Source organism: Lampetra planeri, chromosome 3 (assembly GCF_965212315.1).
Source record: "Lampetra planeri chromosome 3, kcLamPlan1.2.h2, whole genome shotgun sequence".
Lineage (NCBI taxonomy): Eukaryota > Metazoa > Chordata > Hyperoartia > Petromyzontiformes > Petromyzontidae > Lampetra > Lampetra planeri.
The window spans coordinates 15,934,067-16,006,155 of NC_136109.1; the positions used below are offsets into that span (position 1 = coordinate 15,934,067).

The 72,089-nt window shown below is 41.5% G+C and overlaps 2 protein-coding genes across 4 annotated transcripts; both read right to left on the reverse strand.

Annotated features, from left to right (window-relative positions):
• Positions 1-447: 447 nt before the first annotated feature.
• LOC144738846 (occludin-like) lies at positions 448-48,513 on the reverse strand. Of its 3 annotated transcripts, none has more exons than XM_078621844.1 (8): positions 48,404-48,513; positions 42,945-43,821; positions 41,534-41,680; positions 26,443-26,582; positions 21,438-21,650; positions 5,691-5,862; positions 3,137-3,178; positions 448-2,975 (listed from the first exon to the last, which is right to left on the reverse strand). In XM_078621844.1, exons 2-8 carry the CDS (start codon positions 43,800-43,802, stop codon positions 2,877-2,879), a joined length of 1,671 nt encoding a protein of 556 aa, XP_078477970.1. In that variant the 5' UTR covers positions 43,803-43,821; positions 48,404-48,513; the 3' UTR covers positions 448-2,876. The 3 variants fall into 3 exon arrangements, with proteins under 3 accessions (XP_078477970.1, XP_078477976.1, XP_078477983.1); XM_078621850.1 differs by having other exon boundaries at positions 48,272-48,408; XM_078621857.1 differs by lacking the exon at positions 48,404-48,513 and adding an exon at positions 44,762-44,834.
• Positions 48,514-67,538: 19,025 nt separating this feature from the next.
• Positions 67,539-69,562, reverse strand: SMIM18 (small integral membrane protein 18). Its single transcript, XM_078592831.1, has 2 exons — positions 69,479-69,562; positions 67,539-69,229 (listed from the first exon to the last, which is right to left on the reverse strand). Exon 2 carries the CDS (start codon positions 69,196-69,198, stop codon positions 68,881-68,883), a length of 318 nt encoding a protein of 105 aa, XP_078448957.1. The 5' UTR covers positions 69,199-69,229; positions 69,479-69,562; the 3' UTR covers positions 67,539-68,880.
• Between the last annotated feature and the right edge of the window lie 2,527 nt (positions 69,563-72,089).

Sequence of the window (72,089 nt, forward strand, 5' to 3'; positions counted from 1 at the left end):
GCACCGTTAGGTTTCGAGTTCTGGATGGAACTTCATTAATCTCTAGGCATGACACCAATAGCACAACTGGAAAGTAAATTCTATTCACATAGGCTTTTAAATTGCCAAAATCTTGCTTGCTTTTTAAACATTCCAGTGCACTGAAAAAACAATTCAGTTAGCATAGTTGTGCACGTGGCAACTTTATTTTATTGGCTCTGTTGAGTGGCAGAGGGTAGAGCTGAATATTGGCAATATACCTACACAATCCAACCCAACAGTAACTTATTATAAATAATAATTGGAATGTCATTGGGCATAAAATATGGACGGCTTAATCTATGACGTTTTGAGCTTTACATCACAACACAGAAAGACATTTTAACAATTGTGTTTTACAACCGCCCTTAGTTTTGGCGTTTAGCGATGCAAGGCAAATATACAGAATGAAACAAACATTACATCACATTCATGGTATTTAACAAAAAGAGTTTATTTTTTTGTCTGTGTGTATCAACAAAGTTTACATTCTATGAGAAAAAATACAAATGTTAAGTCTAGAATATGTGAATATTAATTATGTTTAAAATGAACTTACAAATAAATTCCCACCACCAGACACGATCAAGCGGTATCGAAACTTACCCCAACTTAAAATGACCATAAACATTTGTATGTTATATGTCAAAGCAAGTAACAATTGATATACACATACCAAACACATACACATGTTTTAATACCACAACAAGCTTAAAAAATACATATTTTACATACATGTGCTGTTACCAAATGTGTTGTACATTATTTTTTCTTTCAAACGATCACATTCATTGGTTTACTGAGGGTGAACATTTCTTTATAATCAGTCAAAAAATATTACAGAATTTTTATTTATCCTGGAGAAATCCGATGAGCTATGAAGCTCTTCTCACAGCTGTCCAGTTACACACATCTTTACAGTGTTGAATTGCCAGGTGTCATGCTTTAAAACATTATCCTTAACCAAACTTAGTTCAATATTCCCTCTATAAATTAGGCTTGGACCTTGATCTAAACAAGCAAAACTGCCCAAGCAATCTCCAGTTATAACCAATTTGTACGATCACCTTACGTACAAATAAAAATTGTTGTTGCATGACAAGTCATGTTGTAAAAGGTGCAGCGCTGCAATTGCCTGCTTGCACTACTACCGATGAATGGGCCTCCCACAAGAGGGAGCTCTAGAAAGCCCTTATGGAGAGTATTTGGCTGCTTCTTGCCCACCAAATGCGACCGACTGATCGACTTCACTGTGGTGGTACCCATTTATACTGCTGGGTGGACAGAGGCAGGTGGGGGCTTAACATATTGGCCCATTGTTTCAACTGCCGTGCCGGGAGGATGGCCCGGCAACATCTGGATTGCAAGGCCAGTGCGATAATAAATTTCACCGCATCTCGAGTTATATTGTAGAATTTTTTTACCTTTTAGAGTACTTCTTTTTATTAATTCTGCTTTCAAAAGGCATTGCATTCCAATGTTATAGAGACCACAAAGTCATTTACACAGAGATCACAGCAAATCAAGGCCCGTCAGAGCAAGGTCAAAGTGTAATTAATTCAATTCATGCATGAAGGTACACGTACCAACAAAAGTACATGAATCTCAATTAAGACTATTAAAGTTAATATGCAGTAATTCTCTTAAATGTTACATCTTCTATTCGATTCACTCTTCCCACAATACATAATTACAGTAGAGCATCACCTGAATTAATGGCAAAGGATCCATTGCAGATTTACACATTCTGATCAAGCAAATTCCAACTATTTAATTGTCAGTTGATTGCTCTTTCAGGAATTGTTCGATGTTCAAACCACCACGTGATGATGTAGCCCAGAGAGGGGTCTCTAAACCAGGTGTGTACATTTACATCGTGTGCAATTAAGAATGCAGCTGCGCATACCATGTCAAATCTGCAATATATTCACGTTTTAGGGATATACAAATGGGGTTGAGCAGTGGTTATCACACTGCACTGAACCCAGTTACCTGGCATGGATTCCTTGGTCTCAGACAACACCAGTGGCGAGTGTAATCTTAACCGGTCCCTCCAGCCTCACACTCCCTGCCCCCTCCCACCAACCCACACAGACCAGCACGGTGAAGAATCGTCAAACAAGACCCCTCATGGCCGGCACATGGTGTGGAGTCCTTCATCCATCAGTGAACTAACTAAATGTGGGAAATAGGCAAAAAGGTGAAGCTCTACTCTTAGGGGCCATATTCTTAGTCACGGCTCCGCTCTGGCCTGGCCTATAAAATGACTCAGCTCAGGCTTCAGTTGGTCAATTTATTTAAAAGATGGATGACTGAATCAGCCATGGCTTAGCTCAGCTCATGGACACCCTGGAGATGGTTGGGCACCATGCTCAGAGCCGGGCTCAAGTTCAGCATGGCTTTGAGCCGGCTCACTGGAGCCAGAGCCAAAGCCTGTGTGAGCTGTGACGAAGAATACGGACATAAGTGTACGCTGCTGTCGCTTAAGACGTATAGAGCATTATATTTCTCCTCGCACATTAAGCATTTCCATATAAGCCCACCAGTTTAATGCACAATCAGTAGAAAGCAACATCACAAAATAATCAGTATTGCAGCTAATAACACATTTCAGAACAAAATAATTTTTATGACGTCAAAATACAAGAGTAGCAGTTTCTTTTCTATTTTAAAAAAACATGGACCAAAATAATTCAATGACCCAATGGGTCAAATGATCTTACCTCGGCACTTATCAAAAAAAGGTTTTCAGGAGTGAACCACTTATTCAACTACTTAAGCTTAAAAAAACCCACCAAGGATAAAAAGCCAAAATGACAAACCATGCTCTGTCAAAGGCTCCCTAAAAAAATGGCTTCTCACTTGGCGCGATCATAGTCGGAAACCATCTGCTTGATGTGAGTGACGGTGCGCTTGAGCTCTTTGCAGTGCTGCTTCTTGTCCTTGTAGGCCTGCGTCTGACAAAAAGACAGTCGGTATATATCAACAGTTTTATAGACACAAGTGCCCGATGGGAAATACATCAATAAATAGCCTTCCAAGCAACACATATATTTCAAAGTGTGTGAGAAATATCTACAAACGTGCAGTGCGTTCAAGTCCGAGTGACTTTACTTACTTGTTTGATGTCTTTTAGTCTGTTAAACTGCTCAGCTGCATCCTGTGGCATAACACACACACATTGCTGCCTGTTAGTGACTGCATTCTAACGGTGGCAAAAAAAAATCAGGAAAAAAACGAATGATGCACATCTCTGTGACATGTGAATGACTCAATCTAACACTTTTGAATTAAACTCTTAAATGTTACATGCTGTTACTAACTCACGTGACTTGACACTGTCCCTTTTGTGTTATTATTTTTACCCGTGTTTGAATATTTCTTACAAGTCAATTCGATATCTCCGATAGACATTTGTTCTCCGATCCTAGCGTTTCTCTTTCTGTCTCTCAGTGCAATTCTGAATGTGCACCTCTCCATGATTTGTGTTCGCAGCCTTCATTCGGTTTTCTTTGTCAGTCTCGGTGTTTCTGACCCGTATGCCATAGCAGGGAATATGCATTGATGGGAATATTTAAGATTTAAAACGGAAGGATTAAAGGATACATTTGTAATGTTTATAACAACATCTATATATCTCCCAATTCATTTGTCAATTGGTAACTACAATCTATTAGAAAATAAAGTCTTAAGATATATATACACCTGTATGCTATTAAAATGTTCCGTCTAAGCGAAGCAAATTGTATGTTTTAGCATGCATCACCAATTGTATTATCAATCCTCTACCAGCATGTGCATGCTAAGCATAATTCTGTTATAACCTACCCCCCTAGGAGGAACTGTCACATATCATACAATGGAAGGACCCAGAAGTGACAGCACAGGTCTTCACCCATTACCCTTCAATAGTATAGTTTACAAAACTATAAGACTGCTCCATCTTCATAGGTGTAATAAGTTATTCTATGCATATAACCCAACCGTAAAAGATAACATCATATTTCGATTTAAAGCTTTCATGACTGCAGGGATTCATCTTCTTGGTTCTTTCGGTAAAGTCACGTAGAAGGGAAGTAATAAAATAATAAAAATAAAACATAATAAAATAATTCTCACGACGTTTCGGCCACAACGCAAGCAGACCTGGTCTTCACCTGAGGACGGCTGCTTGCGTTGTGGCCGAAACGTCGTGAGAATTATTTTATTATGTTTTATTTTTATTATTTTATTACTTCCCTTCTACGTGACTTTACCGAAAGAACCAAGAAGAAGATAACACCATATATAGAGGTGATGTTTTGGGCAATGGCTCTTCTTCATAACACATGGATCATATGCCCGAAACATAAATATAATCGCCCAAAACGTTGCCTACTATATTTTTAATGTACTTTTCCCATTTAAAGCAGCATAATTGATGCATGTGTTCATTTTATTGGTTATTTGTGCCTGTGCACCACTGCCAATTCAGTATCACCAAATAATTCGTTCTGTCCTTAATTTGTCAAATACTCCTTTGAAGTGGAGCACCACAGAATTAAATGCAAACCCAAATGTCGGTTATTTCTACGTGCAGCGATTGAGATTAACCCAAAAGCGTACTGTATCTGAGAATATAAACAGGACCCTGCGGGGTGGGCTGGTAGGAACGAATAACCAAAGAATATAAACATAATGTATTATTACACTTGTTAAGCCAGGAAAGCCCCACTGAGTCAAAAGGTTTTTGTAGGGTCCTGCCAAGTGTTTGCAGTAGGGGTCGATGTTGATACACGGACGGACGGACGGACGGACGATATAATCTATTGGTGGTCTGGTCCACTTCGTTCCTACCAGTATTATATTGATTATATTGCCATATTTACCAAGAAAACTTTCCCGACCTGAGGATTATTTTTCAGGAGGCCTTTCCATTGGGATTTTGGGACAATTTCATTAACGAGTGGCACATCAGAGAAAAACAGAATACTCGGAGAAAACCAACAGATACGCGGTGACAACACTCAAAGCTGTACTGCCATCTTCAAACCACCTCTCAGGACAAGCGGAGATCACCAGACACTTGCAGGCAGTTTCCCCATCAAAGTTTTAACCAAACTCCACACCCAAATTAACTTGAAAGATTTGACGAGATCAGGCGTATTGAGGTTGTTTTTTCGTGGTGATTTGGCTGTTGATGTGGGCATGAGCCTGTACATTTAACCAAGCATGTCAGCGGTGCTCTGAAGTAGACACTGCATGCCCCGTTTACTGACAATCAGACATCCCCTCTCAGCCACCAAGAAATGGCCAGATGTCTGATTGGTGGAGCTGGCACCACTGAAATCTTGAGTTTGAATCTGGATAAATGCTGGTAAACTGGGTTCTCAAGTATAGTGAGTTTATGATCTCAGCCTGGTCACCAATGACTGCACAAAATCCATTCCATTTAAATTAGTTTTTTAACTAAATATGGTTAAATTCCTTTTCTGAGAACTAAATATTGGTTTGACAGTCAGAGGTAGCTCTGTGATCATCACTTCTGTGGGCACTTGTCTGCAAGGAATGGTTGCACTATGCGAGATATTTCAATGCACATTTTGTCTCATGACATGATGCCGACAGCACGATCGGGCCAAGTTGTGGAAAAATGATGATGAGAAAAATGTAGTCGGAAGTGTAATTGGTACCCGGTACTCGCTGGACTCGGAATCCAGGGAATCGAGCTGCTTGTCAAGCTCCGTCAGCTGTCGATGGAGGTCATCCTGCTCAGTCTGCAGGCGCTTGTAGCTTTGCATCACCGTCTCAAAGTCCCGCTTGTACTCCTGCCGATGCGAGTCCGAGGTTATCGGAGGGTATTTCCTGTGAAAACAAAAAATTCCCCCAAAGGTGTTTTAGCATCACGTTTACTTTTCCCATTGTTCATTGGATTATATTGTACCATGAAACAATATGTTCCAAGTATAATATTGTATATATATACACACTGTACAGTTTTCTTGCAGACAATTATTGCTGAATGTTTTGGCTAACAGACTTCCAGGAAAGTCATTAAAACTATGGCGTTAATAGCAGTCTGTGGCTTTGTATGGCAAGGTCGTGGAACCCTTACAAGGGCCAACAACATGTGTCTCCGATAATCCAGACAAGCAAGGATGCTTTTCTAGAAGTGTTCTCGGCCACAAGATTGATCAGTGTTTGCCAGCGAGTAAACCCCCACCATTTATAATACACATTGTATATACACCTTGCTGACGCAGTAATAACATAGGTTACAACAATAAAGTCCTTTATTTATCCAAGCCTCTTTTTTTCACGTGAGTGCTCCATTCAGATGTTTGGCCAGTTTATTTTGACTGCATTTTTTTTTTACTTCTGTTTAATTCAGTAAATCATATAACTCCAGATGTAGCCAGGCGGCTCGGAGATGAGAGCAAGCACCGCTAAGATCATGGGTTCCAATGCAGGTTTTAGCCACTCGGGATTAAACTGGGTTCCCAAGCAGAGATTGTTCATTGTCCCAGCACAGTCACCAATGAAAAAACAAATTCCACGAATAAATTTGGTTTTACACTTGATTTTACTGAATTACAGATCTGAGAACTAATAAAATATAAGTTTGGCTGTTGTGCAACAATCTCATAGCAGATTTTGTAGGAAAATGCACCCCCTACTATGTAAAAGATAAAATGCAACTTGAATGATTTTACTCAAGAAGTTCCTAGAAAAATCTCCTGCAGCCATCCTCTGACACATTGGGCTATGAGTTTTCGAAATTGATTCTTTGCCTCATGAAATGCTGACAATAGCACACTTGAAATCAATTGGGAATTTCTATAAAATAAAACAGCCTAAACTAAGTGTTAATGCTTTTCAACCGATTAGCATTACTGTCAACTTAATTAAATCCAATACAAAAAGTAACAGTTGTTATTTGAGAGATGCTAATTTATGTAATGTTCCAAAACTAAATGTGTTTTAATTCTGAACGAGGAAACAATTTCAAAGTAACATTTAGTAGTGCCAAACCTTTTAATACAACTATATCGTTACATGTGCTGCATTTTGGGACCCAACACTACAGCTCTTTCTTCATGTGTAATGCATTGTGGGAGTCATGTTAAACCAATGACGTACTTGGTCCATGAAACGATTATACAAAGTTTGGGGCAACCAACATTATTATTATATACAACACCATATTTCAACTGCTGCACTGTTGTGGATAAATGTTGATTTTGTACAAAATAAAATTGCATCCATTTGTTTTGTGTCATGTTATACCTTCCCTTAATTATAATGAATTTTACATCTAATATTCCATGACCACTTTGGGTGTCCCACATTGGTTTTCAGTGCATCGACCCAATGGCATGAGGCGTTGAGGGGACACTAAACTGGGCTTGAACTTAACTTCTAACCACAGCTCCACCCAGCCAAGAACTGTTACTGGCGAAACCCAGGTCTCACTTCAAGAGACATCTGATGTCAACAGGTTCTTGGATGGTCTTAAATAAAGGAATAAACACAACCACCCCCACCACGACCCCAGCCCAGTAATTCAATACATTGTCCTGATTCAGTCACAATTTGATTCGGTAATGGACCCTCTTTGAACCTTGGGAGACAATGTTGCTGCAGGAGTCACGGAGAACCCATTACATGCAACATTCCCATACTGAAAATGCTTTTGATTCTTCCACATGCCATTCAATTGCATGTATCGTGAGCGTAATCAATATCAATCAATGCATCTTTACACCCAAGTAATTGTCATATCGCGCAATTGGCCCCTGCCATTGAAATGTAGAATTTGTACCACTGTCGAGGGAGATCTGCATCGCCCAACATCAGTCTAAGCGAGGAAAAACTTTGATGCCGACACACTGTTGATCCTTATGGTTGCTCATGAAAAAAGCCCTCAATTCGTTATCATGTGAATAAACTGCAATTCCAAAGAGACCAGAAAGGTGGCAGTCTAACGTTTTAAACTGTTTAGGGATTTTCGTGAAGTCTACAAAACCAGACTGAAACGAAAATACTGTTGAGAGTATTTTGCTTGAGCCACTACTTCCTGACAGACACTTTATACGTATAAATATGATTTTAACATTGCAATTTGCTCATGTTAGATTTGCCGGGTATTTTTTTCTCAACAATCCTCATAAACGCATAATCCTCATAAAGCTCACGAAAGCAAAATGTATACATGTTGAACTTCTTTGGCAACGTACGTAGCCGATCGTGCTAATCGCAAGTGTGACGGAGGACAAACACAAAAAGCAGTTCTAAGGAATTGAGTTTTTAATTTAGAATGTACCATGTGTGTCATAATCCCTCATCCAGGCGATTTAGGAATTAGTTCAGTGCATTTTAGCATGTGGCCAGACAACAAGTATGTCATCAACATATCTAAACCAAAGACAAAGTATTAGTATACTTGGAGTAAGCTGCAGAGTATCAAGTATCTTAATTAACTCGTTAATGGGACCTTGGTGAACAGAGAACAGACACCAAAACGTACCAGAATACCATTCGGGTTAACTTGAATACCTTTAGATTCACAAGTGTTCGGTTGTAAATAAACCAGGGGAAGCTGCCAATATGGGGCTGTATTGGTCTTCTTATGGACTGTAGTAATTCATATGATGTCGCAGAACCGACTGTACTGACTCGTCTAAACTGGACATTTCTAAATCTTTGGCAAACAGTAAAATCTTGTTGGTTTTGACGCCCTTGATTTAATCAAATATTGTTCCTTCTTGGGAACATTTAACAATAATTGCAATATGCACAGCATTCGCTTGCTCTCAAAGAAACAGCCCGAGCTCTGTGGTCCTCTAGATATTAAGGTAAGATTTTGGTCACGTGTGTTATATGTAACACATCAATGTTCTCAAAATCAATCAAATGTCCTTGTTGCTAGGCATGTTCAGCAACTGCTGGAAATTGTGTTTAAGTAAGTATTGTTCCTTTGAACAGGAACACCACAGAGAAAACCACAGAATACTTGGGGAAACATCAAATTCTCACGATTAGAGGTATCGGTCAATTTACAAACGTCTGGTTGACGAAATTTCGTGTAAACGCAATTGACAAATTATGGACACTTTTTGGTGAACAATATCGAATATCCGAAATCGAAGTGAATTAGTTGAAACTAACACGGCATTATTATAACGTTATTAACCATTGAGTGAAATTAATGACTGAACGATCTCAACATACATTACACATTTACATCTAAACATTAACTTCGTAAAAAATACATTCAACTTTATGCCACTTCCTGCTTCCGTGGGTGCACATTGATGACATCACGACACATTTATAGCCCACGACTGGAGGAAACGATCCTAATTCTGGCAAATTGCCTGAAGATGCTAGTTGTAACTACCAGGAAAATATCCTCCCAAATTGTTAAATGTTGTGGATTGCTCTCTAATACACCTGTGTGCTGAAGCAGGAATACATTGGCATGTATATTCACGTAACCACTTTATTAATTGGTCGTGTCAGGTGGAGGCGGGTTTACGACACACACACTGACGCGACCTGACCCAAAAATCTATTATCACATTGCTTGCGAAAGCCTAGGTGTTACAAAAATTACCCTGTAAACTCTGCCATATGAATCTTTGTTTAAAATGAATGTGCAAGGACATTCCAATGTACATGCCAAATTTCCTGACTCAGATTGGTATTAAGTGACAAAAATAATATTCACTAGAAAAGAAACAGACTAAAGAAATGTGAAAAGACACTTCAGACAGCTAAGGACGTTGTAACGTGTGACAACGCCGCTGTGTAAATAAAGTGTGCGCAAACCATTTTCTCATCTTGATGTTTTATGATGTACGAGGACTGACAAATGAGCTCAAATCATAAATTATTATATATGATCTTCCCGCGTCAAGGTTTACCTGGATTGCTTTGTGACTCAAGTCCACAGTTAAACTGATACTTCTAATCAAACTGCTACTTATTATCAATAATGAATGCTCACCAATGAGCAAATGCCTAAATGTATATTTACCTATACAATTCATTAACATACTAAATTCCTGCTGAAAGCTGTCATTTGTATACCCAGTACAAAGACAAAATGATTCCACACAATAATTAGGTTTGTTTTTCCATCCTGATTAAAGCAATATATCAAAAGCCACCGACACCACATAGATAAAATTTAGTTTCAATTGTACAATAAAACTGTAAGAGGCGTTTATAACCATCGTTAAACATTAACAAGTATAGCTTTGCAACAAATACATAAACACAAAATAACGCTACTTCAGTAGGCTTGAAAATGCAGTTTAAAAAAGGTACGCATGTTACACGTTATGCAGATATTAACGTGTCTGGTGACCAATGGTGATGCAACAATTCGGTCAAGTTACCACCTCTCGGCCAAACCGGGCACTCCAGCATAATTTGATCTCCATGTGGTTACAGTAGTATCTCGGTTAAGTGACATTGGTTAACAGTTTTTTTGGTGAACGTTTCGCCTCCCATAGGACCCCATGGTTTGGACTAAAGTAACATTTTTGACTAACAGTATGTTTACGTTATGCACGCGGGTGCCAATTTCGGCCAACCAGCGACGCCCATTTATGAGCTTTTGGACCTCGACCATGAGTGCAACCGCAATGCTACGTCGCACAAGACTCTAAGCCATGCAATCCTCCCAGCAATCTTTGTGTATGTAGCAGGGCCCGCACCAAGGCAGGCACTCGGAAGTCTCCAGGCCGCAGCCTTCTGCTCTCGCACTCTCTCGCTTCGCCCTCGCTCGCCATTCATCTCTGCTCCCCAAAAGGCTCCCCCCACCACCAAGGCCCGATCTTAGAGATTGGTCCTCCTCGCTAGAGCACCAACACCTCACTCTTGGTCGTTTCTTTCCTGGCCACCTGATGCCCTCCTGGAATGTTGCCACCTCTCCGGGCCGAAGGTCTCCTTCCAACTCAGCCGAGTTGTCTCTTGTAAGCCTCCCAGCCAGTTAATACTTCCGCCCTATTGACCGATTGTGTCCACTGCCTGTTGTGGGCCCTTTACTCCAACATGACGATCTATGTTGGCTCTTATTTCATGAGCTTTTAATTAGACCCATGTAGACTCATATAGTACTTCTGCTACAGAATGGCCAATATTTATAAGAGTGATAAAACGAATGCCAACAACTGGTCAGTCTACCTGTTTGAATACAAGTTAATCTATTCCTGGCTCAGTACTGCAACAGGATAGAGATGCCATCTTTTCAAAACGTCTGCTTCCATTGCCAGGTGTGGAGATATTTATACATCAGCTATTGGCTAGTATTCATGAATCCCGTGACCCATTCATGCCTATTGGCTACCAGAGACAGGACGAGCACTTTCAACTCATTTGGCTGGGTTCACACTGGATATATCACTTACATTAAGTGAATGTCGAGTGCATTACTTAACGTGGAGGATGTTCACATGACCACAGTGGCACTTTATATGTTAGAGTCACGTGGTATGTTATGTGGTGTGTGAAGATCACCTAATAATCACGTGATCGGGACAAGAAACATTCAGTGCCCTTGGCTGGAATCCACCTTTGGTATGCCATCCCATCCCCGATTGGTTGGCATTCACTTAACGTGTCCTAGCGCAACTATTGTAAAGGACATCGCGGCACTAAAACATCACACCCCCCAGTAACGGTGCTTTGAGTGAGGCTTAAATGGTAAATACGTTACTTGCATTAAGTGATGCACTGTGAGCTGACCTTTCAGATTATATGACAAAACAGGTATACAATGTCTCCTTCACCAGCCCCCTGTGCCTGATGAGTGGTGTAATAAATGGGTGGTGTAAAGAATACTTAAAATGTGTAGGTGGAGAGAAGCATCCAAAGGAGACACACATTGTCTGCTTATCTATGTTGTGATTTATATTCTCCACAATGACGCGAATGGTTATTTTGAATAAAGTTTGAGATTACACACTTGGCATACTTAGACTACAGATTCATCAGCCCTTTCAGGCGACTCACACGCAATGCTGTGAGGCCGTGGTTTCTAGTATATCAGTAAAGTGTGCTCATGGCTACATAAGCAGTTCCCACTTGAAGCAGACATTGCCAGCTCATACTATTGTGTTTTTGTTTACGAGCTAAGTTTGCATGTCATTGAAATATATAAAACAAGGAAGTACCCATCGTTGAACGTCCAACATCCCCACCCCTGGGTGACCCCCCACCCTTCTTGCACGTCACAACCCCCAGGCCCCCCCTGGCTACCAGACACGATGGGCAGCACGTGGCCTCCAGCCAATCAGAACGTAGTGAAATGACAAGCTTTTTTTGTATACTAGCGGGAAGCACCGGCGTTGCCTGGGCGAAAAAGACATACACACACGGCCTTACACACACATCGACTCACACACACAAAGATACCGCTGATCAAAAGATGCATTCACGTGACTTGTGCTTCTAACTCATTTGTACTTTAACAGCTTGACATCACAATAGCTGCAACATCTCAGACCTTGCCATCAGAATACAGAGAAAACAAGAATGTGCTCCGATTTTCATAAATATTTCAGAGGATTCATATATCTTTAAAGCTTCACACTGCGTCGGTCACCTGGGACCTAACACTGACCAGCTCCTCGGGGAAATAATCCAGGTGAAAACCCAGTGCCAGCCTTTTTCTCATCTTGCTTTCATTGTGTAAGGAACAATGGCAGCATGCGATTCTAGCAGCGATGGCCTTCGTTCGAGTACGGCATCTGATAGCTGTCTGCCAGAAAGCTGGCCACCACTGATTACAGCTCACGATGAGCACACGTAAGGATAAAGGTGCAGTGCTGTAATTTCTTGCTATGCCACTGCTGGCAGAAGGGCCTCCACGAGATGGTGATACAATGAGCCCCACTCGAGGATATTTTGGCCTACTCTTGCACGCCGGCCAAGCGTTTTCGAAGTGGTGGGCCACAGACACTTTAACCCCACCACTTGCGGACCTGCCGATCACCTGTGGTGTAAATTTCGATTTAAAGCTTTCGTGACTGCAGGGATTCATATTCATATTCATCATCATCATCAGGCGTGAAAACCACAGCAAGAAAATTTGAAAAAAACGCCACTTTTTTCATATTTTCTTGCTGTGGTTTTCACACCTGATGATGATTGCTTGTGTTGCAATCGAAACGTCGTGAGAATTGTATTGTTTTATTTTGTATTATTTCCCTTTTACGTGACTTTACCTAAAAAACCAAGAATAACTGTGGTGTGCCCATTTAAATTGCTGGGCGATTGGAGGATTTAAGCAATTAGAAAAAGTATACAAAGAAAATGACGAGGAAAAATAATATTGAATTAGCTAAATAGTCAGGTACCTATTATTGTATACATGCCATTTTAAAACACAGGAAATGCTGTACACTGGCAATGGTCATATCCACATTGCACTACAATCACACAGCTGAATCAAGGAAGCATGCATGTCAATACGTACATTCCGCTGCTGTAAAGTGTTTAAATACTAACATTTGCCTCTTTTGAAATTGATTTCTTTTTTATAGGAATGCAAGTGATATGAAGCAATTAATGTTGCTAGTATCCCATTGAAGAAATACCACTGATTAAAAGCAATAAAACTACACCAATAGATAATACAAAATAGTCAGTATGACCTTTCACACGAACGCCACTGCAGAGGACGTGTAAACAAGCATGCACCTCTCAGATCAGCTATCATAACCATCATCAGTGAGGCACGCGAGGTTGATGGACCATATTTAAGTTTCATGATTATGGAGATCGTCAACACATAACAACTATAAATGTAAGAAAGCTCCCCCACATAGCCACACCAGACTTTTGGGGGAAGTGCTGTTGGTGAGCACCTAATGAAGGCTGGCACGGCACACAAGGGGGTGAGGGGGTGGCCAACACCACGGCTGGCCACCTTTGTCTCCTTTGTGGCAATGTTTACAAATCACAACAGGTACTCAATTGAGGCTGAGTCGACCAAGGGGAAGCCCATGACCGGTTCAGATGATCGTCACTGACGTTGAAGGACGCAAGCAGGAATCAAACTCGTACCGCTAAACTACCACTCCATCATATAACATTACAGGGGTATGCAGTAATACATCAACATTATAGAGAAACACAATACCACTTTACACATAAAATAGCTTAAAATACAATAAAATAACTTGCCAAAATAAAAACAATGCTTCCACACTTATTGCAATGGCTTAATTTTCTACACATCCGTACATAATTAGTACTGGATGTTAATTACACTCATCGATATCCCAAACATGGAAGTTCTTCTAACCTAACAATGCAGGGATTCTTCAAACAAACCAACGCTTCCATTTACAAACTGTGTAACAACGGAATATTTACCATTTGTAAACATTATATGCCGAGGTTATAAGCAGGATAATGGCACGGACAAAACTGCAGAAATTTGAACAATTCTTTTAAATACAAACAGGAACCAAATCATCACCTAGAATCATGAAAATTCATCCAATCATTGGGCGGCTTGAGGGTGTGAATTAGTGCATGCCATCACACGCCTACTCATTTCCATTACGTCTAAATGTCATACCCCTGGGGAGTCATGTATTTTGAACAAAAAATACGAATGTTTCGTATAATAAGTGCAATATCTGGCGTTCAATCATGTCGCATACACACTCCCCGGGTGGCAATGTTCCACCTGCACTCAGAGTCTAGGAGGGGACAGGCTGTTTCTCCCCAAGGGCCCAAAGAATCGCTCAGAATCTCGGTGGAAAGGCAGTCGTGACAGCATCTTTCCTCAAAAGATAAACATGCTCATGCATGCACAAACGCACCCGCACAGAACACCGTCAGCCTCGGCCGAGGAGACGAGGGTTGGGCTGTGGGAGTGATGTTGACACCGAGAAGAAACAAGTTTTTACGAAGGCAAGGCAAAAAAAAACCTCACTCTCAGTGTCAGCATCACTCATGCGAGGAGTGTATCCTTATTGTGGAGCCCACACAACAGAGAGCTAATTTCTAGCCAGTGGGTGAAAATAAATGAATCTAGCGAGTATTTACTCGGCAATAATCTATGCGTTGGTTAAAACACGTAGCTATGTTCACTAAGAATTCGGGCGTGCAAAGATCATTTGGTATTTCTGCACGTTATAAGCAAATTATGTGACGTTATATTTAGATTAATGGGAGAGAAAGTTGCACAAACGAGATCGTAAATGAAGTGACGAAAATAATTAATTACCAAATTGATCTGTGACTCAAAATCGTGACAATGTATTGAGTCGCTGTGCATGTAGGTCAATCATTGCATGCCTGGTAGTTACAGATCACACTTGTCTTGTGGCAGGCGCTCCTTCTGGTGCACAGCTGTTTACCCGATGAGCCAGAGGAACCCTTATGCCCCTGCTTAATAATATGGGCAAAAGGAACGTGGTTCACATTCTCACAATATGACTTGCCCCAACTCTATAGAGTTTTTCATATTTGAGAGTATTTCCCACAGGATAGTGTGCTATTTGCAATCCTGGAACCAATTACCAAAAAAAAAATCACATCTCTCACCCTTCCACTGGTGTGAGCCATAAAAAAACAGGTTACCGAGAAAAATGCAGGAGATTAGTACTGTTAAGTCTTTCATAAATACAATCCCATTCCCTGGCTGGACAAATGTCTGGCTAATAATTAACTGCAGGTAAAATACTGAGGGGGTTAAGATGTATGCACGTAGAACGAGCCAACTGTGCTCATCGGAGGTGTGGGGGGGGGGAGCAAAGATGGTTCTGTACTGGATTAAATGTGTCGTGCTTATCTTACCATACTGCCCACAGCTATTCATTTGGAGAATCTAAGTAATTACGGACAAAGGGCACGTTTGCTAATCTTGGTTGACATCAGAAATTCTTAGCTCCAGGCTCATGGCAGGTCTTCAACGCGATACTCTGCCATCGATATAAGACGGAAATGTACGTAGAGATGGCTGCCAATATTGTTCATGGGAATGGTCTTCAAACTACAGAAGTCTGAATAAGTGCAATCCTCATACTCTTAGTTCTTTCGGTAAAGTCACGTAGGTAAAATAAAAAAATAAAAGCAATATTAATTTTTTACCTACGTGACTTTACCGAAAGAACTAAGAGTATGAATCCTTGCAGTCACGAAAGCTTCAAATCTAGATGCAATCCTCATCTAAATCGCACTGGATTCAGGAGACCCCCCCCCCCCCACTGTGAATAGGAAGATGGTTCCTTTTTTGCGAACAGCTGACAGTAAAAGCTGAGGAATGACAGAGTGCTTGGGGTGGGTGGTGGCATTAATGGAGCTGGGAAAGGGCAGCTATAGCAAGGTGGAGGAGAGGAAGAAGTGCAACAGCGTAGGTAAACTTTGTGACAAAACAGAGGAGAGGTCAGAGGGTAGGAGAGGTCAGGGGGTTAGTGGGTGTCAGGCCAATGTCTGCTGCCATCAGTGAAGGTTAGGTCAAATTCGTATGTTTGTTTGACACGAAAAAACATGTGTTTTTCAAATGTAGCTGGAAAAACTATTTACTTGTTATATTTAACATCTAACATGTTTTTTTTAACAATAAAACAATGTAATTATTGCATGATGAAAAATACATTTCACATGATTTAATTGTTCATGTGGGAATAGAAATACTTAAAGATGAATGGTGCTTACCTGAGCTCCATGTCTGCCCCATCCTTTAGAACTAACATTACCCATGTAACATATACAGCGATTTGTCAATCAACTGCTGGATATGGGCCTCCCCCCCCCACCCCATTCCAAGCAGGTTATGGATGTAATTTTACCGTACTTCCATAAGGATGGTAAAAAAACCCCCATCTTAGTGGCACCTCATGCAGGGGATAGCACTAAAAAAACCCCATCTTAGTGGCACCTCATGCAGGGGATAGCACTAAGAGTGGCGTACAACAGCCTACACGATCCAACCTTTTTGCAGGGCACGTTTCAGTTGCGTGCACCGCATCGTTGCGTTACTGCGCACGGAAGAGGGCTTTAGCGAGCTGGGGGGGGGCATGCTCCGAGGGATGGCCTCCGAGACCCTACAGTCAGAATCCAACGCCGTCTTAGCCCCATCAGGGACAATTGTATTGTGTCTGCATGTCTCCCTTATAATGAGCTCGGGTTACAGTAAGGATGGTGAATGTGCATTACGTTATTCTATCAATCTACAATCTCGGATAGATGATAGTTCATGTTAGTAACACAGAATGTTCCATACCCTACATCTCTCGAGTTTCAAAATGGATATCAGTTCATTGGGCCCTTCCTGCCAACATAAATAAAATCTGAATTCAATTAGTCGGCCTTCAATGATGCACCAAATGATAATGTGTTATGCTCAAGATACATACATGCATTGAATCGAGGGTACGTATATGTAATTTTCAATTTGTACACCGAGTACATTGCTTTGGTCATATTACCTCTCCGGCCAATGAAGGGGCTTTAATGCACCACAAAGTAAAAAAAAATAGATTTTTAAAGTGAATCGCAACCACAAAACATGACCATTCATTGTATTTGAATGGGGGCAAATCGTTACAGACCTATGACACAATATTCACATTTTTTTGTAGCATCACAATCTCTAATTTATCTACATAAACATATAATCATCTGTCCACTGTCCTACATGGAATCACCGAGGTAAAGGGGAAACATTAACTCTGCTTGCAGAACTGCATAGTTTGACAAGTTCCAGAAGCTCTGATCAGTAGTTCCAAATATACAACTAGATTTTCTCTGGTTGATGCAGAATGCACTGGATCAAGCTTAATTCTAAAATTCATAAATTGAAGAAAACTCCTACACATGTTCATAATTGAGAACATCTGAAGAGGAATGGCTTCACAGCACTGAGTGATGCTGTCCAACAGCCTTGCTGTTTATTGACTGTATTCTATATAACCGCCTGTATAGGGCACCGTAGGGCATTTGACAGTTCCTAATCATTAACAACATTTATGCGAGATTTCCCCCATGCAATGTAATCAGCTCCAATAATATCCACTTCCCTTCTTTAGTCTCTCGTCACAGGCTAGCCAGAGCTGTTAAAGCAAAAAGAAATCAAGTGTAAATGGGCAAGCTACATCACGATAACCGACCAGAGATGAGCGAAAACATTAACTAGATACTGAGATAAGCAAAAGAAGCAGATGAAGACAATGGAAGAGATGGCGGGATAAAATCTAAGAATTCGGAGGCCACTAACAGGCAATAACATCTGAGGAAAGGAAGTAATGGAACTCATATAGGTACTGTACGTACATGGGGGAGGCCTTTGCCCAGCAGTGGGAATGTACAGAATCAGAATATTTGTATGGATGTATATTGAACTTCTTTTGCACCGTACGTAGCCAACCGTGCTCATCGGAGCTAATATGCTATTTTTCATAGATGTCTAGTCGTGGCGGGTCAGAAACTTACATCAACGATACAAAAACACGATAGTGCAAAGTATAGGAAAGGTAAGCAAATCACAAAAAATATATACTGATAAAACTAAACTATTGTATTTTCCCAGGTAAAGCCCACACAACTATTAGCTTCCTTTTCAGAAGCGGCCTGGCCACAAATGATAGCTCAACGAAGTGGCTTATCATGTGGAAAGATATAATAGCTAAATAATCTAAATGCATGTTTCTAAATTGGGACAACAGCAGCTCTTGATGAGACCTCCACTGCAGGTCCTCAGTTTGAAGGCAAAGCCATAGGCATGTAATGATTCGCCTCCTCGCAATTCAATAAACTGTTTACATTTGGGATCATGATTCGTTTCACGATTTCTTTTTACAGGTTGAATGTAGCACCTCTAGCGGCTACAGTGGGTCACGTGAACTAATAGCAACGCATAAAAATAAACCATAGTAATTGTTACATGCATGTATCTTGAGCATTAATAACCAATTAAATAGATCAATCGACAAGATGCCTACCGGCGCAGAGGCATTTGTTTATACACATTTAATTGAATTTCACGGCCACGAGTTCATGTAGTTATTGTGCTGGGCCCATAATTATAGATGGTGTGTTATGTCCTAAGCCTCCGGATAAAAGCCAGCACTTATACAAAGGGTACGTGGATCACAGCACACTACTCTGTTCACACTCTCTGTTGCACCATTAATTCTAAGATGACTATATATCTACCATCTGGCAATGCCAGCACTTGGTTAGAGATGTGTGGGTCATGGCCATTATTGAAGACATGTCTTTTATCATGGAGGTCATTTTGGAAAGACTGCAGGCCTTTTATCTGCTGGCAGAGCCAGTCCTAGTTTGGAAGTGCATATGTCACGACTACTTGTATACACTATGTGTTGCTGCGCATACATTCCTGTGGACTGCAAGTTTTGACCCGTTGGCGAAACAAAACACTGCCTTGTTGCCTTGTCAGTAATGCTAGTGGCTTTACCAGGGATTTGCTTTTAAAGGTGACGGTGTGATGGCTGCCATATGTTGTCTAGCTTTGTGCTTCACCAGTCCACACTCTAGGGTAGGGGTCAGCAACCTGCGGCTGTGGGGCAATCACAGAACGAGCTACGGCGCAAAACACGTAGTAGGTGTAATGTGCAGAGAACAGCTCACAATGTCCCTTGCTTTCAGCTCTTTCGTCCACCTCATTGCTAATGTTTGCTAATTCAATGAGCCAGCATGGCCGACCACTGACCCACTGCTGTGATTTTATTTACTTGCTACTGATTACACTTTTCATCTTCTTGGTTCTTTCGGTAAAGTCACGTAGAAGGGAAGTAATAAAATAATAAAAATAAAACATAATAAAATAATTCTCACGACGTTTCGGCCACAACGCAAGCAAGCAGAAACGTCGTGAGAATTCTTTTATTATGTTTTATTTTTATTATTTTATTACTTCCCTTCTACGTGACTTTACCGAAAGAACCAAGAAGATGAATCCCTGCAGTCACGAAAGCTTTAAATCGAAATTTGATTACACTTTCTTTTTTTATATTATGCAGTGCATTTAGAATATATAATTTTAATCTATTTGTTCATACTTTTTATTCACTTGCAAGTTTCCAATGACGTTTCACTCTACGTTTGTCTTTAGAAGTGCCAGATGCAAGATCCGTTCATTCACCAAGTGAGATTACGTAAGATTGAGGTATTGCATCTGGGTCACGTGCTGTTACAATTGAAGTCATGTAATCGACAGAGGTGGATGAGGAAACGACACCATCTGGTGCATTGTTTTAGGGCACTGAAATGTGAGATAATCTATATAATTTTCAGCCATTTGTTAATCCACCACTGGATGGTCTCCCTAAGCCATGGGGTTTTGTTTACCATACATTACAATGTTGGTCAGTGAATATTGGTCAAGGGGTGCCCCAGAGCCGGTTCAGATATCACTCGTCATTGACGGTAGCTGGGAATCAAACACAGATTCATAGTGCAGCGCACAAACCACTACGCTACTGTTCCAGCAGGTGGCTCAGGCGTCAGGGCACTTAGCCACCAACACTGAGATCCTGGCTTCAAATCTGAATGACAGCCACCTTGTGATTAAACCAAGTTCTGAAGGGTAAGAAGTTTATGGTCGTGGCCTTGTAAGCAATTAATGAAAAAAAAGTGACCTTGTCACGCAAAATGTTTTAATCAGAGCAATTCCTGTGAAATCATCCATAAATGTATATGTTAGGGCATTACTTTGCAAATATGATAGAATAAGGATATGCCCATTGCTGAATAGAATTCGACTTTGGGCATTATGGCTAATCCATAACAAGCGTGCCAATTGATGGCTCCACCAAGCTCCACACAATAAACCTGGATGGTGTCAATGTTACCAGATATAATTATACTCGGGGTGTTTCCAGGGGCCAGCTCACAAGTAGTTTTCACTCCATGAGAGAAATTCGTGATTGAATAAAATATTTCCCAACAAAGTGTTTTCTATTTTGGTCAACGGTGATTATGGGTAGACTATAACCATCAAAGCATGATAATGACTACTCCAAGACCTGCACACCAAAGACTGATGAGATTAAATTAATGACTGAATGAAGACACGAAAATAATGTAGTAATGTTACAAGAGACAAGCAGTGGACTAATGAAAAAAAAAATGGTAAATTTATTTATATGTATAAAAACAAGTACGGAGTTCACCAATGGGCTGACCTGATCTAATTGGGGGGAAAAAAATGTCTTGCCCATGATCCCAACATGTAATGACCAAGAGTTAGACGATATTTTTGGCTACTCACATTGATTACTCTAGAATAATTACTACATTAAATGCCGTGGCCAAACACTTGACTGATATCCCACAGGTCGTCAACCAGATTAACACGAGGACTAAAATAACAGTTGCTGGCACAAAATCTGGATGACGACGTAAACGTGGGTACGCGGATAACGGGGGGGGGAGGGGGGGTCACCTACCTCTCCAGGTCATCATCCTGCTCGTCAAGCTCTTCGCAGGACTCGGCGCCGGTTGTGTAGTCCGTGTCATAGTACGACTCCTCGCCGTCGTGCTGCTGTGCTTTGGGGTTGCGCTTGCGCCGCGGCCGGCGCTTTGGGGGCTGGCGCGGCTCTGACGAGTCGCTGCTCAGAGGCCGGGAGGGCTGCGAGTACTTCTGGGGGAGCGCTAGAGCCCTAAGCAGCACACGCGACCACCACCACCACCACGACAACCAAACATTATTGTGCATTTCAAAAGCATCTCCTTTTGTATGGCTGATGTAGATGCAGAGAGCAACAAGTATACATTTCACATTCAGGTGGTCAAGCCAGACAACTTCCTCAGGAGCAGCAGAGTGCATCACGTTTTCGTTTGTTGCCCTTCGCCCGGCACCTCCGATTAGCATTGTTGGTCAAGTATGGTGCAAAAGAAGTCACGTAGATAAAAAATTAAAATTAATAATAGTAAAATAAAAAAAAAATCACGATGTTTCGGAGGCAACACAAGCTTCCGCCTTCAGGTGGAAACGTCACAGCACGAAAGCTGTATCAAGTAACTTGAACGATAGCTGCATCAAGTTACTTGATACAGCTATCGTGCTGTGACGGTTCCACCTGAAGACGGAGGCTTGTGTTGCCTCCGAAACGTCGTGATTTTTATTTTATTTTTATTTTACTTTTATAAATTTCAATTTTCATTTTTTATCTACGTGACTTTACCGAAAAAACCTAAGAATATGCGAGTCATGGCCAGGAATCAAACTGAAGAGAATGGAGTTCATAGCACAGTGCCGCTAATGATTGCGCCACAGCTCCACGCATAAAGACATTGCAACACGTGCATATAAACATGCATTTCGCTGCTGCACAAGGGAGGAGCAGTGATGTGTATGCCAATGGCCACTTTACAGTGGGCTGAAAAACGCAGTAGGGAGCAGACTATTAAGGGAAAAGCTTAAACAAATCCAATCAACAAAATGTAAGTGGTCTTTTGAGGAATGTGAGGAATCTAATCATGTTCTGTGTGCGGCCAATCGTGAAGCTGCAACATCGCTGCATATGTGCTGCTTGGATTTTCAGACTTTAGTTATGAAAAAGCTTACATGTTGCTAATTAGGGATGGAAACCAGACCAAGTAGTTTGCACAAAAAAGGACACTTGCGGACCGAAATGAGGCGTAATTCTCCGAGGCCTTTTCATAATCTTTTTCGCATTAGATCCACAAAGCGATTCAATTTAAAATCTACCCTAAGGAACCCAATGACACAGTGTGTATTCAGAAAAGGAATAGCCTTTAGATAAGGTAAATTGCATAAAAAGACGATGTTCAAGAACTGCTGCATATATATTACAATAACATGAATTATCTCACTTTAAAGTTACGGACACGCTTTAATCCGACATTAAACAAAGTAGAAAATATTATTTACAGTACATATCCACATAATTGGCTGACAAAACAACATTTTTAGATAGAAGCCATAATCGGGATATAATGTTTGGGGATTTTGTAAGGTGTAAAAAGGGCATTTTCTTTTAGCAAAAGCTGCTAAATATTGTACTGTCCGTTAAACAAAGTGAAAACAGGTTTCAGCTTCTTCTGAAGTTGAGTCAACCTGATTTTGCCATGGCGAGATGACTCAAGGATTTTGTAACATCTGACAATGGACAACTACGTCAGTGGCTTTTAACTGCCACCCCCCCTCCATAACATTCCACAACCCTACGAGCGGTAAAGACTAAAAAGTAAACTATAAACTATTTATTTTACCAGGTAAGGCCCACTGAGATTTCTAGCTATTTTTCAAAAGCGACCTGGCCACAAATGATTACTCAAAGAAGTGGCTTATCATGTGTAAATGTATAGCAGCCAAATACCATTAAACGCATGTTTCTGAATGTGGAGAGAAAAACCGGAGGACCCGGAGAAAAATCCAAGCAACCACGGAGAGAACAGGTGTTAGGGTTGTGATCGAACCCACGACCTCCTTCATACGAGGCGAGGTAGTTAACATCTCACCACCGTGGCGCCCTAAAAACGGGCAACAATGAGAACAAATCTATCCCAACTGATGGGGGACCTGCTTCTGCGAATACTACAACCACAATGCATTTATTAAAGTACCACACAGCCCAACATAAATGGATCATTGTATTGGCTATTAAAAAAGAAATTACGATTTTAAGTAAATTCGTATGACATTCTTGTTATATGTATGTATTTATTTCAATCTTGATTTGAAGTTTTCGTGACTGCAGGAATCCATACTCTTTGGTTCTTTCGGTAAAGTCACGTGGGTATAAAATAAAATAAATCACGACGTTTCGATCGCAACACAAGCGGTCGACGACGTGACTCTACCGAAAGAACCAAAGAGCATTTATTTATCTTCTTGGTTCTTTCGGTAAAGTCACGTAGAAGGGAAGCAATAAAATAATAAAACATAATAAAACAATTCTCACGACGTTTCGGCCACAACGCAAGCAGCCGTCCTCAGGTGAAGAACAACAGGTCTGTCGAGGCGACAGCGTCTGATACGTGGGAAATGGCATGCCTTTAATTAATTGTGGCTCAAATTAATTTTTCAAAAGAAACACTGGCAGAAATGTTCCTTTTAAGAAAATAAATCATGAATAACGGTGTCATTCCACAACCCTGTATTAGTCTCAGGACCACGCACAAGAAAGTATTATTGATATCCTGGTGGATAAATCTTTTTTTTGCCGAAGCAGCTTTCCAAGCCTCCGCCAAATGCTTTCATCCTATGTTGGTTGAAGAATCCCAATTTTGAGGATTCAGGTTTGGAGGATTGTTTCACTGTACACCAGAAGAGCTGTCATCTTCCCTAAAGACTTGCTGTCACACTTTGTGCACTCAATTGAACTGCCACGACAGAAAGGCAATTCACATGCAGAGCTTAAACACACAAGTTGTCACGATTAAATACAATTTAAGTCATTACATGCTGCACATACCTGATGATTGGTATATACGACTGGAATGCAGTGCCAAATCAAATAAACTCAAATTCAGAGCTGTATCTTACTGTGGAACACACGATCAGTATCTCAACTTGAATCACCATTCGATTACGTGAGATATGTTTACCATTCATAAGGTGTGTGCACTGTGTAACCACTTAGTTTGCACTTGGACAGCATTCGTAAATGTTGAAAAGTAGAGGAGTTATAAGGTATGGAATTTGAGAAAACTGGGCCTAAACAATGACATTAATATGAAACATCAATTCTATTGTGATAAACACTAACCCCAATACATAGTGGCAATATACTATACTATACTGTATTGCATAAACCTACGTTTTCTGAAACCATAGCCATCCAAAAACATTGTTTTTTGTTTAAATATTTCACAAATCAATCAAATAACTGGGAACCTTGACACAGACACACAAAGAGAGTGGATGGGTACGGACAGTGATTGTTGCTCAACGAGCAACAAGTGCATTAATGGCCAGCATAGTGAAGTCCTTGCAGCAAGAGAAGTGACTGGGCTTGCTAAAATTAGAAAAACCGTTTTAGGCAGGTCAAAAAATATTCCCTCTAACAATAAATATGCTTGTTTTGGCCGTTTCGAAATGTGTGGCTGCAGGTTTGTTTCAAAATGAAGTCATGGACCATATATAGCCCATGGGCCATAAGTGTCCCAACCCCTGCATCATAATGAAAATTCAACATACTGCAGTTGGAGTAAATTTTAAAAGAGAAAAAACTTGCGTGGCATCCAGCTGAACAATATGCCACCATGCCATTGTTAAGGTGTATGTGCCTTCGAGTTGGTCGTCCCACAATGCAGCAGTGTAGCAATGGTTATTATCACACTGTACTATGAACCTAGCGACCCAATTTCGATTCTCGCGCACGGCTAAGATCAATGAAGAATTTATTAACCAGACCTGGGCCTCCCCTAAGTGGACTCAGCCTTAAATGAGTGCCTGGTGCCGTGTATAAACATTAGCACTCGCATGCTACTGGCCACCCCACCCCCTCGTGTGCCATGCCGGCTGTAATAGGTGCTTGCTAACATCACTTGCTCCCGAACAGTCTGTTAAAGGCTATGTAAGGGGATCTGCTTTTTTTGGTTCCACATTACAAGCTGCCTTACCAAGCAGCTGAATTCAATAACAGGCGCTAGTATAAGTTTGCAAATGGGTCGCGGAGCATATCTTGATCTCGTATCAACTCGGGCCATTCACTGTCTATGTATAATGAATAAAAAAGTTATACCCCTTTGACATTATGACAAGGTGAAGACGGTTGCACACATTTCAACATTGGGATCTCATTAATGTGCACTTTTCTTATTAACAAAGGGCTCCGAATGAAACATTTTGACAGCACCAGACAGCCTACGCGTGTCTGAACAAAAATAATGTGCATTTTTGGGTTTCGCTTTCCTTGAAGTAAAATTACAAATTAAAAAATAAAAAGTGCCCGTGCTGTACAAAAGAAGCTGTCGCACTTGTGTTGGGAGAATTGAATGGAAGAAAAAGCACCAGAAAAGGTCCAATACTGTTAAAGTGTGAAAAAACTCAGTGTGGTCAGTCGCGACAGCTAATAAGTAATATTGAAAAAAAAAATTAAACACGCTTTAATGAAATGTACCATACTAGTAATGGAAGAACTCCACGACTCCAGGAAGTGGCCCCGAAGCTTTCCATAACGAAAGGGACCTTGGTAATTTACCACCAACGTCAGTTGAGCGTGGACAATTACACCCAAGCCGAAACATAATATATAAAAAATAATGTAAAATTTTTTATTTTATTTTATTTTGAATGATAGAATATAGTATGGTCATCAGTATGACATACGTATACCAAGTCTGCAGTCGATACCACATTGGGAAGTGGGTAAAAATTGAGTTACAAGATTTGAGGATACGACAACAGACAGTGAGTTAATAAAAAGCGTGTAATAAGGAGCTCGTCCCGTGTGTGCAGTCCACCTTGCTGATGACACTTACGAGGGTTCAGGACTGTAGGACGGGCCGTTAACGGGCAATACAGACTCCAACCTCGACTCATTTCCATCTCCTTGCTTCATCAGGCCATTGCCTTTCATGTCCATCACCTCCCCTCCTTCCACTGGTTCCAGATTGTTGACCTGCCGGAAAAAATGGGGCAAACACCAAAGGTAATGATTAAAATCTTTTTTGCCTTCTCATTATTAATGAATGATGTTCACGAAACACTTCAGTGCAACACATCGAAACGTCTAACAGTCTCGATTGGTTCTTTCGGTAAAGTCACGTAGAAGGGAAATAATAAAATAATAAAAATAAAACATAATAAAATAATTCTCACGACGTTTCGGCCACAATGCAAGCAGCCGTCTTCAAGTGAAGAACAGGTCTGTCAAAAAGACAGCGTCTGAATCGAAATATAGTCTCGAATAGATTCATCTATTTGGGACGCGACCCTCAATTCTAAGCTGCATGACGAGTCACTTAACTGCATTCGAAATCTGCAAGCAATGCATCCCACGTGATAATTAGGTTGTGTAATATCTCAATACTATTGTTGTAGTGTGATGAATCGGTATGTTGTTAAAAAGTATTTCCAACCATTGTAAGAAATTGTGTAATCTTAATTTGGGAGCTTTCGTGACTGCAGGAATTATTCTTTGGTTCTTTTCGGTTAAGTCACGTCTAAAAATAAAATAATAAATCAAAATAAAACAACACATTACGACGTTTCGATTGCAACACAAACAATCATCATCAGGCATAAAGGAAATAGCAAGAAAAATCTAACTAGAAAACTATAGACCGACATACAAGCAGACAGACATCACAACGGCACACATAGAGAGGAGTATACAGGCACACGAAAATTAAATAACTTGCTTAAAAATCCGATTGATCCCAATTACATTTTTCATACTTGCAACCGATATGCGCTAAAATAAAGTAAACATATTAACAAGTTGGCTGCAGCAATAAATAACATTTATAGCATTGCAAATGCAGAGACTGGGGTATTGATTGTAATCGACATTATATATACAGCAACCCCTACTGAGAATGGACATGAAGGGGCATGAATGATTCACAGGAGAAAGGGTTTATACGAAAGACGAAAATTTTAAAATTGCCACTTTTTCAAATTTTCTTGCCGTGGATTTCACACCTGATGATGATTGTTTGTGTTGCAGTCGAAACGTCGTGATACTTTTTATTGTTTAATATTTGTATTATTTTATTATTTCCCTTCTACGTGACTTTACCGAAAGAACCAAGAATATGAATCCCTGCAGTCACGAAAGCTTTAAATCAAAATTTAAATTATAAACACTTTTGATTAACGAAATCAAATTTCCGCGTGAACGAAATTTCACATAGCACGTGTAATGAGATCAAACAGTCAGCACCTGGGAGGCACCGTCATCCATCCGCGACAGTGTCACAGCATCCCTGGTGCAACAATAACGCCTCCACATCACTCCTTACAAGGTTAATTATTTTTGTTTTAAATAAATTATTATTCAATCGTTTGAATAATTATGTTCTTTATTGTTCATTGGGTATTGTGAAAAATTATAGCTGGGTATTTTTAAGGTAAGAAGTAGAGTTGGAATTACTGTCCGAAGCGGATGGCTCGATGCATGTGGCAAGGTGCGTGAACATTTGCATTGTGCGTAAGCATGTTGAGTACTGTATGCGTTACATCGTCACACAAAAAACATACAATGTATATAAATCGTTGTCACCGTCGATTAATTCACGCCATACTACCTTCCAACCACTGCAGCACTCACCTGTAAGCCTACCTATCTTAGCAACAATCTTAGCAATGTCAAACTGCACATAGCCGAAACATCAACCCCATGTTCTGAAAAAGGCCACATTAAGTAAACCATGCATAGCCAAAACCAGAGGGGGGCTACTTTCACCCGTAAGACAGCAGTGTGAGGGCCGCCACACGTTTTAAACCATTGGGGTTTGACAGCAGGATGGGGAGTGTTCTCAAATGTGTGTATAGTGAGGGGCCGCACTAAAGGCCACCAGGGGCCACTAGTGGTCAAGCGGGCCTTGCAATTAAGGGCACTGGCCTCAACACTTGTTCGATCAAACCATTTTCCGCGAGGTTTTTAAGTACTGTAATGTTTTGGTTGAGTCGTTGACAAAGGCCTCTCTTGAATAAAGACTTGAAGGTTCATTGGGTTATCATCTGGTTAAAATAAAGTCAATCGATATCAATCTTGTGCAGGTAAAATTGTATTTTCAAAGTAAAAACCTTGCAAAGGGCTGCACACTACTAACTCAACAGCATGACATTTTTGATGCAAAGTATTGTCCAAAATTTTGCCAATAGGCTAATGACATTTTGCTAAGACCCAAGCTTTGTATTTAAACTCAGTTGCAGTAAATCATAACAACCTTGTACAAAAAGCTGAAAACGGTCATTCAAGAAAGGTGCACCGCTTCATGCACCATACTGGGTACACCGGTTTCTTCCCCACCGCTGAAAGCGTTTCATGCCACAGCAAGCAAGGGAAGAGCAATAACATGCTGACGGCTTTAAAACCTATCCAATGTGTACCATTCGGCTGGCAGATACAGCCTGTTCTATGTTAGTCAAAGTATTTCAACAACCACGCCCTTCGTATAACTTACAATAGTCCTTTCTGATCGTCACGGTAAGGATAACTTTGTAAGTTTGGCAAGATTCCCCAAGCTTTCAATTGCAACTTGGCAGACTACAGTCATAGGTTTATATTATACGCACATACATAGTTCTTTGTCAATCTACTGCAGGATCAGGGCCTCCCCACGCCATGTTGGTCGTGGGGGTTACATGACCATAGTAAAACGAAGGCGGGCAATAAGGATGTGGGATCATAGAAGTGTAGTGCTATAATGATTTTGCTACACTGCCCCCAACGTATAACGCCCTCGCAAGACTTTTTAACATGGGAGTTGCCCATCCAAGAAATATGCAGACTCAACCCTAATTATCTTCAGATCTGATGACACTGGGTGCATTCTGAGTGATTTGGTTATCGGGTCTAATTGAGACACTGTATATAGTTATAATACAATACGATAAAATGTAAAAATCAAGTTTAACACGTAGGCTTTCGTGATCGCATAAATATAAATGTGTCATTAACCGACCACCACCCGACACAGCCAAATAGTAAGGTTTGTCAGGTGAACAAAACGTGTGTTGGGAGTAAAATGACAATATTTACAACTAGCCTCTAGCCCGACCAAGGACGGGTGTATATTGCAGTTCATCTGAAATATTCAATCGAAAATAATGACCCGCTCATGATTATTAATGAGGGGGTGGGGGCGGGGTCCACATGAGTGACGTCATCAGCACATGACTATGAATGAGGGGGGTGCCCCATGTGGAGTGACGTCAACCGCTCATGATTATTAATGTCAATATTTCTGCTTCCATAATTGGCTTTAAAATTTTAAATGTGTTTATGCATACGTAATGCAACAACAAAGCACATTTAATGTGCACATTAGACTTCATGACATTTAAAGTGCACATGAGTATAATACACATACAAAGTGAGACACAAATGTCAGTTTTACAAACTCAACTCTTGGTGTTGAATGTCAATGCTGAGATAATCAGCTGACTAAGGTGGCACCGAGTGATGGTGCTTTCTGAATCGATCTCAAAAGTTGACTACAAGTACCTGCATTTTTATTCTTAGGTTTTTTCGGTAAAGTCACGTAGGTAAAACATTAAAATTAATAAAAGTAAAAAAAAATTATTTTACTTTTAAAAAATTATTTTACTTTTATAAATTTTAATGTTTTACCTACGTGACTTTACCGAAAAAACCTAAGAATATGAATCCTTGCAGTCACGAAAGCTTAAAATCTAGAATACCTGAATTTTGTTTTACCAAAAAACCCTATTTACTCATGTGTGGCAGAATTAGTAGGAATTATGACATGTGCTCATAAAACAAGTTTCCCTCCTATGTAAACGAAATTGTCTTGCTGTGTAACAACATTTGTGGTTTCTACCAAGCACTCGCATGGATTTCCACCTCAGAGAATGTATATCGCTTGGTTGGCATTGTGGATTTCAAAGCTTTTCTGTATTAGTCATGATGGCATGTAACAAGATTTTCTAGCAGTTAGCAATGTAAATTCTGCAAAAACATTAAATGTACCCAGAGCATTTGTGATCTGCCTTTTATATAAAAACAATTCCTCTTGCACCTTTTGTAGAACAAACTTTAAACTGGCAGTTGTGAGCTGATTATTTCAACTGATAGTTAAAACGTTGGAGTTTATACAAAATCACGCATCTGCTTCATGGAGGCGAGCATCATAATATCAGTGGGCTCTTTACAGGGTGGGGCTGTAATGACTTGGTGGAAATGCCACACCAAACTCCAATATCAGTGGAAACATTCTGCCATGCTTAATGGATTGCTAAATATTGTCCAAATGTAGTGCAAAGTAGACAGTGATAAATTGTGGAGCGGAAATATTTCATACAGCAAATTCCAGCAAAACTTGAACTAGATCCCAAGCTTCGTGTCCAATCCAATATTTTTTTCCATCTGAAAATATCTACCATTTGCATGGAAAAACCAGGTGAGACTAAGCATATTACAATTTGTTTTCATTGTCACAAATAGTATTTGTATGAAGAAAAACACAACCATAGACAGGGCTAAAATGACTGATACCGAAAGAGCCATTAAAGTGCATTATTTCAGAATAGTTATTCAATGTGTGATTGGGCTGTAGAACTTAAAAACATGTTGGAGACAATAAAAAGCACAACCGCGAAAACGTGCACAATAGAACTCTGGAAGTCTCTCACATCCCAGTCCCGTGACTTGCCACAGTCAGTACGCCTTCCCAGGTTTTCCAATCTTTTCCATTCACAGACAATTTAGGCTGCTACATTTGACACACATCTGATGGCGATCATTCATGAAAACTGCACCATAGGGGGTTCTGTAGACTGAAGATGAAATTACATGGGCAGCTCTGGATATTTCAGGGTTCTACTAAAATATAATACACCAAAACTTGAACAGCAAAGCAGTTTGGCTCAAGATTATCGGCAGCGGAATCTCTCGTGTAATATACTCATCAGTTTCATGCCTGAATATAATATTACAGGGAACCTCCATTTATCCATTATCCTCTAATCAGCAAATTCTATTTTCTATGTATAGATCCCATAGGGTTCGTGGAAAAGTCTGCATTGCCAACAGGATTGCGGCTGGGTTTTTTTAAAGAAAAAAATGTCGCAATTTGTTGCTTTTTTTTTACATTTTTGACCAGTTCCCTATTTCTGTAACATGTGAAGCACGCAGCTATAATCGCTATTTGCATCGCGACCTATGTACCCATGATTGTGACTAAGATCTGCACTGTATAACATCTGTACCATGGAAGGAAGCCCATTCAATCGAGCTGAACAGCTTATTGGGCCCTTCCAGTAGATTTGTGGTTCCATGGCAGTGCGCTTTGTTACAATGTCTAATTTCCGCACAATCCTGTGTTAACAAATGTGAAAGAGGGGTTACAATGCTACCGTGTAGTTTTTTAGAGCTGTACCGTGTGTTGTTCTGCATGATGGTGGGAATTCAGTTGCGAAAAGGAACTTCCAGCAGATGAAGCGAAACGTGGCCCATCGTCCTCAACATGCGGTCGAAACCGAAATCACATTGTAGAGCTATGGTTGGGAGTGCCATCGTCTATTAAAATTTTAGTTAGAATCATCATCCCGCCCCCATATGTCATATAGCTAAACAATAAGATTCACCGCAAACCATTGATGTGTATTGTAGTACCACTTGTTGCCTTGGAAGGGGGTTTCTTTGCCATCATCGGCTTGGCCCACGAGAGAAATGAGGTGAACATTGAATAAACAAAACCAGATCGATCCAATGCATAGATTTCATGGCTGGACGGGGAAAGCTGCACTCCCTGATGTTACATACTGCACGACGGTTTCAGACCCTCTGAAGACCATGGTAGTCTCAAGAACAATGAAACTTTTGGCCAATATGTTCACGAAATTTCCAGGAATGGAGACAATGTGAAACAAGTCTGTGCCCCTGTCATATCCTCCATAATAGCAACGTTATTGCGTTGTTACTGGTATTCATCCTTATTTGTTACCTACATCACATTTCCGCTCCTTATCCCTCCTGGCATCCCCTCCATTGGAAAACTCCCACTTCACATCAAACAGACAACTTCACCAACCAATTTTCGTTCCTCCCTTAAGACTCATTGTTATTCACTCGAGTATCTCTCTAACTACCCTCCTGACCTCGTCCTTAAAACCTTCACCATCCCCCCCCCTTCCTAACCTCACCAACCCTCCCTTTCACTATCATCACCCTTCCCTTGTCATCTCTTCCTCAACACTCAATACCGCCATCCCTTTTCCCCATCAGCCAATATTAATATACAATGTCTCCCCGACAGGCATGGTCTTCACCTGAGGACGGCTGTTTGCGTTGTGGCCGAAACGTCGTGAGAATTATTTTATTATGTTTAATTTTCATTATTTTATTACCTCCCTTCTACGTGACTTTACCGAAAGAACCAAGATGAATCCCTGCAGTCACGAAAGCTTTAAATCGAAATTTATTATAAAGTGCTTTGAGAAAAGCGCTGTATAAAATCCGAGATCAGACAAGATAAGGTCCCAAATGCAGTTACATGTTTCATGTGGGGTCAACACGACTCATGCAATTCTTAGAATCCTCTGCATGCAGCTATATACAATGGCCGGAAACGTCTGTTCGAGTTGATTTTAAGTCCAACTTTCTGATCTGTACAAAAAACACAGACATGACTTTAGATTTTGACAGTGAAGTTGACATCTCAGTTCTTAGTAATTTTGTGGAATCCAAAAACCTATCCTGCTTATGTCTCCTGATCACCTTCTTACATCCCCCTGTATTATGCAACGCCACCTAAACATTTACATTCTATACTTCCTTTTGCACCTGTAACCTTGAACTTCTTTCGCACAGTACGTAGCCAACCATGCTAATCAGAGGTGGGGGGGGGGGGACTAAACAGAAAAATCAGTTCGAAAGAAATTAGTAGCAAAGGTGGATGGAGAAAATTTCTATACAATGATATCAAGTTCACTTTAGGAAGAAAACTGAGCCTTAGAATACAAAAAACATCCCCCCATATCCAACTGTAACATAAGTGAGCCAGATCCAGCACTATTAATCCTAATACCATCATTGACATACCCGCAAAACAGAGAACATTTAGAGAGAAAACCATTAAAGATTTAAGTGTTAAAAAGTCAATACATGTAATTTAGTGTCCATTCAGTACCACTTGTTTTATATATCTTTTAAACGTTTTATTTGGAGACTTCTGGACTTACATTGTAAACCGCATTTTACTGTTATTAGGCAGCTCGAAGCATCTCCCCGTAGCAATGTGTACTTTATTTATGCCAAGTAATCTATTTGTGGAACTGTCTTTTTCTATAGATATACAGTACAAATGGTCAGATATGGTGACATTTAATTGTATGTATACCTATATACCTCAATCGCCAGCAAATCGTATTTCAAACGCTAACAGTTTATGCGTATCACACAGGTTTGGCTCAGATGTATCGAAACTGTTGGCCACGTTAATGGGTGCCTGCCAAAAGGAACGCGACATTTTCATTTCTGGCTTAAGAGCTGAAAAATGCAGATGGCACACAGTGCCTTAAATCACCTTAAAGGTGAGAAAAACAATGAAACATTCCACAGCGCCACGCAATGCAGTAACTTGGTCGACTGGCTTCGCCAGGTGCTGTGTGGGGGGGATGGATACCACGTGGGTTTAATGCCGTCATTCTTTACGAACCTGAAGTTCTGGTTTTTTTTTTGGCACGAGGAGCCCAACCTAAGCTGAGTAAACAAAGATGAGAGCGCCGCAGTAGTTGAGTCAACAGGGCCAAACAAAGTCCACGGAAACCCTTACTTAAACAACATTTTTCTATATGCCGTGTTTCACAATGTTTGTATGTGAAAAAAAAAACATTAACAATGAAAGGTAGGATTATTTATTCTGTAAAAAAAAACCTCTGATTTTTAAAAAAAAATTAACGAGTAGGAGGGGGGTCTTACAGTTCGGGCGATTCTTGACTACATGCCCTGTGGGCTACCTGCCAGACTGTACTTTAAAAGCAGCTTTGGTAGCACCAAAGAAAGAGGCTGAGGTTGAATTATGCTGCTGCGTTTGTTGTTTTCATTCAAGGATTAAGAAGTGCAAGGACATTAAATTGCAGTGGGTTTTTTTTCCCATCACGAGGCCTTTCCTTGTGTAGACTTCACTTCAGTTAAAGTTGAATTAAACACCCCAATCCTCCCGTAACAGCATTTCCATCACCACAACCATGCAAATAGTGCAGAATTAGTATGTGATCAGTACTTGATCAACTTGACTACAAAAGTGCAGGATGGTCCAGATGTCACGTGACTCCCAATTAATTGACCCCTAACATTTGTTTCCATTCTATATTCATTTCTATTTTAAATAAACTTAGTTTTAAAAGAAATATTACGTTTTAGAGCATTGCATGGGGGTTACAAGACGTCTGCACCAACCCTGTAGATTGAACTTTGAAGTGGACTGAAACGGACCTTATACAATACACTAGCAGGCTGAAAAAACACTGTTAAAGCTGTACGGTTGATTAATTAATACATAAGAGATTATATCAGTTATGTATACTTTTAAATGTCATCAATGATAGAGGACAACCCCAATTACCACCATAAAGTATTAATTCCAAAATCATATATTTTTTTTCAGTCGTAGCTTATCTTGACTTGGTGCACGATTGTAAGGCAGATTGGAGCTTGCCATACAGCTAGAAAACAAGTGTGAATTAAATTACCAACACCATTTACAACGTGTTGAAATACATCGTCACCCTTTCTAAACTAAGTTAAAATATTTTTTTTACTTGAAGAGTCGATGTTTTTAGCCAGCCTGCCTTTATGCTAATGTGGCATGATTGCAGCCTGTTAATTATTACGCACAAACACAATAAGAAATCAAATTTGTCATATATAAGCAACCTCTTCTGTCACAGCACTTGGTTCTTTGCTTGCCGGACAGGTACAGTCGAATAATTGCTCGTTTTGACTGGAACTAACCAGAAAACCTAAGGTATTGGTGATGAATTGTTTAACCAATGACCCTTGACCCGTCAAACGATATGATTGGAATGCATTTATATTTCTCTACAACCATTCAGCAGTCCTCAACGAATGTAGATTTGTTAACGACTATAGTTTAAAACAAATGTAATCCATGTTTAAGATGCACTTATACTGGGTTGTAATGTTTAAGCTTAAGCACATTTACCAGTGGGCTGATAAGCAAAGAGACCCGGAGGTCAATTATAATTACAATAACAGCAGCATCAATGTTGGTCGAGATGAAAATTACGTTGCGATTGCAATTCATTACGAATGATACCATTACGATTGTAATTGACCTCCATGTGTGGTAAAAAAAACGAAATAGAAAAAGCCGACAACACGTCTCCTTCAGATCTGTCTGTGCACATAAAAAATAATTTCTTGTACAACCCGTCAACCACACAGCCTTCTGAGGGCGCATAATGTCAGCAGCCTTGATCCAGTACACGCAAACTCTGGTCAGTTTTACATAGAATGGCGTCTCACCAGCAGTAAGGCCCAAGAGATCAACATCAGTGCACACTAACAAATAAAGGGCCCTCCCTTAAAAGACATGGGTTCTCAATGAATGCTACATTTTATAACAAAATAATAATTTTGGAGACTATAAAAAAAACAAATATGGCTTAAATTGGTCTCATTCTGGAGCCAGCTTTTCATCTGAAGGTCACCAAATTGTGCTGTTTTGTAAAGTGGTAGGTAGAAGTCCTGTGGCATAACACACAAATGTAGTCTACTTTACCCAAAATCCCAACATCAAAACATTGGTGGCAAATTGTAAAATAAAAATCAATGATCCTGTTTAACATTAGTGAGAGATCTTGTAAAAACAAACTAGTGGGCGTTTACCTGGATTAGGACATTGATCAATTCAATTAGAGTAATGCTCAAAATGTAAACAAAAACAACTAAGCCATCTATAATTATTCATAACACAACACACGAGGAAGTGCACAGTATGTCATGTAAGCATACCAGTACTATGACATCAAAAGTACGCGATGTATCATGTACCTCAATTGTAGCATGGGTGTGCACAAAATAGTTGTTTTTAAAACTAGCACTGCCCACGCATTTGCGCCAGATACATGTCAGACGTGGAGGGTGGGTGGGAGGGTAACATCTGCGCGTATGAAGCCGGCTCAACGTCGTGGGATGAGGGCGATTTCATCACGCAGATATATGCGCGGTGATGTCACCAAGCAAATAGTTTACCCGCCCGCTTGCCAGCCAGCAAAACTTTTTTCCCTTCTGAATATAGTTAAGGCAGGTACAGCATTAGCAAAATGATCCTCGTGTGCAATGCAATTTAAAACAAGGCAGTCTCCCCCCCCTCCTCTCCTTCCTCCCCCCTCTGCAAATATGCTCCTCCTGCACGTTGCCTAAGTGTCTACAGTGGTAGGGCACTTAACCCAAGTGCCTTCAGTCGGTCCCCTATTTGTGGGGGTATTGCCCCGGGGGGGGGGAGGGGGGTTGTTACGCACTCGTGACACCGTTAGCCTCGTTGATGTTTGTGTCCCGAGTTCTTGAATAATAAAAACATAAATAAACGGGCGGCAACAGAATGAATTTACCTCATTTTAACTCGCCACACCGTTAACGCTTCCAGATAAAACTTGGAATCATACGCCCATTAGTTTATTTTTCCCCACCCCCGCACCTCCGATTAGCACGGTTGGCTACGTACGGTGGTGCGAAAGAAGTTCAACATACATGCAATGAATAAGACAAGTTCTAGTTCATGCATATTAATGTTGTACTTCCATAATTGGATAAATATTCATGAGTCCCTGGGCAGTGACCGTAAGCGCCTGGCTCGTGTGTGACGATGCCTGTTCCCAAGTGCCCCTGGGCTGAGCTCCCGCTTGTGCACCAGATGTGGACGGCAGACGCTGGCTTATAAATGATTCATTGGCGTGTCTCGCACCGTCATTTATTTACCAGTGGTGAATGCTCTCAATTTTTTTTCCCGGAGACCCGAATAAAATGTTAGATTTAGAAGAAAAAAACATCATCAGTTTAATCTTTTGGTTGATAAAGATTACACAAGGGGGGTTCTGGTTGCAGAGCATAAGGAAGTAAAGAATATAATACAGCAAATAAACTGTGACTAAAGCTAGTAATTATCTGAGAACAGCTAAAATGTGACATGAATATTTGATGCAAGCTACCTTTTCAACAACATTGCTATTTTAAAACACTTTTTTAATGACACAATATATAGTAGGATTTTATCACCATTAATATGCAGCCACACAAACACATCTTTTTGTGATTCTTTGAGTCAGCAGACCGGCATGGCAAGGGCGAAGGCCATACTACAAGTACTGGAATTTCCTTTTTATCAGCACATATCAGCCGCCAAAGAAATATTTGCTGACCATTGTAATCCGTAGCATATTAACCTCAGCATGGTATAGGACCAATAACAGAAGGCAAGCTAAAATATAAATATTACTGACAACAGAGGGCATGGGAGTTTTTGCTTGCAAGGGGGGGGGGGGGATAGGCTTGGTATTATCTTATTCAGTATAGATTTATATAAAGCCTTCATTTGTCCCAAAATACTTCTAGAACTATAAATATATATGTGCATAACTAAACTTAACGTGACCATTTTTTGCAGTCATTGGTGATCAGGCTGAGACTATAGACTTATTACACTTTTTTAGTTATTACCCTGAGAACCCAGTTTAATGAATTCAAATCCAGCATTTCAGCAGTGCCACTGCAGCACTCTGACCTCCGCAAGCCGACATCTCAAAAACGACCATATAGTATTAACAAACAGGTCAAAGGAATATCATTAATTGACCCCAATCACGTAAAAACCCATCATGAGGGCTTAACGTTTTGATTTGATTGCCATGCACTCACCAATTTTTCCAAGCGCATATGAAAGGTATGCAAACTAGGATGAATAATGAATAGGCACACATAAAGGGAAGTAATAAGCAGTTGTTTGGCGTAATCTTCTTGGGGGGCATTCTCTGAACACACGGTGATGCACTACTTACTGAAAGGTCCCCAGGGAAATCTCTCTTTCTCAAGACGTAACATGGGGGGGGGGGGGGGAGTTTCTACATTTAAATAAGAACCTATAAGGTGCCATTTTACTGCAGAAAACCCACAAAGCTTAAGGGGACTTGTGGAGCAGATACAGGCTACAGATAAGGATGGTCACGTTTGCACGAGCAACGTCGCATGGTTGTGTTGAACACAGCAGATATTTCATCTACACCTACTGTGTTTCAACGTGGGATCATTTGTGTTACAGGGTCGACTATAATGGAAAACTAGGGGCATAACAATGCATCGATTTATCGATGAAAATAGATTCAAGTCGGCTTTCCAGTTTTGGCCGCATGTTGGACATTTCTTCTCTCAAGCGTGGCAAAAGCTTGAAAATAAATACTCAACATGCCATCCAAGTCACTCGTAGATTACAAGCATCTGTGAAGATGTGCGTGTTAGATTAATATTGATCGTTAACCTCGCAATACATCAAGTGGCATAAGAATCAATGTTCATATATGTTGTATTTAATGGACAAAATTGACCCTTCCAGCCGCTATAGACTGCTACATTACCCATAATATTAAATAGGTTACTGAACTGGGACCCCTGAACCATGGACAAAGGCGGCAGGGGAACATCGCTCCGGATACGTGAACCCGTGGAGTTGAGTGACAAGGAAATCCTAAATGAAGGTGCCGAGCCACAGCTCCAATATTTGAAGTTGCAACAAAGTTTCTTCTTTAAATTTCCTGTGAATACCCTTGTCACAGCGTGTGTATTCTATGGCCACTGTGGGCAACAGGATCTTCAGATAAGAGCACGACTTGAAAGGAGTTTTTCTACTGTAACAGGTGCTTTTCCGTCAGTATGGTTAATCAAATACAATAACACCAGATGACGTTAAACCTCTTTTGTTGCAACATGTCAAGTGAGAAAAAAAACCATGAATGCATATCAGTGTGAGAATACGCGGACGGACATTGGACAGTAACTTTAAAATTGGTAAAGATGACCGGAAAGCCATTGATAACGATCTATATAACCGCTGACATCAGCAGCAACATTGTTATACCCGAACCGTGGTACAAAATTCTCGTTACTTGACTGATATCAGTTTCAAAAAGGTACACTGAAGTCATTCAATGGCCACGTTTTTGTGGTGGGGTAATATATGGGTCACTCTTGCACTTCCAGCCTGTCCAGCCAGAGAAAAGCAGTTTCTGTACACTGTTTGGACATTAACAATATGCCTCGCTTAATGTGATCGCCCTCAAATGCTATTTAAATTAATCTGTAGGCCATGTGGTATGTATGTTAACTTCTATCGCACCGTACGTAGCCAACCGTGCTAATCGGAGGTACATGAACCACAACTATTCCTGATCATGCCACACACGTGCTTGCAATGAGAAGTGTCCAAACATAACTTGTACGAACATAAATCCTCCCAATACCAATTATTACACTATACACATTATTGATAATTAATACAAAGTTCATCTCCATCAATGGCAAAGAGGAGATCACTGCTGCAGTCCATTTTCTCATAACCTACGATCCTCCAGGACCCAGTCTTGTGATTATAATACTGGTAGGAACCTCCTGGTTACACCAGCCCACAGGGGATTATTGTGTCCGTCCGTCGTGCATCAAAAAATGGGAGGGGTGGGGCTCGGTGGAGAGGGGAGGGTGGGGAGGGGATGAGTGGGGAGGGGCTGGGTGGGGAGGGTAGGGAGGGGCTGGATGGGGAGGGGTGGGGCTGGGTGGGGAGGGGCTGGTCACCCCGTGGTGCCCTTATAAAACTCAACGTTTAACCTCCTCACGCCGGCTTGTGCCCGCCCTCACAGTCGGCCATATTTGCGGAATACACCACGCCGCCGTTGACCCTGGCCATTGATCGAGCAACCCAACGTTCCAACCAGCTCCCTCCGCAGGAATGTGTTTTAATGCCACAATAGGAATAATGGGCTCGTCATTAGCAGATGCAGGGGATTAGAATTTGACAGCTATTCCCTTCTCTCACTTGCAGGCAAACTCCGATGAGGTGAGCAGCTCCCCCCCCTTGTCTGGGTGCCGTGACTAATGCAAGTTGTATTTGCTATACGAGAGATAAACACAACGCTTCATTGTAGGAGACAAGGAAAGCAACCGGCTTTTCTGCAATTCAAAGTAAGCTGCGTCGCCCATTCTTACGTATTCATCCATCAGAGCTCACTCCGCAGAGGATATCATTTACAATTTATGATGAAAGTAATGATATTCCTGTCGTGCATATATGCTTTAGCCATTGTCCAGTTTTTTTTCCTCAAATATCGAGCAATTTGCAGATACAGGGATAAAAAAATCAAGCATCTCCTGGCATTTGCAGAATAATAAAATTCGCAGATATGCCAATGACAGATGACTTCTACTTTAGTATTTCAGTTCCCAATTTTTTTTACCTTCAATATCCTTCTTAAATGTGGACAATTACACGTAGCTGTATCATATTACCTCAGTATTATGGTTTAAATTATAATCCATCATCAGTATTTTCAAAGTGCACATGTTTGGTTTTCCAACCCCTATGGATTTAAGTGGGTAACAATCTCCTGGGAAAATTAAGATATTTTTAACAAATACTTTATACTGCTAGTCAGTGCCAAAATTCTCTCATTGCACCTCGCATGACCAAGAGGACATAGGAACCATGTTGACAAGACGTACAAACTACCCACTTCGTTTTTGGCATAACATATTTGACTGTTATGAGTATGTTTACCATTACCGTTTAATGGAAACTAACGTATGATTCACGTTAATTTTGGAATGGGTTTCTATACAGCTTCATAAGTGGCACAGCTTTCATAAGTACTTACCCATTCCTCCACATCGGGCACAGTAACTTTGTCCCACATGACATTATGCTTCCCGTATTTGTTCATCTGGCGTCTGGTCTTCCAGGCGAAGAAGATCATGAGAAGCAGGGCAACGACCAGCATGAAGCCACACACAATGGCAATAGCCTAAGATACAGAAACACACAAATGTACACGTCAATAATTTAACTGAAAATCTAGCGGTTAAGGAGAATTCAATGTCAATGAATTGTATGGAAAAAATAGGAGTGTAAAAGTAATGTCCATTATCACCAGGCACGTCACTAAATATACTTAAGAAAAGGGTGTGTCAAATCACACATACCAGACGGCTGCAATTAATCTTACTTCCTGCATGTGGCATGATTTTATTCCACCTATTAAACTTTGGTCATTCCCTCACCTTATAAATCTAGACACCGCTGCAGTATTCTTAAGGTGAACACGAGGTCTATTCATCAAATCAATACTGTCATGTAACTATATATGAAATCCAACATATTAAGAGAAGCAGCTTTTATTTTTTTTTAAATAGATGTTTCTTAAGAAAAAAAAAATCACTTCATATATCATTATTCTTTAAATAGCAGGCACATGTTGACCCGTACCAAATTATCATCTTTGTTGTGGTATGAATATGGCTATGCCCACAAAAAGAAGCCAAAATAAATATTGTGAAGCAAATATATCATAACCATGAATAATATTCCACACACCTGTGCATACCAAAGAAGGGCCTAAAGTGGTTCACTGTATGGTAAAATTTGATCTTTCTCAAGAGATTCATCAGCTAAAACCTAATTTATATTTATTCACGTGCGGTCTGTACATTCTTGTACTCCGTCTGTACAAATCGTGGGGAGCTAAGGATACAATTGAGGTTTCCGATATTCATGTTGTAAAATAAGTAATATGCGAAGTGGGTTAAATTTGAGTTACAAGATTTGTGGATACAACAACGACAACAACAGAGTACGCTAAAAGCATGTAAAAACTAAATTGACAAGCACTATTTCAATATTGTTCTTTTCATGGCCAAACCTAGAGCCCAACTGCTAAATATTTTAATTGGTAACGTGATGTCAGCTTTTGTGTTTTGAGCTTTAGTAAACCTTACTGTAACAAAACTAAGCTGAGACATTAGGACAGGATCATTAATTTATACATACCCCACTCATTTCTAATGACCATCTTACTTTCTTCTCAACAAGTGATTGAATATTGTGAAAATTATGGCTCAATATTTTTAAGGAATGGTATTGACACATGAATTGGCTTTGAATTAAAATGTTTTCCCAACGGAGAAATCTCATTATCATTTTAGTTGGGAATCTCTAATTGGATCACCCTGTATAATTAAAGTGATACACAGAGCCGGGTGCCTTCCAACTTATTGTTACTGTAATATTACCTCTTGTGGGTCAACAACGCAGTAGTGGTAGAGATATTGGTTCCAGTAGTACCCAGTGGTGGTGGGCATGTTGAACTGGCTGCAAAGCGCCATAATTTGTGTGTAGTAGATGGAACCAGTAGACTGGGCCGTGGGATTCACCGCCATGATATAAACAATGGTGGCGATGAGCACCAGCACAGCCAGCACAGCGCAGCAGATGATGGTGATGAGGTAGAAGCGCCGTGTTCGAGCCATCTTCGCCTTGATGGAACTCATGACAAACAGGGCGACCACTACGCCAAAACATATCAGGACCATGGCCATCATGAAGGCCTTTCCAGCCCTGGGATCGGTATAGATACCGTACATTCCCCCGGATCCGTAGCCTGTGCCATATCCTCCAAAGCCGGTTCCGTATGCACCCCCATAGCTGCCTCCGCCATAGCTGCCTCCGCCATAGCCCGTTCCGTAGCCACCCATCCCACCAGACACTCCAGTACCCGTGTCAAGGTCCCATTGCAGGGTGGAGGCGACACATGCAAAGATGGCAGCGCACATTATCAGGGCAATTCCTTGCAGGATGCGGATGACTCCCGGTGGAGAACGCCAAGACTTGAAGTCGATGGGCCCAAGATCCTCTGGGTACTCGCTGCCTACGTAGTACGAACCCGGAGGTACCCTGGAGCGGGCATCGGCTTGGTCTGGGTACCAGGAGGCAGCCTGAGAGCGAGGCGACATTACCGGCTCCCCATTGAAGTCTCCCATGGAGCCACGAGAGCCATACAGGAGCTGCCTGTTGGACATTGGTGGAGCATAGCCTTGCTGGGAGCCATTGTATGGAGGAGGGTCATCATTTGCCCGAGGTTGTCTGTACATCGTTCCTGATGTGTCTCACCTGTTGGGGGAATAAAAGGATCGAATCAAATTATTAGCCTCTGCTTCGAATGCGGAACAGGTGGTTAGTGTGAGAGAGTAATAGTTGTTGGAGTGGTGCTGTGTATGAGTGTAAGGTGCATTGGTACATGTGAATAATTTGTTATGGTGTACGGGTAGAAACAGATATGTCCCCGAGGGCAAGCAGTGTTTGAGTATATGCAGAATATATACATCGCATATGAGTTAATGCATTATGTTGACGTGCATCTATATATATAAAATCGCAAATCTGTCTGTCTGTCTGTGTGTCTGTGTGTCTGTCTGTGTGTCGCCGGGCCATACGCAGTTTCATTGGACGAAATGTGAGGGATTTGCGAGACACGATTGGTCCGTTTGGTTTTCCACGGCGGTTGCCCCTGGCAACGGCGAGCGACGCATTCGCTGCGGGGTGGACGCCATTTTTAATTCCCGTAAAAAATATGCGCACGCATTAACACGCGACTCTGAGGTAAATTCATCAAAGTTTCACGTCCTCTTCACTACCCCCCCCCCACAATGTGTGCAATTACTATTATAGGGTCGGTAGATAATAAAATTATAGCGATTAGACAGTATTATTGTAGTGCGGGGGGGGGGGGGTAACGGCCCCGGTACCCAGCCTCAGCCGGGTGGGCAATCTAGGCGAGGCCGGAGGCTCTGCACGGTACTAGGCCTCGACACCCCACCACACTATAGGCCGTACATATTACTGCACAGCGGCCGAGGAGATCGTGGCTGGGGGGGGGGGAGGTAGCAGCCCATCTGTGTATATATGTAAGGTTATACTGGTAGGAACGAAGTGGACCAGACCACCAATAGATTGTGTCCGTCCGCGTCCGTCCGTCCGCGTGTCCGCCCGTCCGTCCGTCCGCGTTTGTCCGTCCGCGTTTGTCCGTCCGTGTATCAACATCGCCCCCTACTGCAAACACTTGGCATGACCCTGTCCGACAAGATGGCCGCCCGCTCCCCCTGCGATCTGTGAATTAAACAAGATGGCCGTCGCTTCCGGCGCATCACGGCAAAACTTTAAACTTCGCTTCAAAATTACTTTACTGAAACGCAGCACGTTTATTTAAAAAATTACTTTACTGAAACACAGCACGTTTTTTTAACACAGAGACAAGAAACATTTATTAACACAGAGACGAGATACATTTAATCGCCTTATTTGTGCACGAAAAGCACGGCGCGAGGCCTAGTGCGGCAGGCTTCGCGAGGCCTAGTGCGGCAGGCTTATTAACACAGAGATGAAACGCAGCACGTTTATTTAAAAAAAAATTACTTTACTGAAACGCAGCACGTTTTTTTTTAACACAGAGACAAGAAACATTTATTAACACAGAGACGAGATACATTTAATCGCCTTATTTGTGCACGAAAAGCACGGCGCGAGGCCTAGTGCGGCAGGCTTCGCGAGGCCTAGTGCAGCAGGCTTATTAACAGAGATGAAACGCAGCACGTTTATTTAAAAAAAAATTACTTTACTGAAACGCAGCACGTTTTTTTAACACAGAGACAAGAAACATTTATTAACACAGAGACGAGATACATTTAATCGCCTTATTTGTGCACGAAAAGCACGGCGCGAGGCCTAGTGCGGCAGGCTTCGCGAGGCCTAGTGCAGCAGGCTTATTAACACAGAGATGAAACGCAGCACGTTTATTAAAAAAAAAAATTACTTTACTGAAACGCAGCACGTTTTTTTAACACAGACAAGAAACATTTATTAACACAGAGACGAGATACATTTAATCGCCTTATTTGTGCACGAAAAGCACGGCGCGAGGCCTAGTGCGGCAGGCTTCGCGAGGCCTAGTGCGGCAGGCTTCGCGAGGCCTAGTGCGGCAGGCTTCGCGAGGTCTAGTGCGGCAGGCTTCGCGAGGCCTAGTGCGGCAGGCTTCGCGAGGCCTAGTGCAGAAGGTGGTGGTGGGGGGTGGTGGGGGGTGGTGGTGGGGGGTGGGAGGGCTGGTGGGAGGGGTGGTGTTGAGGGTGGTGTTGGGGGGTCTTTAAATCTCACAGCGTTTCTTGTCAAAACAAACACTTTTAATTAACGTTACACTAGAATACAGTAATTTTTTCTTTAACTCCTCTATACCCGGTCGATATCCCTGTACCGGTACTAAGTATTATTCCTACCAGCCCACCCCGCAGGGTCCTGTTTAAGAAATATATTTTTCACCCGGGCAACGCCGGGTACTTATGCTAGTACGATATATTCTACACAATGCTTTATTGATCAGTGAATGTTATTCTGGTCACTGTTAGACGAGAAGGTGGCACGTGACTTTGAGCCACGGTTATTGAGAGGGGTATACTCAATGTGGTGTGCCAGGCGCACATTTCCCAGGTCACAGATCCAGACAGACCCAGGTGAAATTAAGCCTGGATGTTACAAAAAAATAGGGCTGCAAGAAATATCCACAGCCCTATTCTTCCCATGATCCGCAATTATCCACAGTTTTCCCATCCAGTATTGCAAAACGACTTTTTTTGTTGATTATCCACACATTTTTTCCACTGAGCAAATTCAAAGATAGGATCCACAATGTTCATCCCCCCCATCACAACGAATAAGAAGGGGTTCGAATGTATAGTACTGCAATTTGTATGTGTCGCTACATGTGTGAGTGCACTGCATTATGAACACAGTGACATGATGGGTTTGATTCCTAGCCATGAAAATAGGGTGGCCAGAAATGTGAATCAGTCCTTGCCCTACTCTAGATCGGCACAACCTCAAGGCGCTCTTCTTCCACCTCCAACCCAGCTTATAATATGCTAAATTCCTCTTGATATGCAAATTATTTTGTCAAGGCGCTCTTCCCCCCCCCTCCAACCCAGCTTAAAAAGACGCTCCAAGCCTGGGGTTGTCATTCAGACTCTGTCTTCTCGACAGACCTGTTCTTCACCTGAGGACAGCTGCTTGCGTTATGGCCGAAACGTCGTGAGAATTATTTTATTATGTTTTATTTTTATTATTTTATTACTTCCCTTCTACGTGACTTTACCGAAAGAACCAAGAAGATGAACCAAAACAATCGTATGTAGTGGGAAGACAAAAACATTGATCCATGGTGCTGGCCAAATACATTTCTCAATAAAAGGATACACCAGGATGTGTTTACCTTAGTTTAAGCATATGTATACTTTTGAAGTATCTTACGTAGCGCCAGTATAAGCCACCATCAACCACTACCACTAGACTAAAATACAATCACCACTACCATCATGAAAGAATGAATATGCAACTACCATAACTCCTCAAACGCAACACATTGAAATTCCACAGCCACTACCACCATAACCACTCAAATACAAGACAACACCAATACCACTGGACCACATTAAACAGCAACTACCACTATATTAACTGCAGGATGACAACCACCATCATAACTAATGTAATAAAACAACCGTTAATAGTACATTATGTCATACAACCTTCACCACTCCCATGACCCACGGTATTAAAATACCCCTATCATAACAGCCTACCATTTATACTGAACTATAACACAACTTCGACATAACTACTCTGAACACCACTACTGGACTATAATACAACGACGACCACCGTCATACTCAAATACAATTCACCACTACCACCAGCAGTACTGAACTAGATACGAAACAACCACTAACGTAACTATAGAATTACAACCACAACTACCACAACCAGTAACACAACAACCATAAACCATGGATTATAACCAGCATTCTTACAGCTACTGGGCAACAACAACTATCAATCTGCGGAATACAAACTAACACGCCGCGCTCTGAACTCACACATAAAAGTTAAACTCCAGCCCACGGCTAACATCAGCGTCGAATGGATGACACCACACTGGACATGTGTGAGAAAGAGCTTCATGGCTCATCGGATTTCTCAAGTCTCAAGATTCTGATCATCAACTCCAGGGGGGTATGAACAAACAGCCCTTTGGCCCGCCACCGTGTGAGGAAGCCGTCATCCGGCAGTGATCTGATAAAGAGCTGTAAAAGTAACGTTACCTATTCATAGGTATACGATACATTCATGTGCGTAACGTGTACCGTTTAACCACGAGTGCGTGGTAGCCACGCGTTTAAAGCCTTCAGCGCTATCGCTCGAGGGAGACAAAGGCGCGTGCGTGCACGCCAAACACAATAAACACACAAGCAGAAAGACCCTCGTGTGTAGCCTTTAACACCGTTTGGGGGGTCGGGGTGTCCAAGGGCTTTTAGCGAGCACCTTTGAAGGCTGAGCGAGTGGATGGGGTGGTGGTGGTGGCCAACACCGCGCACGTCCGCCTTTGTCTCCCCCAGCGGCGATGTTTACACAACGCGACCCAGGTGCTCTCGGCACACACGCGGACCTGTTGGTGACCGCACGGCCATTGCGTGAACAACCAAGCCGAGCTACCGGTGGAGTGGGGGGGAGCACACACCTGTACACGCCGCGTCTGTGCGCGCCGTTCTCCTCTCGCGCTCTTAAGACAACTTCGACTTGTTGACAACAGAAGCGAGCAAACCCCTGGCACGCAACCACAACCGCAACCACAACTCGCTCACTCGCTCACCTTGCGCTCCCGACGACTCGACTCCTTCCGCCACTCCTCTCGCTTGGGGGAAGACGACGACGCGGCAGGCAGGTGAGGAGGCGGGGTCACCTGCATGGCCACGCCCACACCGGGCGAAGCCACGCCCACACCCGCATATGCCACACCTTTTGTTCCTCTAGACCACACCCCCGTTCATCTAAACCACGCCCACAACCATCAAGGCCAAGCCCTTCCCCCGAGGCCACGCCTCCACTAACAGAGACCACGCCCATCGCAGGTGATGCGTTCAACTGAGTTCAGCCTCATTCACGTACGTGCGTGTACAGTACGCGCACTGTATCATGGTGCCTCCCTTGCCATTATCCAGTCCCTCCAGAAAAACGCGGAGTTTTTTGGTGATTGTTGCGGGCAAAAATCGTTGATTATGCGTCACGTTTTCTTAAAAAATGCGATGGAATATGCGGGATATTTATGCAATTTCATGCGATTAAATTGCGGGAACTTGCAAAAATTGCGGGAACTTGCAAAAATTGCGGGAACTTGCAAAAACTGCGGTTTGATGAAAAAGAGAAAAAAAAGTGATTCCCCCAACACCCTATTCACTAGGCTACTACTTTAATGTAAAGAGTCATTTCTTATTACTTCCTATGATAAGCAAGCATACTACATCACAGAAAGTGCTGGGAATATTTAAGTTCTCATCTTGTTTTATTTCAGACCTTAACAAACAGATGGCTCAAACTTACAAAACATTGAGTCGAACAAGTTCTGTAGCTTTACAAAATGAATATGCTACAACTTCTGTAAAAATGAATAAATAAAATATTAAAAAATAAAATGTGTGCTTCCTGTTTTACAGAGGTAGCTATGCAAAATAATTTGCCCCCACTGTCATGTAACACACTGGGGAACTGCTTTGCGCGGTCTTTTGCGCTTATGTTTGTTGGCAAATGAGAAAGATTTGCGGGCTTCATCATGGTTTCATTGGCATCGCGGGGTTTGCAGCTTTTCAATGATGTCGCGTAATGAGTGACGTCACTTCATAACGTTCCCATGGCAACAGGGGAAATGGCTGCGCTTGTGTGAAGTAAACGCAACATTTTTCAACTTTCTGCTAAGATATATGTGACTTTTTGCAACGGAAATGCGGGGATTATGAAATCATGCAAGCCCGCATATTTTGCGCGCGGAAATCTGCAATTTATGCGGCGAAAGTGCGGCGTATTTGAAAAAACGCGCCCCCCGCATAAATATGCAGACTTTGGCTGATTTTGCGTGAAATCTTGCGATCGCATAATCGCGTTTTTCTGGAGGGACTGATTATCAAAATATCATGATACTTTTACCCTTTATTGCAATACAACAGTTGTGTTAAGATGTTAAAACACCAAACTGAAACCCTTTCGCAAGGAATTATGTCTACATTAAACACATGTACTTGTGGTGGTTAATGCAAACAGGATTCCTTGAAAAAGGTTTCAGTTGGGTGTTTTAACATCTTAACACAACTGTTTTATTGCCAGAAAGGGTAAAACCTATTCTTATATTACTTGGTGTAGGTTGAACGTCTTTCGCACCGCACGTAGCCCAACCATGCTCCACTTTACAATACAACACAACAGTAATTCGACTTCTACTGGACTGTAAACACGTTATATTGCTTGAGCTATTTGTTTACGTGAAGAAGGGCCATTCACCGAAACGTCGCTTGGTATGTTCCTTTCAAGGCATTGACATAACAAGCAGTGCTCTGAGACTACACCAACCACTACTGCCATAACTGGTGCACTACAATAGACCAACGTTTATGGATTTTTTTTTCCCAGGAAAGCCTCACCGAGTCTCAAGAAATTTTGTTTCAGGGTCTTGCCAAGTTTTTTTCGCAGGAGGAGACGATGTTCCTGCTGTGTGTAATCTCCATTACATTCCAAACTCTAAAGTAATTCACAATCAAACATCAACAAGCACTGGACTTTAAGATAAAACACTAATACCCAACTCTATCACAAAAATTACTTTACAATCACCAGTACCAAGAGACAACAATAACACATCACTGACTGCACCACCGCTAGTTTACCAATCACACCGCCAACATGATCACTGCACTGTAACCCCGAACCATAGCAAACCTCACTCCCTCCTCTCACCCTCATTCCCTCACAGCTCAAATCCCCCCTCACACACGAACATTGGCCCTTCCCCCATAACCATGTACGACTATCTGCCCACAGCACCTTCCTTCCCCCCCCGACAACCACCAGAGGATTCAATGTCTCATCATCACCTCTCGAAAGCCCCACACAATAGTTTACCCGCCTGCATCACTGCGCCACCCACACCCCCATCGGCTCTCACTGTCCGTGCCTCACCCCACTCACCCGCAGGGCAGCCCTTTGTGTTTGTTGTAAGCTGCAAGGGCATTCCTCCAAGAGCCCAGGGGGTGACCACATTGTGTTTGAAATTTGTGTTTTTTCTTTCTTTCCAGAATTAGAATAGGGGTGTTTTTCATACATATAGGAGTTGATAATAGGGGTACACGCAAACAAGATTTAGTCACCATCCCATAGACTATAATTAGTTTTGCAGTTCAGCATCAGAATTAGTAATCTATCCACTGCTGGATGAAGGCCATCTCAAGCCACCACCATCCCTCACGGTCATGCAACAGAGCAATCTATAGAGTGGCTTCGAACAAGCATTTACGTTTCAGTCAGTATATGTATATCAAACTTACATAAGTTCTCAAATTTATGTGCTGTTTTCCTGTCAGTGTAATTCTAGTCACACGACTCTCAATGCTTCTTGGCGAACGGTGTGCGGAGGCCCTCATGCAGCAGTGGATTGACACAGGGCTGTACTATGTCCATGATCATTTTCATGTGTCACTTTGTCAATGTTTCTGATCCATATCTCATAGCAGGTACTATACACTGAGCCAAATGTTTTTTCAATCAAATGTCGTCAATACAATTATACAAAACCATGAGAGTAAGCTGTAGCACAGTGGTCAACACACTGGACCACGATCCGGACTACCTGAGTGCTTTGTTCCACCAACGTCCGTGGAGGGTGATAACTAGAGTCCTAGACCAGTCCCTGGGCGACTCCGTTTCCAAACCCCATACTATCATAGGGCCATTTAGGGCCATTCGATCTTCTTTCCCTCGGTCGCTTCGGAGTGGATTCATTGACATGCTAATTTCTCTGCTCCAGCAGCTGCCCCAGCAGACCCACCTCTCTCTCTGCCCCCCCCCTCTCTCTCTATTTAAGGCCTCGAAACAGAGGCATTGGGTCTATGTGTGTCTATGTTGTGTGTCTCTCTCTGTGTCTGTGTTGTCTCTCTCTGCTTGTGTGTCTGTCTGTGTCTCCGTGTCTGTGTTTTGTCTTTCTCTCAAATTTAGTTCTACCTGATGACGGTTGCTTGTGTTGCAATCGAAACGTCGTACTCTATTATTTAATTTATTTTCTTTCTACGTGACTTTACCGAAATAACCAAAGAGTACGGTAGAGTAGATTCAAATACTTCCCCTGACCGATCGAAAGGTGTGGGGAGGCGTCGTGCAGTGGACTGCCAAAAGGGTGTAAATACACAATAGCAAGTACAGTACTTACTGTCCCCAATAAAGTTTAATAGACACGTGTAAAGAATGTGCGATGTCAGAACCTAGTGTGAGCTGTACAGATTGGTCCAGATGTCTTGTGACCCCATTTGAGCCTCTAAAATGTAATAGTTTAAAAGTAAGGTTTACTTAAAACAGACATTAATGTGCACAGGAAAACAATGTTAGGGGTCAATTAATTGGGGGTCACAAGACATCTATCTGGACCATCCTATACACATGACTGTTCACCCCGTGAAGAATTTCGATAGCGACGTTCTCGTTTGTGTAATTGAAACGTCTGACTTTGTTAAAAATATTGGTGTACCTAAGTTTGTTGTCATAGGCAAGTGAATGGAATGTACAGCCCTTCATCAATCCACTGATGGATGTACGCCTCCCAACACCTTTTTGTCGTGTCTTTTTGTTTTTACAGTACCATACCTCACCACGCTCATCAATGTGGGTTGGTGAATGGGGGTGACCAGGACCAGTTTGGATATCAATTGCTACTCATGTCAACCCTCTATGGGAATCGAATTCTGTTCACCAGATTCATAGTGCAGTGTACTAACCACTGTGGCACTGCTCTACGACATAAGTAAAATACACTGATAAACCTGTTTTAGGTGGGTAGGTGATCCAGGAGGACAACACCCATATGAGGACAGAATTCCACGTGAGGTCAAATCAGCTTCTTAAGTGCACCGAGTTTTGTTAGTCTCGCTCGCGGCAGCATTGGCTGCATTTATATTTAATTGTTTGAGTCAGTAAAACTGAAGTTCATTGGATTAAAACATGTTTACTCATTCAGGTTTTGTTGTGCCTGTCGAGAACTTACCATGATATATTTTTGCAGGCGTGTCATTAGGGATGTCCATTGCCAAGCAAGATTGCAAAGAACCCGCAGCGGTCACATTAGCCTCCCATAATTGCTTTTTTGAAATGTTCACTTCAACTTTCTTTATTGTGCTAGAGTCACATGGTCTCGTGATGTTTTTTGCATCGTCAATTTTAATTTATTCAACCACTTGACATTACGTGACCCAATGGCATTTTGTACAAGGTTCGGAGTGCCAGTGCAGTGCAATTCATGCCATCAGGCAGCAACTGTGTATGTTGTAGATGTGAATCACTCCTCACCAAATTGAAATAAGACAATGAAAACTCAAAGACGCATAATGTTAAAGCTGGTGCAGTAAATAATGTTCTTGTGGCAGAATTAATCTAGACTGAAAATGTTTATTGATCAAAGTTTGGATCAGATTTTTTTAAATGTGTGCATTGCTGTCAATCAACCTTTCAATGGAAACACAATTCTTCGAGAATTTAATTGGCATCGATCTTGATATTATTCGGGTACTAAATGCATTTAATTTGTTGTTAGAAATACAGTGTAGAAAATTTCCTGGTAAATATTTTTACGAATGTGGTTTCACACCTAGTTTAGTCAAGAGATATCTGATACTGCTGTACTGCATCATATCCATACATTTACGGCCTTCGCCCAGGAAAGTTACGAAAAAATAGCACACGAACGACGCATTCACGCAAGCACCCGATGCTCCGTTTTGAAGTTTTAAAATGAAACATCTTTGAATTGTATTATGTTTTCAATTAGATCATTTTATTTCTTCATTGAAAGCTTATATTATTTTACATCTGGAAGACTCAATTGAAAAGGACATTTCGTGTGAATTTTCTCTCGTCGTTAAGTAGATGGCCTTGCTAGGGGTTCGGTTCAATGCGGACTTTCACCTTTTTGGGATTGCGGGATCGAGATAAGGCGACATAGAGTTGGCCGTGCGAGAAGACCGCTGTCTGCAGATCGATTCCAACGTAATCGAACGTCTGTCCGTGCACCTCCGTCGTTAATGCAGTGGGCGCGTAGGTTTGCAGCGCCCCCTGCATGAAAACGACGGAAAGTGCAGCGTTCATCACAGAGAGATAAAGTTGTGCACTTATATAATTCTACAGTGATATTTCTCTTAATCGTGATTAAGCAGAAGATGAGTCGTTGCAGAAATATGACTGTTGAGATTGCCTAACATGGACTCTGGTCATGTTGCATGCACCAAGTAACTACACATCGTTATATTACACATGTCACAATGTGGGGGTAAACACTTAAAGTACGCATTTTTTTTACATTCAAAAGAGACAAAATTATTAAAAGTCAAAGTAACCCCCAAAGTGAATTCCATGTTTGACTGTGAATCAGTTGTAGCCATGCCACATCTCCCTTCTGCCCCCCCCCCTTCCCCCCTTCGTGCACCAACCCACACTAACCAGCATGGTTAAGTATGGTTAAAAATATATATTCTGATGACCTTTCTGTGGAGTTTGATTTTTTTTTTAATCCACCTGAGTGTGACCTAGACCAGCAGTCGAGAAGCAAAATAACAAGAACATCAATTTTTTTCGAATTCGATAAAAAAAGACCTCAATATATCAAGAGCCGCAATGAACGTGAATACAAGACGGTGTTCCTTAATAAATAACGTCACGAAGCAGTCCTTAATAGGGCCGCATGTTGCCGACCACTGACCTAGACAGTCCAGGAATTGGCATCTGTGTTTGGATGGCAGGAATCCATTTGTACTGAGACCTGGTGGAATGTGTTGAACTTTATCACAATATACTGCACTATTTTGATCGGCTAACTGAGTTTGTTTCTGGAAAAGGTGGCAACTCGACCCATGACCGACATGGCTTGACAAAGGAAGGTTGTAAAAGTATTACGAATAAACATAAGAAACACAACTACAGTACTTATACGAGATTGATCACCCACCACAAGTTGTTCATGTTCAGCTGCAGCCCGGTTTACACAACTAATTTTATCTGGTTTGACTCACGTATGCAAGTTTCCAAAAATACTTTTTTAAAACGCTGACGCATGATGTCGTGAGATCGTAGTAGCCCCCCTGTAGATGAATGCTAGCAACACTGAGTGGGAGAGAACCCCAGAAATGGTGATGATGTCAAGGGTCACCGTAGCAGTGTTTATCACAAAGGGTTGTGATCTCTGCCTTGGCCACGGAGTTCATAACAAATTACCTTAATACATATTTACACCTCAATAATCAAACACACGTTTATGTTAAACACTTTTATGAATAACAATGTAAATAGTATATTCGTCGGTTTTTTCAGTACTTAATTGGTTTCACACTCAAGTGTGTAAAAAATCGATCATCAGCATCACGTTATGAGATTAAGAACTACCCTCATGGAACTCTCACACAAAACATTACACGACATTGTTAGAGGTATATCAGAGAGCATACAGATAGGACTGGCATTAAGCCCTGTAAACATTGTCACACTTGCTCCATGAAGCCTCCACAGAGGCTACTAGCTGGCTTACCAACCTCGATATACACATATAATTCTGAAAACTACACATTGCCATACGAAAGCAGAAAGAGACTTGCTCCATTATACACTGTAAATAGTGTTAGTCCTCAGGGGCTGGCATGTGCCAAATGAAGTGAAGAACCACATTTAGTAGTAGGTGTTTTGTGCTGGGCTGAGACCACAAACTCACCGTGTTTATTGACTTGGTCAAACCACGGGTGGCAGCCCCGGGTCACGCACAGCGTCAGCATTAGCCCGATGAGCCGCGCAGCCACCTCAAATCCATCCATTCTCTTACAACTACACCCATCATCATGTTCATCAACCATGGTCAATCCACTGCTGGGAGAGGGCCTCCCCAAGCCGCCACCGCCACCTCTCATGATCATGTGATGCAATAACATCAACAGCCGATATTCGCCACTTGGTGGCGGTGACGTCGCCACGGCGCCCGTGCCAGGCCAGGTGCACTTTGAGGCCACGTTAAGTGTCGAAGGCTCGCTGACTGGAGGCCAAGGGACAGGCCCAGCCGGTGCCATGGGTTGATGCAATAATCCGCCTCGCACCCGCATATGGGCTGATTTCATCGCTCCATCTCCATGGTTTCCATCTCGGACGCGTTCCATTCCATGACATCCACTCCATAATTATCCTTGACCATTTGCCATCATTCCTACATTGACAGTACTCATGCTATACTGAAAAGGAGCTCATGTGACAAGTTGAACATCTGACCACGAGACGCGCCGAAGCCTATAATTTACAGTTGCATGGGTGTCGTTATCAGCGTCATGACATCAACGCTGTGATATTGCCGTAACGACCTACACCATCATCATGATGTCGTCGCACATGTCGAGATGTCACACCGATATGCCTCGCTATATGAAAACATACGAAGGATTTAAAGAGTAACGCAGTAGAACTTATGTTACCTGTTGAATGCACATTTGCGAATCCTAACATCCACAATAATATTCACAAATGTTCTCCACTAATCCGTGAAAAAAACAAATAATTGGATTAATAGGGGCATGGCTATTATGATATTTACGGACCCTACATTTGTTATTGTTTGTTTAACCAGATGAGAACTCAGTGGACCAGAATTTGTCTCATTTGCAAGAGTCACCTGGGGCATTAATCTTCCAGTAGGGGCGATGATTGTCATAGTCCTCATTGCGTAATTTGAAAATAATTTTCGAATTTATACAACTTGGACTGACGCCACCAGACAATAGCCTACTCCTGCAAATGACGTCAAGGAATCTTGAGCATCCACGGGTAAACAAAAGCCGCATCTTATTATGGTTATTACACCCGCAGGAGTTACCAACACATCGCGGTGTATTCGAACCCTATACGTCTTGCAGATAATAGGATTTGCGGATTAATGTAATGACAGATAAGAGGAGGTCGACTGCAGAAGAAAAGGCCCAGCCATGCTGCATGGCTGCTAGGTTTTAGAATAATAAGTCCTCATTCAGCACTAAGCTATGAAGGATATGACCTGCATAATCAAATTTCATTATCACAAAGACCACACTCGGCACTCTTGAACATTGTTATGTTAGCTGTGCATTTCATGCAGCAGCATCAGTCATCGACATTAATTCAGCATTGGTTTGGTAAACCAACAAACATAATGGCTTGTCTGGTGAATACAAAGTGCTAGCAGTTGAACTTCTACTGCTGCTGCTGCTACACACGTCATAGCTAGAAGTTAAGGAAATAAAGGATATTTAATAGTCTCATGTGGCCAATCTGGATTTTTATTCGCATGCATATTTAATTTTAAAAATATAGAAAGTTTGCCCACGGCAGTTCTGTTATTGTCTGAAATCGCTTGTTAAATATGAGCTGCTGAGCACATCTTGTTTCTGCATGGTTATGTGAACCTTTTGGCGGTACCCCAGGGTACCATAGTACCCCGGCCCTCGCATAATGTCCGTGATGCAGTCATTTTTAGTCTGTTGATGGTCGGCGATGCGGCAATCGACTCATAAAAAATAAAGCATTCATCATTAGTATAATACCTTGTAAGAGAAACACTGTATACACATACAGTAGTCAGCCAATGTTTTGTATAATAGACCTTCTGCAGAACAGAACAGTTATGCTTATACTATTGTTATAGTACAGTATTGTGAGTATATTGTTTTGGAGTTTACCATATCGTGTGTGGGGGCAGTGCGGTGGCGAGATGTTAACTCCCTCGCCTGGTATGCAGGAGTCCATGGGTTCCATGGGTTCGATCCTGACCCTGATGCCTCTATATTTGTAGTGCCATGGATTTGTCTCCAGGTCCTCCGGTTTTTCCCTCCACATTTAGAAACATGTGTTTAGAGTATTCTTGGTTTTTTCGGTAAAGTCACGTAGAAGGGAAATAATAAAAAATACAAATATAAAACAATACAAATTATCACGATGTTTCGAATGCAACACAAGCAATCATCATCAGGTGTAAAGTCCACAGCAAGAACATTTGAAAAAAGTGGCGGTTTTAAATAAAATGTTTTTAGAGTATTTAGCTGTCGTAAATGTCTACATGATAAGCCACTTCATTGAGGTCGCTTCTGAAAAAGTATCTAAAAAGCTCAGTGGGACTGACCTAGTGAAATACAAATATTTAACAGTTTTAAATAGGGCGAATGTCTCACGTGATGTACACAAGCCCACTTGCCACAGAAAGTGATGTACCATAATTTTCAAATTGCTTCCTAGCCCAATAATAAATACCATTGATTGTTTTTTTATCCATCATTATTATCAGCCCCTGCGAGATGAAGGCATCGCCAAGTTGTAGCCATCCCTCAATGTCGCATGGTGCCACAATTCATCGAGCTCCTGTACCGGAGATGATCTTATCGCTTCATTCCTACAACGGTCATCCACATTTACTCATTCAACATTCATTGAGAAGCTTACACTGCTTGCTTTAGATGAATGCTCTTCGCATGACATTTCGACACGTAACTTTTCCACGCCGCTTGCAATACACCTGATGATGCCTAACCCCCAAGTTTGAGAGAATCTGGACAGCACCCAAACTAGAGTCATGAGCCCATTCCAGATTTATGTTACTCAGTATACATGCACTGTACAAGAATAAGAAGAAAAACACCTCCTGGACTAGCTCTCTCTTCTCAAAGAATTTGTTTTGCATCCTCCCATTTGGCAGGTTTCTTCGGTCCATTCCATACGATGGTATCCCAACATTTTCTGCTAAACAACGAAAAACAAAGAATATTGTGGAACGTACATTGTATTGTACTGGAATTTGAAAAAAGCAATTGAGAGAAGTTATGGTGGAAGATTGTTTTGTCCCGCTCATGATATACGCTGTGTCGAATCAATTGTGTAATTGGTGCAATTCTTCAGCCACAATTGAGAGGCGCTGCATCAGCCAGAATCACGACCCCAAAATTGCGCAGATGTCAAATTGGGAGTACGGTGGGGTTGTTGGCAGGGGAGAAATCGATACATGCTTCGTAAAAAAAGTTGAGATTTTATACGCAATTTCTGCCAACAATGTCATTAAAGTTTGGAAAAGGCGTTTCACCTCGTCCATGTTCCTGTCCGCATTAGCTGCTTGGCCGTTTGCAGCCCTCTTTAACTCATCACTCACGACAGGCATGCATTATTTCGTAACTATTCACAGTTAAGGCACAGTGTGTGTTATTATCGTAACTTCCCGTACAATTCGTCGTACCCTGTCAGAGCTAATAAATGGATACATTGCAAAGAATTCACAGCACATATTGCTCCAACTACCCTGGCTTGGGATGTTGTTGCCTTGGTGTAGTAACGGGTTAGCACACTGCACTTGCAATCCACAGCTAGATTTATTACTGCTAGGAACCTCCTGGTTACACCAGCCCACAGGGGATTATCGTGTCCGTCGTGTAGGGAGGGGCTGGGTGGCGAGGGTGGGGCTGGGTGGGGAGGGGCTGGTCACCCCGTGGTGCCCTTATAAAACTCAACGTTTAACCTACTCACGCCGGCTTGTGCCCGCCCTCACAGTCGGCCATATTTGCGGAATACACCACGCCGCCGTTGACCCTGGCCATTGACCGAGCAACCCAACGCTCCTACCAGCTCCCTCCGCAGGAATGTGTTTTATCTCTTCGCACCGCAATTAAAACATTGGGAAAGTTTATTTTACAAAGAAAAACCCTTCCCCACCTCTGTCCACCCAGCAGTGAAATTAGTAACATCAGAGTCGATCGGCAGGTGTCACGTGGTGGGGTAAAATGTGAGTACCCCCACCTCTTACAAGACGTGTGTGTGTGTACGATATGTGTGTTGAACTTCTTTCGCACCACCGTACGTAGCCAACCGTGCTAATGGGAGGTGCGATGGGGAAGGGCAACGAAACATGGACATGCAGGCCTGTGGAGGGGCTATCGAGTGGAGGCCCTTCCATCAGCAATGGCGTGAGCGAGTACTTGCAGGGCTGTAGCTTTACCCATTTTTCTATAAACAATGTAGCGTACGTTCCCAACCCACCCCCCGCCAGTTACACTTTAAACCCTAGTTTCATGTTGTGATAAGTTTACTTTGTTGTTTGATCATTTACAGTCAGGTAATATAAGCAGAATAATGATTCATAAAACGAAGGAGTCTTTTCAACGTAAAATGTTCCCACGGAAAATATTTTTTTATTGCTGTGGTTTTTCCCACCTGATGATGATTGCTTGTGTTGCGATCGAAACGTCGTGATTTAATTTATTTTATTTTATACCTACGTGACTTTACCGAAAGAACCAAAGAGTATGGTTCCCACGGCAGTTAGGTTTAGTTTGAAATACAGTAATAATGCACACATGCTCATGTAAAAATGGACGTTCCATGATCTGAAACGACGTTTTGACGTGGTCTGATATTCATACTCATACTGTAGTTAAATGTTGTAGTTGTTATTGTCAGCCTTTTTTAATGGTGTACTGCAGTCACATTTACAGATGTGGGTGAAAATACTAGCAGTTACATTTTGCATCAGCTACAGTGATACAACACGCATGACCGTATCTCGGATTATCATGGTTGGCTACGTACGGTGTGAAAAAAGTCCAACAAACATACACACTCCATACGCCTCACCACTTACTGAGATCATAGTTATATTCGAATAGAGTCTGCTTCCCATTTTTATTCAAGTTCCTCTTCTATCCTCACTCTGTAGCCTGCAATATTTCACCCCTATCAGCATCCACGTAGCAGCACGGGCAAAATACGTTTAGTATAAGTTAAGCAAATTATGCATGGGTGGACAGTGCAAGGTGACTTCAATTGCCCTTGCCTCGGCAAGCACTATACGGATACTGTAGCAGGAAAGTAAACATTCTAGTCAGTAATCTTTCATGATATCACGTTTTCATACAAACAATACGTCATTCTGTAAACATCTATATACTTGTACAGGTATGCGCATGTATTTTTGAGAAGCAATTGTCGGTGCTATTGAGTCTTAAAGGTAAATCATGAATGGAATAATATCCGTGATCTTAATTTAGGAGCTTTCGTGACTGCAGGAATTATTCTTTGGTTCTTTTCGGTTAAGTCACGTCTAAAAATAAAATAATAAATTAAAATAACATATTACGACGTTTCGATTGCAACACAAGCAATCATCATCAGGTATAAAAGAAATAGCAACAAAAATCTAACTAGAAAACTATAGACAGACATACAAGCAGACAGACATCACAACGGCACACAGAGAGAGGACACACATCGGCACAAAGAGAGGGGTTGTCTCTATGACGGTCCCTTAAATATAGAGAGGGGGGCGAGAACGGAGAGAGGGAGGGGGCAGAGAGAATTAGCATATCAATGAGTGTACGCCAACGTACTGCTGCTGCTGCAAGTAAGATGACAATGTGGAACGCGCACGCAAAATTGAAAACTAGGAGACAGGCACACGAAAATTAAATAACCCAGCAAAATATCGAAATGTGATGTAATACAACACAGAGAGTCGGTTAACACACAATTAACGCATAGCCTGGTTGATTACGTGTTTCAAAATTTGCTAAGTTAGAATTTTAAGTGTGAAAATTCCAAAGAGAGGACACAGGCAGAGAGAACAAATAGCCAGAAAGAAAAAGGATAAGCTTAAAACTTCCCCGTAGAAGTGGTTCAATCTTAAATTAGGAGCTTTCGTGACTGCAGGAATTATTCTTTGGTTCTTTTCGGTTAAGTCACGTCTAAAAATAAAATAATAAATTAAAATATCATATTACGACGTTTCGATTGCAACACAAGCAATCATCATCAGGTATAAAAGAAATAGCAACAAAAATCTAACTAGAAAACTATAGACAGACATACAAGCAGACAGACATCACAACGGCACACAGAGAGAGGACACACATCGGCACAAAGAGAGGGGTTGTCTCTATGACGGTCCCTTAAATATAGAGAGGGGGGGCGAGAACGGAGAGAGGGAGGGGGCAGAGAGAATTAGCATATCAATGAGTGTACGCCAACGTACTGCTGCTGCTGCAAGTAAGATGACAATGTGGAACGCGCACGCAAAATTGAAAACTAGGAGACAGGCACACGAAAATTAAATAACCCAGCATCGAAAAGAACCAAAGAATAATTCCTGCAGTCACGAAAGCTCCTAAATTAAGATTGAACCACTTCTACGGGGAAGTTTTAAGCTTATCCTTTTTCTTTCTGGCTATTTGTTCTCTCTGCCTGTGTCCTCTCTTTGGAATTTTCACACTTAAAATTCTAACTTAGCAAATTTTGAAACACGTAATCAACCAGGCTATGCGTTAATTGTGTGTTAACCGACTCTCTGTGTTGTATTACATCACATTTCGATATTTTGCTGGGTTATTTAATTTTCGTGTGCCTGTCTCCTAGTTTTCAATTTTGCGTGCGCGTTCCACATTGTCATCTTACTTGCAGCAGCAGCAGTACGTTGGCGTACACTCATTGATATGCTAATTCTCTCTGCCCCCTCCCTCTCTCCGTTCTCGCCCCCCCTCTCTATATTTAAGGGACCGTCATAGAGACAACCCCTCTCTTTGTGCCGATGTGTGTCCTCTCTGTGTGCCGTTGTGATGTCTGTCTGCTTGTATGTCTGTCTATAGTTTTCTAGTTAGATTTTTGTTGCTATTTCTTTTATACCTGATGATGATTGCTTGTGTTGCAATCGAAACGTCGTAATATGTTATTTTAATTTATTATTTTATTTTTAGACGTGACTTAACCGAAAAGAACCAAAGAATAATTCCTGCAGTCACGAAAGCTCCTAAATTAAGATTGAACCACTTCTACGGGGAAGTTTTAAGCTTATCCTTTTTCTTTCTGGCTATTTGTTCTCTCTGCCTGTGTCCTCTCTTTGGAATTTTCACACTTAAAATTCTAACTTAGCAAATTTTGAAACACGTAATCAACCAGGCTATGCGTTAATTGTGTGTTAACCGACTCTCTGTGTTGTATTACATCACATTTCAATATTTTGCTGGGTTATTTAATTTTCGTGTGCCTGTCTCCTAGTTTTCAATTTTGCGTGCGCGTTCCACATTGTCATCTTACTTGCAGCAGCAGCAGTACGTTGGCGTACACTCATTGATATGCTAATTCTCTCTGCCCCCTCCCTCTCTCCGTTCTCGCCCCCCCTCTCTATATTTAAGGGACCGTCATAGAGACAACCCCTCTCTTTGTGCCGATGTGTGTCCTCTCTCTGTGTGCCGTTGTGATGTCTGTCTGCTTGTATGTCTGTCTATAGTTTTCTAGTTAGATTTTTGTTGCTATTTCTTTTATACCTGATGATGATTGCTTGTGTTGCAATCGAAACGTCGTAATATGTTATTTTAATTTATTATTTTATTTTTAGACGTGACTTAACCGAAAAGAACCAAAGAATAATATCCGTGATCCAACTCTAATTACGTACAATTTAGCTCTTGGCAAGGATGAAAGGCTGTTGAACTCTGTGAATGTGGCTTTTCATCATCTGAGGGAACTCCGTGGATCAAAAAGCATGTTCTCTTGAAGGGACTTCATGCGAGATGCAACCCAGATTTTTTAGTTTTTTTTAAAGTGCACTTTAAATATGAAAACTTTGCATCGTCTATCACCTCCATCTGCTCATGGCAGCAATTAGTCCAGTACTGATATAGGCTCTATCTAATTCCTTGCTTTTGCTCTTTCAACTTAGCCTTCACCCTCCCCTGTCATTCGTTAGTAGCCATCTGGAGAACGGGACTCATATTTGGCTTCTTTGGTTTGAACAATTTCCCATGTTTATTTATTTTTCAGTGTGGCCAAGCAACTCTGCGGCTGCTGCTGCTGCTGCTGCCTCAACCACATTATTTGCAAACCCTTATTACAGTGTTTCCAGCTGCGACCTGAGCCAACTTTCATTTATCGCGGGGTAATTGTGGGGAGAGGGATACCCCGGTTTAAAACAAAACTACCAATAATGCAAAACATATGCAAATAAAGCTATTGCACCATTCATGTTACGATGCAGAATGGGGTTGGAGACGTAGAATGTGTGTCATCTGGTTTTATCGTTTCTTCGTGTATTGGGTCACTGAGTCAGGAGGCAGAAGTCTCACTAACAATGGATATAGTATACTCTTAGTTCTTTCGGTAAAGTCACGTAGGTAAAAAATGAAATTAATAAATATAAAACAATAAAAATCGGAGGCAACACAAGTCTCCATCATCAGGTGGGACCGTCACAGCCAGATTTGCTGCATCAAGTGAGGCAAGGATTCAAGATGTAATCCCTTAAATGTAAGTTGCAAATGCAGCAAATCTGGCTGTGACGGTCCCACCTGATGACGGAGACTTGTGTTGCCTCCGAAACGTCGTGATTTTTATTGTTTTATTTTTATTAATTTAATTTTTTACCTACGTGACTTTACCGAAAGAACTAAGAGTATGAATCCTTGTAGTCACGAAAGCTTCAAATCTAGAATGGATATAGTCTTGATTTGACTGCAGGAATCCATACTTTTTGGTTCTTTCGGTAAAGTGACGTAGGTAGAAAATAAAATAAATCACGACTTTTCGGGCGCAGCACATCAGGTGGGAAAGCACCTGATGACGGATGCTTGTGTTGCGGCCGAAACGTCGTGATTTATTTTATTTTATACCTACGTGACTTTACCGAAAGAACCAAAGAGAATAGATATAGTGCTTGTAAAAGATATGGTGTGAAATACCAACAAGTCATTTTGTGGCATGCACGGTCAATCTGCAACTTGGTTAATATGCCCGCACACAGATATCCGTGAATTAACTGGATTTTCGAAAACCTACCTTTTTTTGCTCTTTTAATATTGCAAGCACATATTTTGAACATTTGAGTTCATTGTCACTGTTCAACTGTAGGTCTCACTTCATAATAATTAGCAATTATATGTGCAGGATAAAGGAAGGCAGTTTACCACAACAGAAGATGGAGTGAGCACCCAGAGGTTAGCACAGGTGCAAATCCAGCATCCAAGAAAAGTTGAATATTGTAAGAGTATATATTTTTTGATGGCAGCTGTCGAATGTGTATCTCCTGTATAATTCATCAAAAATAAGTGATGGTGAGTTGTAGTGACACAAACGGCATTGGTGTTTATGACCTGTTGGCCTTCTTCAATGCAAAAAGTGGCAAATTGCTAAAATATGATGGATGATACACGAAAATAATTTCCCTGCATTTTGGAATTGTTTTCTGGTATTGTTTCTCTTCGAATTTGCAGGTGCAAAACTGTTGTTGTTTTACCTGGGGGATGAAGATTTGAGGGTGTGTAAATTGTATTATTTGGCTGACATTTTTTAAATCGTTTAACGTTCCCATGAATTATATCAATCAACCATATTTCGATTTAAAATAAGTATATATCTCCAAAGTTACTACTTAACACTGCCTAAACTTGGGGGGTAGAGCTGGTTACACAGTGATAGACACACTGTGCGATACAGTAATCCTAGCTACCTGGGTTCAATTCCTGGCCATGGCTAACATCAGGAATGTGAGATATCTGAATCGATTTTGCCTTCTTGCTGCCCGCCCGCCCATCTCACCAGATTGAAAACTATTCTCTTTAGAACTGCTGGTTGTGTTCAGTTTGTTGTCCTCCCCCCGCACCTTCGAATAACACTGTTGGCTACGTACGGTGGGAAAGAAGTTTCGCAAAAAACAAAGACCCCCCATATAGCCTTACCAGACTGTTGGGGCAAGTGCTGTTAGCGAGCATTTATGAAGGCAGGCACAGCACACGAGGGGGTGGGTGGCCAGCACCACGCCCGACCAACTTTGTCTCCCCAGTAGCGATGTTTACACTTCGCACCAGATACTCATTTGAGGCTGAGTCGACCTAGGGGAGGCCCAGGACCGGTTGAAATAATCGTCACTGGTGTTGGCTGTGAGCGGGAATCGAACCCGGGTCGCCAGGTTCGTAACCACTACACTACTGCTTCCCACAAGATGTTCAACACACATACCTACATATACCAATGGTTAAACTAGCCGCATCACTGATAATAATTCAATGTGGGCAAGGCCTTCATCCTGCAGCGTATTGGATGGTAAATTATGACAGTTAATTTTGCGTTCTGTCTTTGCATCTATGAAATAATTATTAACGCTAAACGTCACCTTAACCCCGAGAATTAATCGTAAATTAAATTGATTACAGATCTATGCCATTGTTCAGAAGTCACTTAGAAGCCCTCCCATTGATTGATCGTAGGGCCTCTGCTAACCTCACAATACACTGCTGTTTTGTAAAGAAACCCAAATTGTTTCTTAAACAGCACCCAGTGGGATAGCAAGGTTGTAAATTGATTCCAAAATGCAGACAATGTTTTATCATCCTCGATCAATTGCTTTTAACATTTCATCACGTTTTCTGCATTACGGCACCACTGAGTAAGAACTAATCAATGTACACGTGGAAGATATCTGCTGCCACCTGTTGGAAAATAACATCGGATGCTCTGAAATGTACTTGTGCGTGCCTTTCTGTATGTTTTAATCACGCGGCATCTACAGATGTAACAATATCTCACGCAAGTGAAACAAAGCTTCAGTAAATACTTACGCTAAGCCCGGCATTGCCAAATATTCCCCGATTACGCTCCACGCTGCACGTCTGAAGCTTGGAATAATTATGGACGGCTGTCATGATCATCACTCAGTTTTATTTTGACGTATGAATGGTTGAACTTCCTTCTCACTGTACGTTGCCAACCGTGCTAATCGGAGGTGCGGTTTGCACGCGAGTGGCTAATTCAGACATTGTATTTGCACACAAACGCACGGGCGGTTGTCACTGGAGTTTATTGAAGAACCCATGAAAGCATCATTCTGGTTAGATGTGCAACTTAATGTGTAACAAAATCAGTTTTTGTGATCATTATTTACCTTGCAACACTCGTCAATGTGGTAAAACAAAACAAGGAAGGTTGTGTTAAGTCAATAACGTGTGAATATTTGTGAAAACGGAAAGCCAATGGTGTTGTACAATTACTGTGGTTGATCTATCTGAACAGTTGTAAGAAGAACATACAATCCAGTCCGGTTGAGGAAAACTTTATTTGCCATCCAAAACTGGTATGATTGACAGATCAAGCCCTCTAGTGGAATATTTTTTGCTTAAGAGAATGCACTGTGTACATTTGATTTATCATAGCCATTGGGATAACCTGCCTGGCTTTTTTTTAATGGAATGTACTGTGTAGCAATACATATTACATGTCCACGTATTCGACCAAGTAAATGTAACATCTGCACGTATTATTGCACGCTTAAACGAGAAAAATACTGTTCGTGGGCTTACGGTCTGATATCTTGCAAGACTGGAGTAACGGTAATATTTTGGTCCTCAACAGACTACTAATTGCGGTATACCATTTTAAATCAAACAACGCACGAGTTTAAATTTCGATTTAAAGCTTTCGTGACTGCAGGGATTCGTCATCTTGGTTCTTTCAGTAAAGTCACGTAGAAGGCAAATAATAAAATAATAAAAATAAAACATAATAAAATAATTCTCACGACGTTTCGTCCACAACGCAAGCTGCCGTCCTCAGGTGAAGACCAGGTCTGTCGGGGAGACGGCGTCTGTAGAGTTGTGAGAATTATTTTATTATGTTTTATTATTTTATTATTTCCCTTCTACGTGACTTTACAGAAAGAACCAAGAAGAAAAAAACTGCACGAGTTTTTTTTTTATTATAACCCTGTGTGCTATGAATGAATGGTAAGAAGAACACTTTAACGATGAGATGCAATACAGATGAACACTTTCAGTATGTAACCCCGAACACGAGTGCCCTTTTTATTACGCAGATTTCCACGTGACATTTTCAGAATATCGCGAATAAATCGGTTTGTTTTAGAAGCACGTTCTTAAACATTTGATTGTATCCTACGAGTAAATAAATAATTGTTCATAACGTCTGAAATCTCAGAGTAGTGTGCCCCCTTGTGTTCAAGAATGGCCATGCAAGAGATTTTCACATTCTATATATATAAAAAGTGATCTTTTTAGATTTGCACAATGTATGGAGTTGCACTTTCCCACACACTGGTATTAGATCGGTATGTTGCATGGCAGACAATACACTATTTTAAATGTTGATGACAATGTAGCCAAATTACGTGAAAATTACATATTTGTATATATGTAAACATAAAATGGTATTTTTTGTGCAGTAATTGATAACTGGGCTGAGACCGTCAACTGCCGACACTTGAAAACCGAGTTTAATCACGTGGGTGGCCACCCTGATTCAAACCCAGGACCCAAGTGGTGCTGGTTTACTGATTTGACCTCTGAGTCAAGCAGTCACTGCATGCGTAGAGGTTTCAAAGCGAGACGAAACACTGACCAACTGTCGGCTTTTTCTGAATCTTGACCTTTGTGTGCTAACCATATGAATTACAATATATGATAATGTGGTATTTCAAAGGGGGTGACTATTTGAGCTGCATATAAGGAAGCAATTAATACATGTGAATCTTCATACTTGCATTCGGTTCTCAAAATATTTTCACCACCTTTGTTAGTGTACATTCACACATGCACACAATTCCAGAGTTTTAAGTTTGAACTCAAAAAATTTTCATCGTACGAGCCAGGGTCTCTAGTGTTTATGGGGCTCTCTCACAATTGTATTAAGGGGTCCTTTTATTCAGGGGTCCATTGGAAATGTATGTTAGATTGAATGAGTCATTTGTAAAATGTACGCTACAAGTCAGCAAATTAGTTCCGCATACGGAGTCTATAGACATCACCATCTAACTGTTTCCACATAAACTGAGCCACTGGGGGTCCCTCAGATACCAGTGGCACAACATTTCTTAAGTTATATTTATCCTAAGTGTGCAATGTAAGTCAGTGTGAACTAATGGAAACGCCGCTTAAGAAATTGCATGCGACTGGCTATGGTCGCCCATATACATCATTTTATCTTGCACTGGCGAACTGCGATATAATCTAGACGTAAAAGTCTACGAGTGGTCGATGATGACCACAGCAGCAGCAGCAGCAAGCAGCACGTTCACACAACCTCGTTTTCGTCTGGAGAGACCCTACACAGCAGCCTCCGCAGCCTGCACGGCTTGCCCTCCTCTCGTTTCTCCTGGCCGTCAACAGACTCAACCCTGTCCTGGTCGACGGGTACGATCTTGTCGTAGAGGACGGCCACCAGAGCTAGGCACAGCACGGTGAGCGTGAATATCAGCAGCATGGTGAAGCAGGCAATGTTCCAGCCGTCGCGGAAAGCCTCAAACCGAGGGCTTGTGAAAAACCTGGCCATGACTCCGTTTCCGTCAGGGATGCCTGCTATGATGGCGGGAAGCGCGGTGGTGTTGTTCATGTCTGCCTTGGCTCTCACAAGTTGAGTTCGGCTGCAAATAAAATTCATAGAATGATCACAGAACAAGGAGAACATGGTTAAAATAATGTTTTAATAAAAGTGTATACAGTACAATAGATATCTCAGCTGATTCGAATCATTGCTATACTTTACTATAAACAAAAAAACTTGCAATATTATGTTGTTTTGCAAAAAAGATACGCATTTGTATGAGAAATAAAGTCAACATTTATATAGCATGTGTGTGCCACAGGACAATTTCATGGGTAGGGCTCCTCACCTCTGAGCCAGTGTGTGCAGAGTAAACAGTTCCAATTGTGATGTTGTCCAGTAATTTCCATGAGATGCTATTGCCAATGGAGGTTGTTTCCTGCAATGTTGACCGTAAGGGTCCTGTGAGATCTTACAAACACAATGTCATAACCCAAAGCCCATATGTGAAAATTCAAACGCATAATATATCCATTCCCAAACAAGCATTGCTCATCACCTCTGTTGGGAGCCTTCAGAATGTCCAGAAGAAAAACTTTTTAAAACCTATATGCAAATAAATTTACCCACTTACTTAAGTCTCTCGCAAAATTGTTTCTGTTGATCTCACTCAGCTGTAACCTGGTCAAATGACATACCATCATTGTAAACAAAACCAATAATAGAACAAGTATAATATAGAACAATCTTTGTAATGAATCGCAGCATTTAATCAATAAACATTGTTCGTGTACATTCTCGACCAAAATGAGATGCAAAACCACCCCCACTCTTGCTGCAAGAATAATAATACATCGGTATGGCAGTAGGTCAATTACCACTCAATCTGTTGCCATTCGTGATATCAACGGGATCTAGGGAGCATTGCAAGCTCTCTATATACCTTCTGTGTGTGGTTCATTTGACTGCCGTGCTGGTTTTGGCATAGTTTCAATAACAGAAGAGCACCGCTTGTCAAACGCACACGGCTCAATTTTTAATAAGGCCGCAAAAGCCCCTCGCATTCTGAAGCAGAACACATTCAAGGGCAAAACCAAGTTCAGAAATTGAGCAAAAGTGAATATGCATTATATGCATAATTTAAGACAATTTGAATCATATTCTCAACAACAATTGTACTAAAAACACTATTTCAAAAATAACGACCATTAAATGTGTTCACACCCGCGTGCACTGCGGTGCAATTTGCACACTCCCCATTATAGATCAACCAATAAAAAAACCCAGCACATTCATGTGAGCATGCCAAGCAATTGCCTTTGTTTATTGGAATACACTGCATTATAATGACAAATGTGGGCTAGTACCGCAAACTCATTTGGTGGTTAATAATATAACCTAAATGGGAAAGAATGGTGTGTCTGTAAGGGCTGCCTTAATTTGCATGTCGCAATCGTAGAACATAACAACGCGTTCTTTAACCATTAGCGACCACAGTGAGCAGGCTGTGTGGAAAGCGAGCCCTGTCAGCCATGCTGTCTCATCGACATTGAGCACAGATCGGCCTCGTGGACATTGCAGGGCACCGCGTCTCTCGGAACAACCCCACGAAATATTCTCTCCCACGGCTGACAAACACAAGAGAGCTTTGTGCAAACAAAAAAAACGTACATTTTTTTAAATAGAAAAAATAAATACAAGAGGACCGCAACGTGTCGATATTAATGAAAGAAAAAAACATATACCCTCCGCCTGAGATGTATTTTGATAAAAAAAAAACACAACGTTCACATTACAAATATCAGGATAAATATTGGGTTTGGTTGAGGTTTACATAATCGCTCGGAACAAAAAATAAAGAATGATTTAAAAAATAAGAATAATGAGGACAAAAAAACCTGCAAAGGGACGAGCAAGCGACACACACACGGCTGATAAGCCACCAAGCACAACGTGAAGGGAGGCACTGCCGACGGTGCGACGCACGTTTTAACAAAATCTGCACGATCATGGGCCGCGTTATTATGGACGATTTATTGACGGTAAAAGTCACCATCAGAGGCAACGAATGCATACGCTGTTTAGAGTCACCTTCAAATCCAACGAGCCGTCATTTGCACGGATGCACAAATCTTCCTATTGTGTGCTCGCCCAGCGGTGTTTCTGTCGCCAGCTGATCTGCCCGCACAAAGCACACCACGGATAAAGGGGGGTGAGACGAGCAGCATTGCATTGGCGCATTCTACTCGGTCATTGGTGGTGGCGTTGAAGGGATGCACACCGTGTACCCATGCCTTCGTCGCAACTCGTTACCGGGCACTGGTTAGTAATCCACCCTGTCACTCGCCAACTCTGACTGGACAGAACTGACTCCTCTATCGCATGTGTTGTATGTTGCAATGATTGTATAGACTGGTAGGAATCCGCCTTTTCGCTGCTTCAATGGTACAGCCCAATAACTCTTGTAAATTCATCCTCTGGGATGGGCACTCCACGTGGAAGAGTCAGGTGGTACATCTCTCGTAAGCGGATGAAAATGCGCCGCCGCACAGACTCTGCAGGAGATGCAATACTGCGGCGTGTGAGATGCTCACATTAAAAAATCTCCTCCGCTTAAAACTGAAATCATTGCGAACATTGTTGTCGCTCTAAGAAATGGCTCGCCTGCAGATAATGTACGAAGTGTGTTAAATTAACAATGAGAAATCATTTTTTAGCATCCACGGTATTGATTTCAAAGCCAATTATTGTAATGCAAAATTTATAATTTTCTATGAATCGCCTTGAGAATACGATTGCACGAATTTTACATCTTCAATAAAATTTGGTTAATTTTGTTATTGCCTTCAAAGTAAATTGTATACTGATATGGCGTTGTGATGTATGCTAAATGTGTGAATGCTTTGCGAAATATTAATTACATGCCAGTTTATATTGCGGTTAATTACATTCTTTAATAT

Coding starts and splice junctions, on each gene's coding strand:
- SMIM18 (XM_078592831.1), bottom strand. CDS start 69,198: ATGAACAACACCACCGCGCTTCCCGCCATCATAGCAGGCATCCCTGAC.
- LOC144738846 (XM_078621844.1), bottom strand. CDS start 43,802: ATGTACAGACAACCTCGGGCAAATGATGACCCTCCTCCATACAATGGC. Junction 26,583..41,533: donor TGCCCGATGTGGAGGAATGG/GTAAGTACTTAT, acceptor TTTTTCCGGCAG/GTCAACAATCTGGAACCAGT. Junction 2,976..3,136: donor GACTAAAAGACATCAAACAA/GTAAGTAAAGTC, acceptor TCTTTTTGTCAG/ACGCAGGCCTACAAGGACAA.